Source organism: Boleophthalmus pectinirostris, unplaced genomic scaffold (genome assembly GCF_026225935.1).
Source record: "Boleophthalmus pectinirostris isolate CB_2022bp ecotype Guang Dong unplaced genomic scaffold, ASM2622593v1 HiC_scaffold_3, whole genome shotgun sequence".
In the NCBI taxonomy this organism is placed as follows: domain Eukaryota; kingdom Metazoa; phylum Chordata; class Actinopteri; order Gobiiformes; family Gobiidae; genus Boleophthalmus; species Boleophthalmus pectinirostris.
The window spans coordinates 10,166,609-10,229,816 of NW_026571299.1; the positions used below are offsets into that span (position 1 = coordinate 10,166,609).

The window sequence follows — 63,208 nt, forward strand, 5'->3', positions numbered from 1 at the left end:
AGAGACTTTTAGTATCACAGACATGATATAGCCGTTATTTTTTATTGAACCGTATCGAATCGATTTGAAATATATCGTATCGAATCCAGAGCTCACTGTATCAAGATATGTATAGTATCGTGGCCTATGTATTAAGATATGCCTGTATTTTAGGGATGTAACAATAAACGAAATATTGTGATATCGTATCATCAAAGTTCTCACAATAATATCAAGGACCATCACAATATATCGAATTACAAGTGTCTTTGCTTAAATTAAGAGTTATGGTGCAGCAATAGCAACAAAAAAACAGAGGGAACTACATAGACCATGATCCTTTGCTCCATTTCAGTGCAGACTACAAGAAGAAATAACAGTTCTAAGCCCATTTAAGTCTTAGTTGTTTTTAAAGGTGAATTATATAATATTTTGGGTGGGGGTCCGTCACCTTTTTGTTTCTGTGGATATATAATTGTTCTGCCAGTGTGACATTAAACAGCTCTACGTTACATTTATTCAATTACAGGTGGTTTTATAGCTCAAAAATACCTAGAAAAACAGGAATTCTGACTAAGCGGGGTCGTCTCTCCACAGATCTGACCCGTAACTTGGTCTGTTTTTCGTCTCCAATAACATAGAAAGTTACACAGTGCACCTTTAGGTTAAATAAGTGGTCTGGAAAAAGTATTTGGTGTGATTCATTTGACGTTTGACACAATATTTGCAGGTGTTGCTAAGGATTGAACCGCAGGGCCGTCTTAAAATGCTGCTCGGGGTTGCCAGTTTGTCACCAGATCCTCTTGGTATTCGGACGGATGAAACTCAAGACGTGACACTTGGAGTTTCCACGAAGCCTCTTTGAACTCATAAAGCGATAATACTGAAGGTCAACACTCACGCGGGCTGGAGCCGGGTTCATTTTGATAGTAAATAACAGAGCTTAAAGTGGCGCTACGGGACTTTTCTGGAGCAGTTTGATACATTTGATGCCGCACTGTGGAACATTGGCAAAGCAATAACATCTCTGTGGATATAAAGACGTGCTGTACCCGTCACCGGAAAAGTTACGCAGTGCATTTTTAATTTATAGTTCAGCAGAGGTGGAGACTTGCAATTCGTGACTTGGACTTGAGTCAGACTTGAGATAATATTTTTAGGACTTGAGCCTTGACTTGATAAAATGGACTAAGGCTTGGGACTTGACTTGGACTTGAGGCCTGTGACTCGAGAAAACTTGAGAAGCTCTTTTAAATCTGAATTCGTTCTTTTCCGACTGTAATGACTCACACTAAGATCTTGTCAAGACATTTAAAAAGGAGAAATTTACGTTTCTACTCTTATATACTCTATAAATACTCATAGATAAATATACTATGAATTTTTTAAGTGCAATTTATCTTAAAATTCATACAAATTGCAAAAATCTAAGATATACTTGGTACTTTGGTTTAAAGACTTGAAATGACTTGAAGCTCAAAGCAGACGACTTGGACTTGACTTGGACTTACGGGCCAGTGACTCGAGACTTGACTTGGACTTGCCTGTCTTTGACTTGGGACTTGACTCGGACTTGAGGTAAAAGACTTGTTACTTACTTGAGACTCGCAAAACAACGACTTGGTCCCACCTCTATAGTTCAGTGTAGTAATATGTCAAGTTCTCATTAGGCTATTATGATTACCGTATTTTTCGTACTATAAGTCGCACTTTTTGGGGGAAATTTATTTTATAAAATCAGAGACCAGGAACCAACGTTTGATCTTAAAAGTCAAGTTCTAGTAATAACAATAGAAGAGAGAACAACAGACTGTTAACGTCACATATGAACAGTTCTTCAGATAAACTATAACATAAACAACAGAACAGAACAAGTTTAACAAACTCTACATCTCACTCCAAATCACTAAATCCATTAAATTCTTTATCCTCACTTCTTCTGTGTCACTTCTGAGCAACTCTACGACCTCTGGAGGTAAACAGTAGCTTCCTCTTTTGTGTAGCTGTCGTCAGACTCAGCATCAGTTCCAGTTAGAATTATTCCGGTCTTTCTGAATCCCGACAGGATGGTTTCGGTGTCACTGAAGTCCAGGATTTGTCGATCCATCCAATGATTTCCACGAAAGTTACATGTTGCACCCTTCCGGTTGCCATGAAGCTGTGTTCTCCATCCCCGCTTTCCACCAGTCCCTCACAAGTTTCTCGCTCACTCCAAACTTTCTTTCTGCTGCTCAATTACTGTTTTTGGCTAAATATTTCACTACTTGCAGGAGAACAGAGGCTTTTTCTGCAGGAGACATGCGCAGTAGAGCGAAGTGACAGTGGTACAGTAGTAATAGTAACAGCAGAGCTTAGAGCGCCTTTTCGCGGCTGTCAGTGTGAACATTTTAATATATAAGTCGAAGGATAAGTCACAGTACCGCTCAAACCATTAAAAAAAGTGCAGCTTATAGTCCAAAAAATACGGTATTTACGAATGTATGTGCCTTTTGTTTAAAAGAGACGACAATAAATGCACTGACAGTATTTTGAATGTTTAAAAACTATAATCCCAAACCCTAAGGTGAGAGGAAAGGGTTAACATTTCATATTTAGCCCTAAAAGTCTGATCAATTTTTCACATGTAGGTGCTGTAAAGTCATGGAAAATTCACTTTAGGTCATGGAAAAGTTTTGAAACTTTGTCAGTGAAAAAGATTGGGAACCCTGTACATAAGAACTCTGTGAACTGTCTTCTATAAAAGGTGAAGGGGGCGCCACCGTAAAACTCAGTGGAACACATGTAAATAAATACACTCTGAAGGGAGCAGGCCTGGACTTCAGGGGGGAGGGGTTAGGGGGAGAAACCAATACCACAACAAGGAACTCACTCCAAACTTATTTAAAAACTTCTATGATTTTTTACTAACAATTTGAGACATCTTTGCTTAGATAGTTTATCATTTATGCATCGTTATATCTTTTTCCATGACTTTTTTGTGACCTAAAGTGAATTTTCCATGACTTTATGGCACCTTTTAGGGCTAAATATGAAATGTTAACCTTTTCCACTCACCTTATGGTTTGGGATTATAGTTTTTTAACATTCAAAATACTGTCAGTGCATTTATTGTCATCTTTTTTAAACAAAAAGACGTTCAGAAATAATCATAATAGTCTAATGAGAACTTGACAGAACACTGTAGTTGTGTGAAAGAAGTATAAAAACTTTCATTGAATTTACAGAATTCCATGACATTTCCAGGCCTGCAAAATGGCATTTTCAATTTCCATGATGACTTTTCCAGGATTTCCATGACCGTGGGAACCCTGTATGTAACCGTGAACACACACACATACGCACACAGACACACACACACACACGAGACTATATGACAAATAACAAGGACAGATCTGAACTGTAACTTGGCCTTATGGTGTTATCTTCCATGGAGACAAGCAGGGGGCAGAAAAGTTACACAGTGCACCTTTAATCTGTGTGTCAATACATTAATTATTATTTTTTTCTTCATATTTATACATTTTCTACATTCTATTTACACACTGCAGGTATTTTTTAAAGTTTATTTTAAGTTTTTGTTTACCACATTCCATATGTGTCGTTTGTAGTTTTTACTTTTTAAGCTGCACTATGTAACTTTTTTAGTTCTTGTTTCTATGGATATACCATTTCTCTACCAGGAATGCTCCACAGTATGACATTAAACAGCTCTACCTTACATTTATTCAATTACAGGTGGTTTTATAGCTCAAAAACACCTACAAAAACAAGCATTCTGACTGTGAGCGGGGTCGCCTCTCCACAGATCTGACCCGCAACTTGGCTTGGTTTGGTCTCCATGCATAAAGAAAGCAGAAAACAAAGCAATAACATCTCCATGAAGAAAAGCATTTGACAGACCCTCCACGAGAAAAAAAGTTACACAATGCATCTTCAAATTCTGGAATCTCAAATAGCTCCAAAAAAAAAATGTATTTGTAAGTAAAAAAAATTGAATATTCTTCTTATTTTCCGAGCTGTAGCCTTAAATTAGCACAGCCCGGAGCACTGTAAAAGCCTTCTGTGTGTACTAATGTTTTATGTAAGCTGTAAGCTCCATTGACCTGCTGTCTGCGAGATGGAGTCTGACAGGACGGCGCAGTGAGGAGCAGAGCCTGTTGACATCCGTGTCCTTGTACTCTCACCAGCCTGACATTGACTTCCTGTACTTTAGAGAAGGTTGGTGCATTGTAAAAAGTGCCCAAACTGCAGCGTCAGGCCCGGGAAAGATTAAGCTACTGTAGTTCTCCGCAAAAGGTCAAACACGAGACACAATTACACCGTGTAAAAGATGAATTCTTTTATTTCGGCAAAATTCAGTTTCGAGAGAAGACACCGAGACACAACTTTTATCCTAAGAAAATGGCGAATAGGAGTGTATAAAAATATTTAAATATCGATATATTTGATTGTTTAATGTGATGATACAGTATCAGTATCGTATTTTTTGGTGTATTTTACTAAATTATTTTAGTTTTGTTGCTTGTTTAGAGGAAGAAAACTCATTTATGCAACACATTTTCACAGTTTTGATGAGTAAAATTAGCTTTTTTTCATATGAACTTTGCACAAGAAGTGGTTTAACAAAGACATTTAGTAACACAGCCATGATTTAGCCTCTATTTTTTTATTGAAACGTATCGAATCGTTTGGAAATATATCAAATGGAATCAAAAGTGCACTGTATTGAGATATGTATCGTATCGTGGCCCATGTATCAAGGTATGTACCATCGGCAACTTCTTAATGATACCCAGGCCTAATGGAGAAAAGAGTGGAAATGGCCTGAAGGTACTGGATTTTTGCAGGTAGAATCTATTAAATATGTTCCTATACGAAATTCTTACTGTTTTTTGGATCAGGCGCCCTAAATAAAAGCAGTCGTCTGTATGTTGGAAACAATGGAAGTGAGACAGAGTAAAGGTGCACCACATGTTTTGGTGAAGGGTACATGAACGTTTGCATCCATAGTGAAGTTTTTGGTTTGGTTTCACAGTATGGCATTAAACTTATTTATTTTGCGCTTTTGAATTACAGGTTTTTTATTGCTTAAGAAATTTTGCAATAAATTTAAACTTTTTAAACTGTGATTAGACATGCCTCTCCACAGATCTGACCTGTTACATGGCCTGGCAGTGGTGTCAGTTTCGAGATAGATATGTTTAATACTGTGTGTAAAATCCCCTGGTAGAATCCATGTCAAAGGAGAAAATCAATTCGTCAACTGGACAAAGTTTATTTGGTCGAATACGTTTCACAGTTCATCCAAGCTGCTTCTTCAGTTCTGGTGAGATGCTGGTGGACACTGCCTTATATCTGTCTCCCGGGAGGAGCTAACAACACTGAAACTACTCTGAAACTCACAAGATATAAGGCAGTGTCCACCAGCGTCTGACCAGAACTGAAGAAGTAGCTTGCCGTTTAATACTGTGTTACATTCCAGGCGCAGCAATTAGATCTCCTTTAAGAACTATAGCTTAACACATTGTTTCCCAAAGACCGGGTCGCAACCCTCAGGTGGGTCGAAAAAGATTTTTTTTGGGTTGCCTTGTCACGATCTGCATATAGCTCTGAAATATACAGTTCTGCCTGTACGCCTGATCTGCTGCTGCTGCGCTCTCCTCCTGCACCTCGGACTGGAACATGATACAAAAACACACACAGGTCGACCTATCTCATTAGAAATGTTGAAATGTTAAGACATGTTTTGTATAATTTCTCATCTTTTAGTAATTATGTTATTGACTATTTTGTTACAGTATTGCTGGTTCAATTTAATGTTGAAAAGAAAAAGAAATGGGTGACTTATGGACCCTTTTATTGCTGCTTCAATTACTGTTTTTCATTGTTTAAAACTTGAGTAATGCTAATTGTTCAGAGAGACACGATCACTCAGTCAACAATAAAATATCCTCATTAATGTTCAATAATGATGAAATCCAGCTTTATTTTGTGATTCATGAATAATTTCTATTGACTTGGGTCGTGAAGGTTTGTGACGTTTTAAAATATGGGTCCCCAGAAAAAAAAAAAGTTTGGGAGACACTGGTTTAACAAAAGTTTTTCCCACTGAAATTATCAAAAGTGGTCAAGTTAAAGATGTATTGTGTAACTTTTCTGGTATTGGTTTGTCTGGAATGTTTCACAGTATGGCTTCAAACCTTTCTATCTTCATGGAGACCAAACCGGACCAAGTTACAGGTCAGATCTGTGGAGAGTCAACCCCGCTCACAGTCAAATTCTCAGTTTTTCTAGGTATTTTTGAACTTTAAAACCACCTGTAATTGAATAAATATAAGGTAGAGCTGTTTATTGTCAAACTGTGGAACATTCGAGACAGACCAATGACATATCCACAGAAACAAGAAGGTGACGGACCCACTATTGAAAAGTTACACAGTGCGTCTTTAAGGTTCAACTTCAAACATACATAAAAAACCCTAACAAGCTGCAATTTGTCGCATGATAACTTTGAAATATATTTCGTTGAGCCAGAAATTTTATGTGAAAATTAAACAAAACACAAATCACACGGGGATGAGGATAAAACCATTAAAATAAAAGTTAGTTTAGAATAAAAAAGCACAAATATAAAACAACGTGCACCAGTAAATTACCTTGGGCCTGGCTGGTTTCTTCACGCTCTCTTCATTTTCAGCTTTGGTCTCGTTCTCCTCCTCTCCCAGCCCGCTGTCCTCCGTATCCACGCTACTGCTCCTCGATGACTTCCTGTCCGCCAGCTTCAGCTTCCTGTCCTGGACCACTCCCCCGCCGCCCTGCATCGCCCTCATGTGGCGTCTCCTGGTCGGCGACTCGTTCCCGAGAAATGGTTTGGTTTCTTCAACGCCGGACTCCATTTTGCCTTTGATAGCGTTCACCACGTCGCTGCTGCTGCACTCGCTACGTTTCGGCTGCACGGTTTTCGTAACGGTACATGTCCGTATTGTGCTTCCTCCGCGTTCACTGGCGTCGGCGTTGATCACGCGCGGAGTCACGCTCAATTTCACCACGTGTTTTTTGGCTTTTTCGCAATCCTCCTCGACGGAAGACGGCATCCAACCGCTCGGTATCGCGTCTTGTTTGTCCGAGTGATCGTTGGCCCAGCCCTGCCAACTTTTAGCGAGGTTTGCCACCATTGCGGCGCATTTTATTTTCTTAACTGCGCGTTTGAAAGCTTGGGGCTCCTGCTGGGAAACCGTGGTCCCACCGGTGCTCATTTTGAAAACGTAAATAAAAACGTTCTGCCAAAAAAATACGTGTGTGTGACTTTTATTCACTTGAATTTCTTGATCCCAAAAATGTTTCTTCTAACAGTGACGTATTCTGAAGCAAATGTTTCAAATGTTATATAATGAAAATGTAGTTTGATGAGCTCAACTTCAATTTGTAGCACTGTTCCCAAACTTAAAAGCCTTAAAAAACGCAGCTAATATCAAAATTCAGTGTATGAAAACGTCTTGTAGCTTACTCAAAAGTTAACGTACCTGGATATTTTCTTTTGAATTTAAGGTAAAGTAAAGTAGTAGCACCGTTGTCTTAGTTGGTTTCAGTTGTTTTGTTGTCCCAAAGTATCAAAAAATACGTCAAATCTTCAGTGTGTCTCTTCTTCTTTCAGTGTTAAAGTCCTTCATGAATGTCCACCGCTTCTTCTGATTCTTCTGACTCGGTTCCTTTATGTCTCTTTCTAGAAACCTCCTGTCCGTTTGGTTTTCCTGTTTTGGTTTGGCTGTGCGTGCTCGTCTTTGGTCTGTCTATAGGCAATAATCCCGAGTGGCTGCTCCTGATCCCTTAAATAGTGTGGCGCTGATCGTAAAGGAAGCGATGATGTTTCGAAAATCCCGTGTCAACATTCCTACGTCGTGGCTAAGTTCAGGTCAGTGATTAGAAGTGTTAGAGGGTATGGGACAGGGAAGGGGGGGGTAGGGGGCATTGGGGTGGAATTTCTCCCATTGGGATCAGGCGACAGGTGCGGCGGGTGTTTTTAGCTCCTGTCCTGACACACACCAAACACCGGCAATAAAGTTACTAATTATACTGGAAGTGCTGGGGAAATAAATGGTGTTATGGAAAAATGAGTGGACGTGAAGGTAACCATCGGAGTTATGAGCTTAAAGTTCATACGGCAGGTTTGGATGTTTTCTTTTTTTTAATTTCGTTTGGTGAGGGAGTAAATATTTATCATATCATCATATCAATTACTGTATTTTCCGCACTATTAGGCGCTCTGGATTATAAGGTGCATTGTCATTAAATGATCTATTTTCTAACTTATTTCACAAATAAACCGCACTGGACTTTAAATGAAACACAACAGTTGGATGGGTCAGTGGGACTTTTGTTTGTTCGTTCACGGTGACTCTGGGCTTTGTTCAGTTGTGGCGTGTAGGGAGGGTGCTGTCTGGGATCGCTGGATTGTCGGCGTGTTCGCAGTGACTCAGTTGTTCAGTTGTGTTTAGAAGCGGCACATCGCACTCGCTTTTTCGGTTCGTTCCTCCGTTCCGTTCCTCTTCGGCGTGGAGTGATGAGTGTGGCTGCGGGTGTTTTTCGCCGCGCGGTCGCTGTCTGCTCCGTGCGTGTTTGTAGTTTACTGAAGTCGTGCTGTGACACCCGAGTGGATTCGTGTATTGGGCGCTCTGGATTGCCCATTGTGCAGAAAATACGGTAAGTGACAGTTTGTGTAGGGTGATTTACAAAATCAAAAACTGGGACACACCCGGGTTGGGATGTTTAGTATAAATACAATTGTGAAAAGAGCGTGTAACATTGTGTATTCTGAAGTCTGAGGGATTTCTGTCACTAGGGGTGTGCAAACATATTGAAATAAGGCAGATTATAAGACGTAATATCAAAAAACGGGTCTATTTGATGTTTTTTTTTTTAAGGCGCGCCGGGTTATAAGGTGCATTAAGCGAAACAAAGCAAACTTTAAATCATCCACAGTAATTCTCAATATTCAACAGTTAACACTTAAAAAAAAAAAAAACACTCACTTTTTCAGTTCATTCCTCTTCCACAAGTTCAACAAATTCATCGTCAGTGTCTGAGTTTTGGGCGATTACGGCATCAAGCCCAGATCCCTCTCATCATTATCCGAGTCAGTCTTGTCGCTGTTACTTAGCTGTTCAGTGATGATTCCGGCCTTCGTGAAAGCTCGGACGACGCTCGAGACTTATACCTTAGCCCAGGCATCCACGATCCATTGGCAGATAGTGGCGTACCTCTCATGGTTTTGCCTCCCTGTCTTTGAACGACCTGTTGACACTGGTACCTAGTGGTTCGAGTTCTTTGGTTAATCCACCTGGAATGATGGCAAGCTCTGAATTAGTTTGCTTCACTTGGGTTTTGACAGTATCTGTGAGATCGGCGCGCATGGAGTCGCAGATCAATAGGGACGGACATTTGTGGAAAAATCCATGTGGTGTACATATTACTCCGCAATGCTCCTGAATACTAGCCTCATTCATCAGCCGGTTTCACTCTGTGGAAACCGTCTGACCTAGCAGCATTAGGATTCGTTCACTGTTCGACTGTAGGTGGGTACTTTTTTATTTAACCAATCGCTGCTATTTGGTCATGACATATGCAATGCACTGCTTAAGCTTTTCAAAAGAAACAGAAAACACACACCAAAATTCTTGTAGAGGTGTAAAGGCAAGGAGCAGCAAGACAAAAGTGAAAAAATGCATAGCACACTCAGATGGCCGATGTTTTTTAAATAACGTTTCGGCAAAAAAAGCCTTCATCAGATATTTTTCATGCTTTGGACTACAGCATACGCACACAAATATTAAGCTTTTTCCAAATCCCATAGGAAGAATGGCAAAAACGTCTTTCCCCTTGATAAAATTCACCAAACATTCTCTTTGTTCCAGCTTTAAATCCTCGATCTCTGAAATCGTTGCCGACACAGAATGTATGGCTCTTCTCTGATTGGCTGGTGCCCGGACTCGCTCTTCCGTTCTTCTCGCTCTTGTAAACCGTCTCGTGTATTCCGATTCCTGACCTAGTCGCTGGACTATGCTCCGACAATCCATCAAGCGGTGCGGCTTCGTAGCTTACAAAAGTCGTACTAAAACGTTTTGACTGATTATTGAGTGCCATGTACCACAGAAAATCAGTTTTGAGGTCAGTAAGCACAACCAGGATAAATACATAAAGTGCATTGTTGGTTTTTGAAAAAATTAACGGATTTTAAATGCGTTATAGTCCAGAAAATATGGTAGTTTAAAGTAGATTACAAATAATAGGCCTAGTATTAACCTAATCATTTTTTTAAATATGACATCCCACAAATGGGTGATTCACAGCCCTTACCATAATACACAATGCAAGATAAAAAATAAATAAATAAAAAGAATACAAGAATACTCAAACATGCCTGTATCAAAATACTACCTTGAGTAATCACGAGAAAATTTCATTATAACAAGATTAAAAGTTAATTTAAGTGGATTTTGCATGACTAAGATTACTATATCGATTTATCGTTCTGTATATGAAAGCTGGAACAACATTTTTGGGGTTGGTATTCATTTTATGTACATTTTCTTTGCACAACTGGGATTATTTTTTGACTATATGATAAAATTTAAGCTGTAAAAGCCTGAATTAAAAACTTCTATGTCTCATTACAGGTACAAACTAAGTACTTAAGTGTGTCGTTCTGCTGTTTCTTTATTGCAGTGAGCGTGTTTTAACCCTATTTTACATTTAGAATAGTTTTTGGAAGTTAATTCTAGTACTTTAGGGTCATTATGTCAAAGGTGTATATGCGTTTTTAGAGTATAATATTTGTCATCTGTACTATATTCTCCAGTACTATATCACTCTTTAAATTTGTTGTAGTGACAGACCGATGCGTAACATATTTTTTTATTTACCTCACATTTTATTTGTGACCATTTCGTGAGTGGGAAACCATGTCAAGCGTCTGTATGAGTGTGGACCAGATCTATTTTAACCCAAGTGTTTACATGCGACGGAGAGGGGGAGGTCAGGGGTGCGGGAGGAGTGCTTTATGAAGGGTGCTCGAAAGCTGTAGATAAACGTTGACTGTTGTTGTGTCCACAGGCAAGACTCTTCATGCGCTCAGCCAAACACATTTCCGTCACTGTGTATTTGAGGGTGCGGGTTTGTTTGTGTAAGTGGGATTAAAAAAAAGCATTGAGGACCTTCCTGTGATGTCACTGGGACAAAAAAACAAAACAAAACAAGAAAGAAAAAAAAAAAGTTTTAGTAAGACTTTTTTGTTTAAGCCAAACAGAGTCTGTATATTGAAGTGTATTGTATTTTTTGGACTATAAGTCACACTTTTTTTTCACGGTTTTGGTGGTCCTGCTCTGGTGTGACTTATGTATTAAAATTTTCACACTGACAACCTCAAGAGGGCGCTCTTGTATGTCAGTATCTACTGCTCCTGTTCCTCCTGTACCACTGTCACTTCGCTCTACTGCACATGTCTCCTGCAGAAAGAGCCTCTGTCCTGTTACTCTGGGGTATAAGTCGCACCAGCCAAAAAATGCGTAATGAAGAAGAAAAAAAAAAAAAAAATTGTGGGAAATTTATTTTATAAAATAAGAGACCAGGAACCGACATTTCATCTTGAAAGTCAAGTTCTAGTAACAACAATAGAACAGAGAACAACAGACTGTTAACGTCACATATGAACAGTTCTTCAGATAAACTATAACATAAACAACAAACAGAACAAGTTTACCAAACTCTCCATCTCACTCCAAATCACTAAATCCATTTAGTTCTTCATCCTCGGTGTCACTTCTGAGCAACTCTGCGACCCCCGGAGGTAAACAGAGTGCCTCTTCCTCTTCTGTGTAGCTGTCATTATCAGGATGGTTTCAGGTGTCACTGAAGTCCAGACTTTGTTGATCCATCCAGTGACTTCCAGGAAAGTTTCATGGTGCATCCTCCCGGTGTCACAAGTTTCTCGCTCACTCCAAACTTTCTTTTTGCTGCTTGATTTCCGTTTTCAGCTGAATATTTCACGACTTGCAGCTTGTAATCTGTAAAATATGATTTTCTTTTTGGGGGCATTTGTGTTCAGTCTTCTCAGTCGTCTTTATAAGTTTGTTTAAAACTTGTAATTTTCAGTGGTACAGAAGTAATGTTGCGATCGACTGACATGATACAGACAGGACAGAGGCTCTTTCTGCAGGAGACATGCGCAGTAGAGCCAAGTGACAGTGGTACAGGAGGAACAGGAACAGCAGAAACTGACACACAAGACTAGAGCCTAGAAACATACCTGAGTATAAGTCGCAGAACCACCCAAACCACGATAAAAACACACTTATTATCCTAAAAATGTGGTATTATTAATTCCGAATATTTGTTTTGGGTAATTTAGTATAACTATGCTCGAATTTAAATTGTTATTCGTCCCTAAATATACCACCACACCCCCATCCAGACACAAACATGCAAAAAACAAAGCAGCAAAAAGCCAGAATATTGAATACACAAAGTTGTAGGGGGCGCTCTATGTCAAACTGTTATGTTATGTACAAGTTAAATGCATCATCCTCTACGGTACTGTCTTAAAATAGAACCTACGTTGTTAACACACAGCCATGTTCTCATTCTTATATCATCTCCTCAACTCCCATCTAAATATATTCTGCGGACTTCTCTCTCAGACTGTGATTTCAATAACACTCACAGAGTTCCTTCGCACACTTGAACTTGTTTTGGTTGCGTTTTATCCCCCCGAGTTTTTCATCTTTGTCCAATTTCTATTAGAATATGGAAATAGGTCAGATCGACTCTCTTCAGAACGGCTTTATTTGAACCTCATTAGAATAAACAGTGAATAAAATGCATTACATTAGCGGCGAGGCGGCGTGACAGACAGCTGATGTGAGCGCGGTGATGCTGCATGTTTATATTGTTATTAAAGCGGGATTAAAGAGTTAACAGCAGCAGTCTAACACCAGGCTACGGCAGTGTGGAGAATAAACAGAGCATGTTGTGGTTCACACAGACTCAGAGTGAAGATTAGGTGAGATTAGATTAAAGATATTAACACTGTTGGGCAAGTGACTTCAAAACTGTAATGTGTTATTTTTTATGACTCGTTACAGTCATTTCAAAGTAATACGTTACATTACAATATTAATGTGTTTAAAAAGTAAAATATTACACGACTGTTGCAGCATTTTTAAGTTACTCTCACCAAAATAACTGCGAAGATGCTGAAATTTTGCACCGTATATGGACTGAACCAGGACTAAGGCAGGACTGAACCAAGGACTAAACCAGGTCTAACCCAGGACTTAACCAGGACTGAACCAAGGACTAAACCAGGTCTAACCCAGGACTGAACCAGGTATAAACTAGACTGAACCAGGTATAAACCAGGACTGAACCAGGTATAAACCAGGACTGAACCAGGACTAAAGCAGGACTGAACCAGGACTGAACCAGGTCTAACCCAGGACTGAACCAGGACTAAACCAGGTATAAACTAGGACTGAACTAGCTCTAAATCAAGTCTAAATCAGGACTAAACTATGACTAAACTAGGTCTAAACCAGGGCTGAACCAGGACTAAACCAGGACTGAACCAGAACTGAACCGAGGACTAAACCATGACTAAACCAGAACTAAACCAGAATTGAACCAGGACTAAACCAGAACTGAACCAGGACTAAACCAGAACTAAACCAGAACTGAACCAGGACTAAACCAGAACTAAACCAGAACTGACCCAGGTCGAAAGAAGGACTAAACCCGGACTAAATCAGGTCTAAACCAGGACTAAAACAGGACTAAACCAGGACTAAAACAGGACTAAACCAGGACTAAACCAGAACTGAACCAGGACTAAACCAAGTGTATTTAAGTGTATTTTAAATGTGTTTAAACATGTACAATACAGAGTAGATCATCATATGTGTTATTTCTGTGTCCACAGGCAGAGACCAGACCAGGGGTGTCAAACTCATTTTGGTCCGGGGACCGTATCCAACCTACTTTGATCCCAAAAGAGGCCGGATTGTCTCTGCAATAAGCAATAAGTTCAAATATTTGAACTTATTGCTTTTTGCAGAGAAACGCAAATCTATTACAGAAATCTTTTTTTAATTGATGAACTCTTTCTTTTACAAAATATTATAATATTATGAACAACCTGAAACTTTAAGAAAAATGTAATTTCAACACAATGTTTTAACAATACATTAACTTGTATGCATTTCATAGACTTTAGTCATGCTTTCTTTTTGCTCCTGAAATTTGGCATCTTTCAGCCTGCACAAGTGCATCAATATCAGGCACCATGTCCTGAGTAGCTGCGATCTTCAGAACGTCATTCAAGTGTTTGTGTGTTGTGTGTAATTTTGAGCTTTGCTTTGTTTTATTAATGTTCATTACTGAGAAAACCTGCTCACAAATGAAGGTAGTAACTGTAAATCTGTTGTTTCTAGTTGCATATCTGCAGCACATCAGAGGTTTTGACTTGTGAATGGTGTGCGAAAAATTGTAAATTCTGTCTTCAGGTTTTAAAATATAATTAAAATATTTTAGTAGAAAATCAGCCGAGGGCCAGATTAAAGGTCTTGAAAGGCCGGATCTGGCACCCGAGCCGTATGTTTGATACCCCTGGACCAGAGCGTCTTCACTGGAATAAATCGTCACACTGTCCAGCTCCACACTGTGTGTCTCTGTACCTGTGCTCTGTGTGTCTGACTCTGTTTAAGACAATACAGAACTGTGGAAAACTAAAGACTGTCTTTGTATTCTTGTATTCCTTAAAACCCTTTAAGGACATTTAATAATGCATGTGTAAAACTTATGTGGAGAGAATTAAATTATACATAAAAAATACAACCATAAAAAAGGCAAATTTTCTTGATAATTTAACATAAGTAAATATGTGTATTCAGGGTGACTTGATAAAATTTCATCAACCTGAAAAAGTGACGTTCATGACATCACAAGGTGGGACAGAGCGTTTTGATCTTTGCAGATGCAGACAGATGAATAATTCAGGATTACCCAGACATGCGAGTGAAACAAAACACAACTGCAGGTATGTTTTTGATGCGTTAACAACATTCTGACACGTCTTAAATCTCACATGAGTCGCTTTTGCGTAATTCAGGACCTTTAATCATCCTGAACACGCACTCAGGCAAAGGCTAAACCAACTTCTCAGATCTACACGTCCAAAGTATCTCAATCAGGCCACAGCGCCGGCGTCTCCCGTTTCTGTGCGTGCGCTCGGGTTCACGTGCACAGCAGCTGCTCACGTGCACGCTCCCACCTGCTGTGCATGATGGGAGCCTGCACCAAAATAGAGCCGGGCCAGCGGAGGAAAGACGCGAGCAGGAAGTAATGGCACTGTGATTACGTCCTTGGCCTGATCGGGGCCCGTGCGTAAGCCTGGTACGATTAGCATGGTTAGATCATTGTGGAGGTAGTTAGCGTGGCGGTCATTAGCGTCGCGGTAATGGCTAAGTTTGGGCGAGCAGACAGAAGCAGTGGCGCGTGCTTGGAGTTACTGTGGGTATGAGTAGTGTACCAAAAATATTTGCTATTTGCAGTGATGGAAAGAATACTTTGAACGTGTATTTAGTTACAGAATACTGAATACTTGCGTTCCGATGTATTTTCCAGAGTACTGCATTCTGAATACTTAAAGTACTTTGACACTGAGTTGTATTTAAATGATTTAGTGTTATTGTGGTTTTGAACCAGGAGTGAACCGGGACTAAACCAAGACTGAATCAGGACTAAACCAGGACTAAACTAGGACTAAACCAGGACTGAATCAGGACTAAAAGAATCGAGAAGAAAAAAGGACTACACCAGGACTAAACCAGGTTTAAACCAGATCTAAACCAGGCCTAAACCAGTACTACCCCAGGATTGACCCAGGACTAAACCAGGAGTGAACCAGGACTAAACCAGGACTAAACCAAGACTGAGTCAGGACTAAATCAGGACTAAACCAGGACTAAACAAGGACTAAACAAGGACTGAACCAGGACTAAACCAGGGCTAAACCAAGACTGGATCAGGACTAAACCAGGTCTAAACCAGGACTAAACCAGGTCTAAACCAGAAGTGAACCAGGACTAAACCAGGTTTAAACCAGGACTAAACCAGGACTGAAACAGGACTGAATCAGGACTAAAACAGGACTAAAACAGGACTTAAACCAGGTCTAAACCAGGACTACACCAGAACTGAACCCAGGACGAAACCGTGTTTAAACCAGGACTGAATGAGGATTAAAACAGGACTAAAACAGGTCTAAACCAGAACTGAACCAGGACTAAACCAGGCCTAATCCAGAACTACCCCAGGATTGACCCAGGACTAAACCGAGACTAAACCAGGGCTAATCTTGACTTGAGAGCGAGAGGGAGAACCCCGAGTCCGAGGCGCGTGATCGGACAAACACGATCGAATTTAAAAAGTCGCGTGTGCATTATACATTAAAAAAAAGTCCATAAAAATAAAATAAATGTTGTTAGAGGGTCATGATAGGTGTATGTAACTTATTTACTGTCGGGATCTGACGCCCTGTGTTAAATAATCACAGAACCGGAAAAGTGTCAAAGCTGAAAGACGCTGCACCGTGAATCACACCGGAAATGTTATAACACGAAATGTCAACGCAAAACAGCTCAACAAACTCCTGAATAAAACATAGTGACCTTTTAATTGATGTCATTGTTAAAGCACGTTATATGTCTGACATATTTCTCAGCTAACCTCTGTGTGTGTGTTTGTGCGTCCATTTGTGTGTGTGAGGGTGTGTGTGTGTGAGGGTGAGTAGAGCAGTCTGTTTTTGTGGCTGCTGACGCTTTGGCGCACAATCGCAGCCAGGATTCACATGGACATCTGAGCCTGGGCCCAAACTGTGGCACGTATACACACACACACACACACACACACACACACACACACACACACACACGCGCGTCATCACATTACAGTCTCATGCTAATTTAATGGGCTGTGTTCTCACTCTATGATTTAAGTATGTCAACATGTCTGATGAACAGGGCGAGTGAACGGGGCTGTACGTCAGGCCTGACTCAACACGCCGTATCTTAGTAATTAGTCAGTATTCAAACACTCACACGTTCTTAGGGCAGAAAGAGGGCATCTGGTGTCATCCGGAAAAGTCTGGGGACATTCATCGTAAGTCTTGTTTCCAGTTGTTTTCTATGGAGTTGGTGTTTTCACTGTTTTGAGTAAAATGTGGAGCTGACATGCCCAAAACTAAGTGCGCTCATTAAACATATTTCAGTGAACTGTTGAGATCGGCCTTATGATTAGAAAGCCCTGGGTATGATTTAGGTTTTATTTAATAAGAAATATTTTATTACACAGAGCAGGAAAAAAATGAGGCACTCAAAAAGTACAAAAGAGTTCAAAGCCTAAAATCCGTTCAGCCTACATGTCCCATCTCGAGTTTGCCCTGATTAAGCCGAAGGGCCGAAATGCGTTGGTGTGGTTTTAACTTCTGCCATCTGCCATGTGGTATTAAAGGCTTTTAATTATTTTGCACTTTTTGAATGCCTCAGTTTTTTCCTACTTTGTATTTGAGACTGGTCCCTACACTGAAGAGCACCACAAGGACAATTCTGCACAATTTTTGTATATCCAAGCAGTGCTCCTGCCCCCAAAGGTTTGCAAAATATTTGATTATATGATGCTCATGTAGCAAACTCCTGCCCCTGGACCCAGAGCCGGAGCATGGAGACAGAACAGGACTGAAGAGCTCCACAAGAACCGGTCTGGGCCCCAGAGCCAAAATCAGAACATCTCCATACAGACACATTGGTTGTTCTGTACTTCCAGCCCATCAGAGCTGTGTTTACTGCCCCCTGCAGGCGTGTCTGACACACTGCGTTCACCACGCTCCAGGAACACAAGGACCCCGTGACTCACTGAGATCTCTGTGACCGACGATCAGCAGCTGTGTGCATCAGAATCTGGATTCCTTGCACCCTCTGCAGGACACACGAGGCCTTGCCATTAACTTTTAATTTTAATTTAAAATGACTGTTTTTATTTTAAATTAAAATTACTGTCTTCTTCACTTTCACCTCCTTTCTATCAGATCATGTGATAAACACCTGAACATCTTGTGCTGCACGTCTCAGTCTCCGACAGAGTGAACAGATTGAGACACTTCCTGCCCCTCGTCATGGCGACGTGACGTCCCTCCCCTCATCCCGTTGTCATGGAGACGCACAGTTTGCTCTGAAACCAGGAAGAGAAGAGCAGCTGTCACATGGGCCCAGAACAGCACAGCCCCGCACAGGTCAGTCTGGTGTGTTGTAGAGAGGCACAGATTTCCACAACAAACCTTTAGACACACGGAGCATCAGCTGTTTAGTTCTCTCACTTTTCTTGATGGAATTTGATGTACTGTTCTTAGCAACAAAATATTATGACGGAGTATTATGACTTTAAAAATAATTGTAAAGTAAAGAAAAAGTGCAAAACCATCCACAAAATCACAAAAGTCTTGATGTAACATTGGATTTATGATTTGAAGTTTAATGTAAAAAGTAGGACAAATACAAAATCAGATATTTTCAAAAGACACACACAAACATGAGACAAACTAAATCATATCTGAAGGAGCGGTGTGAGAAAAACAAATGTTCAAATTATTTCATATTGTGGACATAAAGCTTTTGTCACTTGTAGACTTGCTCACAGTGGGAAAAGAAATCAAACTTTTACAGAATAATGCAGTTGATCCTTAGTATAAATGTGCACTCAAGTAAAAGTACTGTTACACTGTTAAATATACTAAGTGAATAAAGCACTCTTAAGTACAACGGTAAAGGACTACAATGGTATTTAAAAGTTACTACAGTAAATGTACTTGAAAGTGAAATGCTTCCAGAACAAGAGGTGGACATTAACTTGTATCCACAGGACGTTAAAGGTGCACCACACAACTTTCCCGGTGGAGGGGACCTGACCTCGCAGCGTTAGAATTTGTTTGCTTGACGGTAGGGGGGTACTTTTTTTTAATTTAACCAATCGCTGCTATTTGGTCGTGACATATGGAATGCGCCGCTAACGGGTTATTAATTTGCCTGGAAAATCACAGGATATCACTTTGCATTTCCATCTAGCATTTATTCATCACGGATGTTTCTATTGCTCAAAAATGTAATAGTTCCTTCTGTGAATGGGGCGACTCTCCACAGATCTGACTTGTAATGTAGCATAGTGCTGTAACCTGCTTGTCTCCCTCGTTGTAAAATAGTTTAATCTATACTGTGGAACATTGTAGGCAAAGCAATAACATTTCCATGGTGACAGAACATTCACTAGAAATGTTACACAATGCACCTTTAAGTCTACATTTTGCAATTTCCCTCTAATGCATTTACAACATATCGGCGCTTTGTTTAATAATTGCCTTAAAACTATTCCAGCTCATTTGGTAATTGATAGTATCAATATATGAACAGAATCATATTTATTAAATGAGGTATTATACAATTATACAATAAATTCATTTTTGCCCTGAACCAATTTCCTGTCTCCAGTACTTTTCATAATCCGGCTCCTTTTAATGAGAAAGATATGACATGTTCTTATTCTTTTCATACAATTTAATAAAGTGATATTATAAGTCACAGTTTTATTTCTTTGTTCTTATGTTACCTTATTACTTTCAATTTGATCCGTGGATAAGAAAGCACGGAAATATATGACCCAGTTTTAGCTTCGCACAGTGTAAGTGCCCATGTTACTGCCACTGTTTCACTGAATCAAAGCGGGACTGGACCTGAGTGATGTTTATTTGTTAGATTTCCCAGTGTTTTTGTTTATTTGCATTTAATAACATTTGAAGAAATATTTGAATAATGTTTGAAATAAAACTAACCTTGCGTCGTATGAATCGTCGCATGTTGAGGGACTATTTTCTCAGTAGCAGCGGTATTTTACTTTGCCAGTAAGGCCACGTCCACACTAGTACGTGTTTGAGTCGTTTTCGTTGTGGATGCAGTGTTCATCCAAACTAATCTGACTGAAAACGGCTCCAGAGATGAAATGATCTGGTGCCGCCAGCTCCCACGAATTCATTTGAGTACAGATCTGATCCGGTACCGTGTGGACACCTGAAAATGATGATACTCTGATGTAGGTCTATGCGCCAAAACGCTAAGAGGCTAGAATATATGTCCATTCATATATATGGTCTGCGTGTCCGACCTGCAGACCTATAATCTCTGAAAAGTTTAACATGAACCATCTCCAACGTTATAGAAGCACAGAACAGACTCACCATCAGCAGAACACCCTCTTGTCACAGAAAGAACACTAGCATATTCCACTGAGTCGTGTCCTTTAGTCCGACAGAAGCTGAACTGCATCATTAGCACAATTTCGAGCTGTTTTTTGGGCACTTAGTTGATGCAAATGAGCGATGCAATTTTAAGTTTAGTTTCTGTAAAACGTAAATAAACATGCTCAAAGCTGTGTGGATAGGGAAGGATTGTGGACACAGAAACGATGTGTCTGGACGCAGATCGTTTCTGATACGGTGATACGCGGATTCGTTTCAGTGTAAACGTAATCTAAGATAGGTGCTAGGTGCTATCAGTCCGCCGCTGCCGAGCTTTCTATCAGGACGTACAACTCGCTGCTGCTGCTCAGACGTAAATCCTTCAAATGCAAGGTTGGTTTTACTTTTAAAATTATTCTGTCAACACAGACATTCACATCAACAGTCTGGTGTAATAATAGATTCACTTCGGGTGTTTTGTGGAGTGAGTAAGACTGTTTTTAGTGGCAGGAGAACTATGGCCAAAGCACCAGCGATCTCTGCAAATACAAGGACTGGCTGGAATATTTTAAAAAGTGTCTCCACACGTCTCCAACACTCTGGCTCACAAGGAAATGAGGTCCTGTGTCCAAAATTCCAGACTGTCCCTGGGTTAGTCCAGATGAAATTAGCCGCCCTCCCCTATGAGCCATCTCAGATTTGGCTGAAAAACATTCAAAAAAATTCTAAAATTACCAAATGAAAGACTCTCAAATTTTAGCTCAACCCTTTGAGTCGTTCCTGAGTTATGGCCTGTTGAAATTTCGGGGCCATGCTCACTTTTTCGAAAGCCTTAATTTACAAGCATGTTTGAGAGACCATAACTTCATAAAAAATTTTATTATTGTAGATTCTTGGTCATAGATTCTGAATCTGTTCCCTTATAACAAGCAAATAGTGTTTAAGACTATTAAAGGTAACTGAACCTTTCTAGCAGGTGAAAAAGTACCTAAGCTCCACCAAAAATGACCAGTGAGAGCTCATTTTCAAAAATTCAGTTTGAAATGAAGGAAGTTAATAGTAGATGTTTTTATTACTTTAAACTAATCAGAATATGACAAAGTTTCTCTGGTAAAATTTGATCAACATCTAACTGTGTCCACATGGGGAACCGAGGGTCCAAAGAAGAGGCCAAAAATGTCACATTTGGTCTGTGACCATATTTGGGACTCTACACCGTCCACATAAAAGTTCAGAAAAGTGTGAACATTGTTGTCAGAAATGGTCATTCTCTCAAATATTCAGGTTCAACAGTTAGTTTGTAAATATCTGCTTGGAGTAAATACATATTGGACCTCAAAATCTGAAAAAAAAAAAAAAAATAAAATTTGTGGAAACCAAATGTGAGATTTTGGGGGCCCACAGCGCCCCCCTTAATAAAGATACTCAATATTTGATAACAGATTCAGAATTTGTGACCAAAAATATATATTAATACAAATCCTCAGCTTCCTAGATCTATTTTTATGAAGTTACTGTCTCTCAAACATGCTTATAAATTAAGGCTTTCGAAAAAGTGAGCATGGCCCCAAAATTTCAATGGGCCATAACTCAGAAACAACAGAAGGGATTGAACTAAAATTTGAGATTCTTTCATTTGGTGATTTTAGAAATGTTTTGAATTTTTTTCAGCCAAATCTGAGATGCCTCATAGGGGAGATTCTTTGAAAACGGCTGATTTCATACGGACTGAACTCCCCCTTTAATTGTCATCATCAACATTAGATTTGAAACTTGGCTTGTTCTCATTTCTTGCTTGTCTCCAGGGAGTTCAGTGCTACAACAATAACTAAAAGGTGGCCAACCCTCCCGCCAGAAAAGTTCCAAAGTGCACCTTTAATACTGTTTTACCTCGTTCATTTTGACCCAACCAATCATATTAACAACAAAGAGCACGAGCCAAAGTCAGCTTGTTTCTATGGCAACACTACATGAGCCACGAGTCCCTCTTACACTATTTGTACAGTGCCATACTTTATTGTGCTCGCTCCTCATAAAACAGGTAAGATTTAGCTGCCCCAGAATGCTAAGTCATCGTCTGCTCGCGAAGCTAATTTGAGCTGGGAGCCGGTCACGTGACTCCGCTCCCTCTGGGCTGGAAATATGGCCGCTGTCAGAGGAGGCGTTAACATATTAATCATGCACAATAGCGGAGTCAGAGGAGAGCTACAGTGGATGTAACTAACTGTGCTCTGTGCCAACGGGACAAGACGCTGGGAGCTAGAAAAGTCTGTGTAAGATGTGGAGTTGAGTTTGTGTGCTTTGACAACCTTATACATCACCGGACTGGCTAGCCTGCTTTTAATATTTTAGTGTATGTGCAGTTTTATAGAAATATTTTGAACTACACAATCTAATTTGGGTGTAGTAATGTAAATAAATGTAGTTATTGATACTTTGCAGTGACATCACGCTGGGGGTGTTGTACATGTTCAAGGTTCAAGGTTTAAGGTTCTTTATTTTGTCATTCAAACATGCGATAGAAACACATGACAGAACGAAATGTGCTCCCCGAGGCCCAGTGATCAGTGATGTATCTCTATTGGCGAGATGTGCAGTGTTCAGGGTGAAGTTTAGCTGATTTTATGGGAGAGAGACTTGTGGCTTTGAAGTAAAAATCGTCTATTCACATTGTACGTGTAGTTGTGTTTTATTTCAATAGTTTAGATTGTCACGAGAACCCCGGAATGTGTGAAGAATCCCTCAGTCGTCCAGGTAGAATCCATGGCGAGGAGAAAATTCTGTTTGTCAACTGGACAAAAGTTAGTTTGGTGGAAGATGTTTCGCAGCTCATCCAAGCTGCTTCTTCAGTTCTGAGCTCAGTTCTTCAGTTCAGTTCAGAACTAAAGAAGCAACTTGGATGAGCTGCAAAACGTCTTCAACCTAACTAACGTTTGTCCCGTCGACAAACTGAATTTCCACCTCACCAAGAACCCCGGAAGTGCAAGTCCGGGCACCAGCCAATCAGCAAAGAGCTGTACATTCTGTTTTATTCCTGTTTTAGTCCTTGTTTAGACCTCGTTTAGACCTGGTTTTGTCCTGGTTTAGACCTGGTATAGTCCTGTTTTTGTCCTGGTTTAGACCTGGTTTAGACCTGTTTTAGTCCTGGTTTAGACCTGGTTTAGTCCTGGTTTATGGGTGTCAGAACAGGGGCGTGTCAGTATGGACGGTATGTCGGAATAAGGGTTGTATCCCATGCTGCACATCTTGAAATAAAGGTAAGTTTCTGTTCTGTTCTACCAGTGGAGTTTAAACCCATGAGGACTTCTCTCCTTTGGACCTTAAGTCCAGCGCCTTAACCACTCGGCCCCTGGTACAAAAACACAGCATCTGACCCTTTGTCACTAATGCTTCTCTGTATTCATAGGCCCGAATATGGTAATACTTGGGCCCATTGGGAACTTCAAATGGTCCTTTCAAATGAACCAGTGGAAATGTTGATGAGTATGATTGTAATTGCAGATTCCTGGTCTACTGTCCATTTGATTTTAAGTCCAAAGCCTCTTAAGTCCACAAGGGCACACTTTGCATACATGAATTGACATGATTCTTAGGAGACGTGTAACTAGTAATGTTGTGCAAGGTGCTCATTTTGTAATCAGAATATTAAGTTACTTTCCATCCCATTAAATGAAGTGAAAGATTAAATTCTTCTCCGTGGAACATTCAAAGCAAAGCAAAAGTATTATGTACCGTATTTTTCGAGATATAAGTCGCACTTTTTTCATGGTTTGTTTGTTTCCTGCGACTTATACTCTGGTGTGACTATATATATTAAAATTTTCACACTGACAGCCGTGAGAGGCTCTAGTCTTGTGTGTCAGTATCTGCTGCTCCTATTACTCCTGTACCACTGTCACTTCTACTGCACATGTCTCCTGCAGAAAGAGCCTCTGTCCTGCTGCAAGTAGTGAAATATTCAGCAGAAAACGGTAATGGAGCAGCAGAAAGAAAGTTTGGAGTGAGCGAGAAACTTGTGAGGGACTGGCAAAAAGCGAGGATGGAGAACACAGCTTCACGGGAACAGGGAGTGTGCACCATGAAACTTTCCTGGAAGTCATTGGATGGATCGACAAACCCTGAACTTCAATGACGACAAAAAACGTTTTGTCGGGATTCAGAAAGGAATAAGTCTAACTGGAACTGATGCTGAGTCTGATGACAGCTACGCAGAAGAGGAAGCGGCGCTCTGTTTACCTCCGGAGAAGTTCAGAAGTGACACAGAGGATGAGGAATTGAATGCCTTTAGTGATTTGGAGTGAGATGGAGAGTTTGGTAAACTTGTTCTGTTCTGTTGTTTGTGCTATAATTATCTGAAGAACTGTTCATATGTGACGTTAACAGTCTGTTGTTCTCTGTTCTATTGTTTTTACTAGAACTTGCATTTCAAGATGAAATGTCGGTTCCTGGTCTCTGATTTTATACAATAACTTTCCCCAAAAAGTGCAACTTATGTTTTTTTCTTCATCGTTACACATTTTTTTGGCTGAAAATAGTCCAAAAAAATACTTTAATATAAGAGATAATCAAGTGGCAGAACCAAACCAGAAAAGTTACAAACTGCACCTTTAACACATTGGGCTTTGAGGCGATGACATAGGTTGACTCATCTTGTAACACATTTATAAAGTCAATTAAATTCATAATAAATATGAAATTGTACTTTTTTTTTCATTTTAAATAAAAACAGAACTTTGGCCCAGAACTTGCAGTGTCCTCTGTCCGTTGTCGCCTGCGGTTACATCACAGCAGGTCGTCTCAGTGTCCTCATTCAAAGAGGAGCTCATACATCAGTGTCACATCAGCTGTGGTCTGAAGGAGGCGCTATTCTCGGCCGGGACATGAAGTATAGAGCCCATCACTCTGGCAGCCAATGGTCTTCAGTCTCTGGGAATATCTGGAATTTACCAGAGCTCAGGCCGTTTGCAAACAAAATCCACAATTATGAAACAATATTGTTATTAAATTTGTCAATAGTTGAATGGTCTGCTACTAGGGTTACCCAAAAGTGTTGAAAATCAGATATTAATTCAAGCTAAAACTCAGTGGTGGAGCGTGCATTTCACACCTAGGCCTTCAGTAGTGCTCCATCTGAAACAATCCACTCCTCAATAACTATTTTATGGTTATAAAAGCATCTTATTACACAGAAACACAGTCTAAAGAGCCGTGGAGATTCTGTGCATGGAGAAGTGAGGAGTGCTGGGCTGCTAAACCAGAACTAAACCAGGACTGTTTGTCGGGATGGGCCCGAAAATGTGTCCTCATAGACTGTCAGGTGACCGCAGACGAAGGACCGCGCCACACAGGGCTCTGCTGTGCAGCCATCGCCCGACCGCACTTTGCGGACACCCTACTCCATTGTTTTGGGGGTTCTCTTTCTCGCTCTCTCTCATGTCCAAAATTAGTCCTGATGTAGTCCAGGTTTAGTCCTGGTTTAGTCCTGGTTCCGCTACAGATGCAGTTTGCTGCTTTGGCTGGTTCGCTCTCTGACTGTTCAATCAGCAGGTCTGAATCTGGTGATGTTGCCGTACGCCTGCTAAAGGCCCTGGTGACACCAACTCAAAATCTGATTGGCTGAAGCAACAGTTTCATGAACATTTATTTTGTGTTCGAGGCCTGCAGAACGGATTGTGAAGGCCTCAGGCAGACTTTTTCACTTTGACTCTGCCTAGCAACAAGTGGCGGCTGAAATGTGATTGGTCAAATGCTTTAATATGAAAATACATGTGTGGAAGCAGCACAAGCATCGGAAAAGCTCTGAAAGGAAGTGGACAGAACATATGGAATTATTTAATAATGATATAATTAACATCAGTCTGTGATTCAGATATTTTTTTTAGGCCAGCAGAGAAGGTCTTGCAGGCCCAGGTGGCCCACCACTGATAAACTAATACTGAAACTACTGCTGAACACATAAGGAGAAAATAGGACCTTTACTGAAAAGTTTTTAAATTGTTATAATAGTCTTTACTGAACTAATATAAGACCCCATGGCAATATATATATATATATATATCCCCATGGCATATATATATATATATATATATATATATATATATATATATATTTTGTGTTGAAATAAATAAATTGCGTATCAAAACATGTATATAAACAAATGTATATAAATGCCTATCGAGTCTATTCCCTGGTATCAAAAGCAAGTTAGAAATTTTAGTGTTAAGACATCACGGCCATGTTATCCAGGCTTTCTAATTTGATGGAAGTCTTGCTTACATGCCAAGTGTGAAAGTGAGATTGCAATGCTTTGTAGCTCACATTAAAGCTCACACCAGGAGTGGGGTTCGTACCCATGAGGCCTCCTGTCCGTTAGACTGGCACATCAAGGAACTTGCCTTGTGAGAGATGTTCCCGCCCCTTTCTGGGGGAAAACAAACAACCCCTCTCACTAACTTTTTTGCAAATTAAGATCAATAAACAGTCTGTCTCTGGTGGGGAAAAACTAAGGGCACAAAATCTGGGTGTAGGTTAAACATAACGTTGACTATCTTGGCTACGTCTAGTCATGGTTGTTAAGGGAATAGCTGTGTCAAGAATACATGAAGAGGCCTACTTTAAACAGTCTGTATTGTTTAGGCAATTTTCTTCTGACAGGATTTTTTGTGAACATAGCAGGAGAATGAATTTCAGCAAAGGTTTCTTAGCTTTATTGTTTGTACACCCAACCACATAGCAACTCTTCGGCATGTCTAACGCGAACAACAACGGTCACTAAGACAGAATTTTTTGGCTTGCTCTGAGGGATCGTTTTCCCCGTAAAAGCGGTGCGGCGTAAACAACCGGCTCTGAGTGACGTGGGTCCAGTTGTGCGTATAGGATCTTAAGTCCAGTGTCTTAACCATTCAGCCATCCTGGTCTGAGTGGATGACAGAACTGCTGTTTTACTCATCAGTGTAGATTTATGGTGTGATCTTTGGAACAGGCCAATGTACATCCTCTTGGCAGCAACGAACTTCTGTATTTGTATTTGTCTCATACTTCAGTGCTTCTCAGAGAACAGACTCTTCTCAGGAAATCCCCTTTAAACCAGCCGTGTGCAGGTTTGTTGAAGGGGAAAATCGTAAGGCCACTGTTTTATCTCCAATCTAGAGCCTGGAACGGTTAAACACAATCGAGTTTTGTGAGCCTTCCCAGCCTTTTGGCAGTAAATGTAAAATAAACAGGGCTCTGATGCATACTGACATTGTGTCCTTGGGCAAGACACTTCACCAACCTCCCAGAGTCAATGTAAACTGGTGTTGTAGTATGTATTTGACCATTGTAACAATTCTCTCTACAGTGGTCAAAGTGACAAACAGTGTCATTTGCACAGTCTCAGTAAGTCATACCAGGAGTGGGGTTCGAACCCACGAGGACTGATGTCCATTAGAACTTAAGTCCAACACCTTAAGCATCCTGGTGAACAGCCAGGTTTCAGGCTTACATTTATAGAATGATCAATGTGAGTTTAATGCTACACAAATTACAGACAATATTATTACTGCTACACCACAGACTGTAGCTCCACTCAAATGAAGCTCCTGATGCCAAGGTTAAAGGAGTGAATTTGGAGCCTGGGTCCATATTTGGAAATCCGACTGTGAGTGTCATAGCAACCACAAGAACCAATCATGATTGAGGTCATTAAATGTGCCCGCCATTCTCGCCGGAAAGCGGGAAGAGGGCTTAACTTAGCAATGAAATGCACTAACTGTCAATCAAACCAGTTGCTAACACTTGCGGGACTGACCTCGGGGAATGAAGGCGTCTGATTGGTCCGTTAATTCTGTTCAGATCTTGATTTAAGGATTTTTTTTTTTATTATTTTAGCTGTTGCTGCACCATAACTCTTAATGTGAGCAAAGAGACTTGTAATTCGATATATTGTGATGGTCCACGATATTATTGTGAGAACTTTGCCGATACGATATCACGATATTTCAGTTATTGTTACATCCCTCCCATTCATATATACAGTCTATGTGATAGAAACAATGCTTATTTATTCCATTGTCTTGTACATATCTATAAACAACATTCATGATCATGGTCTATTTATCAGAGTGCAACACACCACCAGGAGTGAGGTTCAAACCCACGACGACTGATATCCATCGGATCTGAAGCCCAACACCTTAACCACTCGGCCATCCTGGTACTGAAGCATCAATATTTGACCCTTGACCTTCAACACCACTGTCTAAAAATGAACTCAGCTCTTCACAGTAGAGCCTGACCAATATATATCGGTTGGCCGATATTATCAACCGATATGGGCACCTGGAAACATATTGGCTATCAGCTGATATGTTTGATGATATGGGCCGATATTTCATGTGGGCATGTTATACCTCCTTATAAAGCTTAGGCTGCGTTCAGACTGCAGCCTGAAGTGACCCAAATCCGATTTTTTGGCCTCTATGTGACCTGTATCCGATCTTTTAATGACAGTCTGAACGGCACAGATCCGAATTTTTCAAATGTGACCCAGGCACACTTGGATATGTGCTCCTGAATCCGATATATATTCGATCTTTTCACATCTTTTTCGCGACTTCAGTCTGAACGGCCAAAGTGCATCCATCTGACCTACACGTCATTAACAAGCGACAAACGTCACTATTCTGCGCTGAAGCAGGCGGAAACCGGAACTGTAAAATCGCCAGGTGCTCAATGCTCGCGACCATATTTGGACAACTTCCGTAAACACAGAGCACGCTCGCTGCGGTTGACGCATGGGGTTGACGTCATCGTGTCTCCAGTGCGCATGCGGGACACTTTCGGGCCATTTACCGTTCACACTGAAGTCACAGACAAGTCGCATTTAATTGGAAATGTGAACGACCTCGCAAAAACATCGGATTTCACAAAAAAATCGGAATTGAGCATTAAGCCCTGCAGTCTGAACGTAGCCTTAGACTCTCTACATTATGTTCATTTAATCTGCATCAGCATAAAATAAATAAACCAGGACTAATCTTAGGCTCGAGAGAGGGACAGAGATAGAGACCGAGTCCCGACACTCAGTCCTGGTTCAGTTCTGGTTTAGTCCTGTTTTACACATGGTTTAGATCTGTTCTAGTCCTGGTTTAGTCCTTTTTCAGTCCTGGTTCAGTTCTGGTTTAGCCCTGTTTTAGTCCTGGTTTAGACCTGGTTTTGTCCTTGTTTTGTCCTGGTTTAGACCCTGGTTTAGTCCTGGTTTAGACCTGGTTTTGTCCTGGTTTAGTCCTGGTTCATTTCTGCTTTAGTCCTGGTTTAGTCCTGTTTGCAACAATACAATCTGAAGAGCCGCTTGGGAGCCAAAAGAGCCGGTTCTCTAAAGAGAACTGGTATACCCATCACTATCTGCTAGAATGTGATGCAAAAATGACATTAGGCTGATCTACTGTCTGTAAATATGACGTAAAGAGGCAGAATAAAAATAAACCCAATTCAAAATCCACTAGAGCCAAACCTAAGTTTTTTAAACAATTCAAGATTTACTGTGAATTTTTACATCACTAAATATGTCGGCGATTATATCGGTTATCGGCAGTTCCAACTCCCACTTTATCGGTATCATATCGTCACAACAAAATCCATATCGGTCGGGCCCTACTTCACAGTATTCGTCTAAACAACTTATCCTACGTGTATCACCGATTAAGAAAATAAAATTGGAGAACGAAGTAAATACAGAGCAATGGGTGCACGCTGGTGGCGGTGAAAGCAGGGATTGATCAGCAAAGTGGCGTCTTGAAAATAAGCGATTAAAGATTGCTCAAACATGCACGAATCACTCCAAATATCACTCCAAACGCTCCAAAATCAATCCAAATACAACAGAAAACGCTGTAACATTTTAAAAACCTCTGAAAAGTCGATTTTGTATAATAGGTCTGCGTTAACAAAGCAATTATGATAAGATGCCAAAAATCTGAAGACACAAATCATAACTTCAATCAAAAAATTTGCAAAAACCCACATAAACATTAATGTGTAAATGCGTTCTATACCAGGCTGGTTGTTTTCATTACGTGTCTTGTTCTTCCTGAGTTATTTTGGTGTGTTGGCAGTGCCCGTCCATGACACTCCTCCACAGACAGTAGAGTAGATGGGTTATTTATGCAGATTTCTGTATATTTCTGTTGTACTGAGGAGAAGCAGCCAAAAACATGCTATGGTCAGACGTTTTCATGCTGTGACGAACACGCCGGGTCCTGAAGAAAATGTCCTGCCAAGCGCACCTGCCATATGTAACATTATGTAAGAGTGTTAGGACGGGTCTGTGGGCACAGTGAGATGGGTTTGAAAAGGAAGTCTGGTAACGGATGGTCAAATATGAGAAATGCATTATGGGTTATTAATATGGTATGACATAATACAGTTCCAGGCTTTTAAAGGTCCTATATGACGCAACGTTGACTCTTTGTGAGCTTTAAGCCATGTTAAAATGTTGTTACCTCATTAAAAACATAGCTGGAGTTGTGTTTTGTTTCATTCACACATGTTTGAGTAACACTTTATTATTAGTCTGTCTACATCTCTAAAGCTCAAAATGCTCTGTTCCACCTTGTGACATCATGAAGCGGGCTGAAATGATCCAAATAATTCTACCTGTTAAACTATTGTCTTAGTTCAAGTTTTTTTTTGGGGTGGGACATTAATGCGTTAATTATGATTAATTAACTACAAAGAAAATAATGCATTAAAAATATGAAGGCATTTTATCACAGTATGCATGCCAAACAACACAGAACGTTTGTCAGTGCACCATGTCATGTACACCATTTCTACTCATGTACACAGTTCTGACTACAACAACAATGGAGCATGAAAGTGCTCTGGGTTTGCTGGACGGTAAATTTCTATTAAAAAAACACAAAAGTGCAGAAAAGAGTTTCCAAAGTATCACAGAAGCACCTCAACTCTAGCCAGGCTGGCGCCACCTAGTGCCTCTGCTGAATTTCATTTCTCTCCAGTGACTAGGTCAGGAATCAGAATACACTAAACAGTTTGCAAGAACAATGGAAGTTATAGACCACAGGTGTCAAACATAAGGCCCGGGGGCCAGATCCGGCCCTCCAAGACCTTTAATCTGGCCCTCGGCTGATTTTCTACTAAAATATTTTAATTCTATTGTTTATTAAAATCTTGTTAATTTTCTGTGGTGTTTATCACAGCAGCGTCTCCAGTGTCTCTGTACGTGGCCCCTCCCACCAGAGCAGCACAAATGAAGACTTGTCTCTTTCCAAACGCTCTTAAAGGACGATCGTTTTGACTGTTGACCGTGACACCCTCATCAACAAAATGTCAAACATGAGAAAAGTGGAGCCAAGTGCAGGATTTTACAACAAAAATTGACTTATTCCTAATATAATGTTAAAACTTTGTGTTGAAATCGAATTTTTCTAAAAGTTTCAGGTTGTTCATAATATTATAATATTTTGTAAAAGAGTTCATCAATTAAAAAAGATTTCTGTCATAGATTTGTGTTTCTCTGCACAAATATTTGAACTTATTGTTATTTTTGGGGTTTATATGACATGAGTTTTCTGATCCGGCCCCTTTGGGATCAAAGTCGGTTGGATACGGCCCCCGGACCAAAATGAGTTTGACACCCCTGTTATAGACTGTGCACCGGCCAATCAGCGAAGAGACGTCAAACGCAAGCGCGTTTTTGGGTCCCTTTTGTGGTACAGCACAACAGTAAACAAAGTGGTCGAGATGGATGTAGATGAAGACAGACATTTTGTGTTGACAACGATTCCCGAAATCGAGGATTTAAAGCTGGAACAATGAGAATGCTTGGTGAATTTTATCAAGACGAAAAATGTTATTGCCCTTCTTCCTATGGGATTTGGGGCATTACATGCATCACGACCAAATAGCAGCGATGGGTTAAATAAAAAAGTACCCACCTACCACTGAATGAACGAATCCTAATGCTGTGAGATCAGACGGTTTCCATGAAGTGAAACTGGCTGATGAATCAGGCTACGTCAACCCTTAAATGCACCATTTAAATGCAAACAGTTGGAACAATTCTGGTTCGAGTAAAAACAAGAGGTGTCAGCTAATGAGTGAATGAGTAGGGCAAATATTGTTATGTGATTAATTGAGATTAATTAATTACAAAGCCTGTAATTAATTTGATTTTTATTTTTTAATCAAGTCCCATCCGTAGTCAGAAAACAGTGCAATATGGGCCCTTTAAATTGAAATGAACAACCCAAGAAACTGTATCTTGTCATATACTGTTCCATAATGGCGATAATGCATTTCCTTTCCAAACCCATCTCACTGTGCCCACAGACCCGTCCTAACACTCTTACATAATGTTACATATGGCAGGTGCGCTTGGCAGAACATTTTCTTCAGGGCCCAGCGTGTCCGTCACAGCATGAAAACGTCTGACCATAGCATGTTTTTGGCTGCTTCTCCTCAGTACAACAGAAATATACAGAAATCTGCATAAATAACCCATCTACTCTACTGTCTGTGGAGGAGTGTGTCATGGACGGGCACTGCCAACACACCAAAATAACTCAGGAAGAACAAGACACATAATGCAAACAACCAGCCTGGTATAGAACGCATTTATACATGAGTTTGGGTTAAAAAAAATCTCTCCGGGTTTGTATGTAAACAGCATGGAACATTTTTAAGCAAATAATCTATCATAGAATTGACATTTTTTACATGATCTTATCTTTGTGTTGTTTGTGTGATTTGGATAACGCACTGTAAATAAATGAACATAGAGCTGTTTTCCACGGTCTAAGGCCCCGTTTACACTTACACAGGTATTTTTAAAAACTGAGACGTTTCCCTTCCCTTGTACCCATTTTTTCTGCACACACGGCAACTCACCTCTGAAAACCAATCTTTCTAAAAACTCCAGCTAGAGTTGTGATTCTGGAAAACTATGGTTTCACCAGTAGGAAAACAGCAGCAAAACCTGTTTAAATCAGTTGACCGGACACGTCACAACAACATCACGTGACTCTGAGGAAGAGCGCAGGGAGCAGTCGAAACTGGTATGAAAACAAACTCTTGGTCTGAAAAAATAACCTAATAACATAAATTATCAGAAGACCGAACCTCATTGGACTAAATGGGTTTTGAGAGCTGAACTTGTCATCATGAGTACCATGGACTTTACATTGAACATCAGTAAAAGGAAACACATAAACACCAGCTTCTCTGCATCTGAACAAAGCAGCTCTACCAGGAGTGGGGTTTGAACCCATGAGGACTACAGTCCACTGGATCTTAAGTCCAACACCTTAACCACTCAGCCATCCTGATGACAATGCAAAGACTTTAAAATATAACATTACCAAATTTTTTTTGACTTGTCTTCATGGTTTGGGTGGCACTGTGACATATATATTACAATTTTCACACTGACAGCCTCAAGAGGCGCTCTAGTCTTGTGTGTCAGTATCTGCTGCTCCTGTTCCTCCTGTACCACTGTCACTTCTACTGCACATGTCTCCTGCAGAAAGAGCCTCTGTCCTGTCTGTATCATGTCAGTCAATCGCACCATTACTTCTGTAACACTGAAAATTTAACATTTAAACAAACTTCCTGTCGGGATTCAGAAAGGCCAGAATAATTCTAACTGGAACTGATGCTGAGTCTAACAACAGCTACACAGAAGAGGAAGCGGCGCTCTGTTTACCTCTGGAGGTCGTGGAGTTGCTCAGAAGTGACACCGAGGATGAAGAATTCAATAGATTTAGTGATTTGGAGTGAGATGGAGAGTTTGGTAAACTTGTTCTGTTCTGTTGTTTATGTTATAGTTTATCTGAAGAACTGTTCATATGTGACATTAACAGCCTGTTGTTCTCTCTTCTATTGTTATTACTAGAACTTGACTTTGAAGATGAAATGTTGGTTCCTAGTCTTTGATTTTATAAAATATATTTCCTCCAAAAAGTGTGACTTATGTTTTTTTTTCTTCTTCATTACACATTTTTTGGCTGGTGCGACTTATACTCCAGAATGACTTATAGTCCGAAAAATACGCTCATATCTCACAGAGAAAATATTTCATTCTCAGTTGTACTTTTCCATGGAGACAACAAGATGACCCATGAGCTCACGATCTGTGGAGAGGTGACACCACCCATAGTAAGAAAGCATGTTTTTCGAGGCATTTTGTAATGAATAAAATACACCTCAATAAGATGATAGATTGACAAGATAGATACGTTTAATGCCATACTGTGGAACATAAGAGACAAATCAATATCCTCTCTGTAGAGACAAGCAGCTGGAAGACTGCCAAAGCCACACAGAAAGGCTCTATTTATTTATTTTTATCAGATATTTTCGCACAAGATGTTAAACCGGTTGATTTCTGGTGGCTTCAAAACCACTGTCTTTGTGTTATTTGGCAAAACACTTGAAAATAATCAAATGGAAGATAAAACTAATGTTGAAAATTAAAAAGAATGTAAGGTTTATTAAGTGGAAAAAAAAATAAAATCAAATTATAGAAGCTTTCATTTTAAAGCGTACCTAAATTTCCCAAAGGTCCATGCACCTAAAAGTGTCAGTGGCTCTTTTGTGCGTCCTTCAAAACTACAGCCCAAATGTGGTCCATCCATCAGTGTCAGGCTGATTTTTATAATGTTCTCATTTGAGAGCGGAGCTGAGAGACCCGGGGCACGTGGGGCTCTGATGACTTTGCACCTTTACAATAGAGTGAAGGATATGAGTTTATAATGGGGTCCCGGACAGTCGGTCTCAAACTGTGGTGCGTGTACTTCTGCTGGTTATGTACACTGCAAAAAGTGATATCTAACTAAGTTCAAATGAGTTAAATTAAGAACATTTCGCTTTATTTGAGTAGATTCAACTTGGCAAGTAAAAAGATCTACCAGTGGAAAAAGTGTGTTTTTGTTAATACAAGCGCCGTAATATTTTGTTTCTTACGTTGCGTGCAGAGTGTTGGGAGTAACGTGTTATAAAAGTAATGAATTACTGTAATGCATCGCTTTTTTTGCTGTAACGCAGTAATGTTTGGCAGTACAGGGAAAAAATTATGATATTTTACTGTGTACAAATGTCAGTAACGCGTGTCACAATGCTTTTTTTAACCTGGATTGAAGTGGTGGGTTTTTTGATTTTCTTTATACAAATTAGCTAAAATCACCACAATATCAGCAGTGGTGAAACACCATTATTATGATTCCAAATGTCGGGACGGGACCGGAGGTGCGCTCGCATAAACCGTCGGGTGACCGCGGGTGAAAGGACCGACACAGAACTCCACGCTCCACGGGGTGAAGCGCAGCTGATGCCCAAATGTGTTTTATGGACACCTGCTCCACGGGCTTGGGGTTCTCTCAGAGGCAGTCCTAGATTCCAAGTCCTAGCCCAGCATTAGTCCTGGTTTAGTCCTTGTTCAGTCCTGGTTTAGTCCCGGTTCAGTTCTGGTTTAGACCTGGTTTAGTTCTGGTTAAGTTCTGATTCAGTCCTGGTTTAATCCTGGTTTTGACCTAGTTTAGTCCTGGTTCAGTCCATATATTACAGTATTAATGCATTTAAAAAGTAAAACATTACATTACATGACTATTGCAGCACTTTAAGTGACTCTCACCAAAATAACTGAGTGAAGATGTCGAACTTTTGCACTGTATACGGACTGAACCAGGACTAAACCAGGACTGAGCCAGAGCTGAACCATGATTGAACCAGGACTAAACCAGGTCCAAACCAGGAATGAACTAGGACTAAACCATGTCCAAACCAGGTCTAACCCAGGACTAAACCAGTACAGTTGACCTCAAGAGGTGCTTATACTATATATCTGTACTGAGGAAAGATAAAAAGTTGTCGACATAAATTGAAAGAAAAAATGTCTAAAGGCTCTTTAAAGTTTTGTTCTTATTTAAATTCATCACGTGATAACAATGAAACTTCATAGGTACTTCACACTGAGGCCTCCTGAATACTGCAGTGAAAATATGACACTGATGTTACTCTACTGCCCCACGGTGGCTCATCAGAAAACTGCATCTATACTCCACATTCTACATTTACATTAAGCTGAACTTGTGGAGACTATATTGAATTATTCTACAGAGTGTAAACCACGTACTATCACAAAACAATATAACTAATGTTTATGTTTGTGGTAAAGAGTTTGCTTTACTGCCAGAGCCGCTTGCTTGATTTGGAATAAAAGATATTTCACCAGATGCCCTCCCTAACCAAAAAAAAAATAAAAAAACTACAACTGTACTAATGAACGTGGGTGAAGTGTCTTGATGTACTGATCCAGGATCTGAACTGGCAACCCTCTGGTTCACAGGAAAACACTTAAACCAGTGCTTCAAATCCACCCCTCCCTAAATAAGAGCCAACAGTACTTTAGTTATTCCACAAAATTGACAAGACAAGAATAAATGTTTTATTTTGAATTAAATAAAAACAGTTATTATAAAGCAAGTCATGTGCTAACCAAATGCACAGCATTTATATGTAGGAATGTCTTAATTCCAAATGACATTTAATATAATTCTCATTTAAAAGATCTACAGTAGATACTTAGCTACAGTAGAAAAAAGTCATTAGAAGTTAGGACAAATTATCCTCACAGTACACAATACAGACACTGTTTAGAAAACCATTTTCAAAGTTTTATGGAAAACACAAAAACTACCAACATGTCAAAAGAATGACTATCCGGACCAAGAACCAAACCTAATCCGTCCCATTTGTTCCATTTGTGCGATTTCTTTACTATAATGAGGTTTTACTTCATTTCTTTTTAGTTCACAGGACGCCAAGCTAAAGCTACAGGCCCTGTCTGTGCCCTGACCGCATCTGTCTGTGGAGAAGAGTCTGTGGAGACGTTTGGAGACGTTTGGAGCGATGATGCAGGCGCTGAGTGGGTCACTTAGATCATTTGATCAGGAGTTATGGATGAGTTCTGTTACAGTTACTCTGACCTCCACTGCTGCATCCTGGCTCCATCTGGTGGTCAGCACGGGGACTGCAAGAGAACAAGTTCAATATTTATATTTTGTATAATTATAACCAGTGGGGAGAAAAATTTAAAAATCAGTGAGCAAAGCACTAAACTCAGTTCATCTGAGTTCCACGTGTGTAACTGAAAAAACAAAGACTGTATAATAAAAATGAAGAGAGATTTCATTCTGGATTTGCCAAATGTGTAATATTTGATGGATATATAAGCACTTTTAGTCAATAAAATATCTACTTTTAGTGGATAAAAAGTACACAATTCAAGTTTTAGTCATTTAAGGTTTAGTCTTTATGATTACTTAGTTTTTATTTAACTGTTTGGTATACTTGGTCAATGTCATATTATTGCTGAACAAAACTTATTTTTTTACTAACTCTTTACATGACATGATTGCACGCTACTACAGGTGTGTAGTACTACTACTGCAGTACTACAGCTGCTGTGAATGAGTAACTCTCCTATCAGTTCAAACAAGGATACGGGGATTCAAATGTGTTATTGTAAATATAAAGTACTGTCCTTCATGTTGTAACGTCTGTGACATTGTCTAAATTCTACATAGAAAAAGTCTCAGAAAGACGTTTGAGGAACTCCGATCCGCCTTTGTCCCTTTAGATTTTTAGTAAAAATTCCATGTAAAGTTTTATAAATGAGACGCCTGGGCTGCAAATTAGCTCTTGGCTACATGTTCAGGCCAGACTGATGTGTGTGTCACTCTGAACTGACTTCTGCACATTTATCAATCTGCAAACGGCTCTCGCTGTAAAAGGTCAGGAAAATGCAGGACATCATGATGAATATTTGAATATAATTTGGTGAAGTATCACAACTGCGACACAAACCAATAACCTCAAACTTTTGTTAGTTAAAACTTTTGTTAAATAAATAATAATGATAATGCGTCCCTTTTCTTGATGTGTCTGTATATTACAGTAGGATGTAAGTATCAGTGCATGTTGTGTAGCAGGAGATTCTTCCCCTCAAAGCCACAGGAGCACAGAGGGGAATGGGTTTGTCCTGCCGTGTTCTTCCTCTGTCTGCTCCACAGTCTGGTACCGATAACCACACTGTACTCACCAGACCAGAGGCACACACAAAGACAATAACACACTAATATACCGTAAAATACCAAATACTGTATTTTTCAGACTACAAGTAGCACTTTTTTTTTATGGTTTTGGTGTTTCCTGTGACTTATACTCAGGTGCGACTTATATATTAAAATGTTCACACTGACAGCCGTGAGAGGCTCTAGGTTTGTGTGTCAGTATCTGCTGCTCCTGTTACTCTGTCCTACTGCAAGTAGTGAATATTCAGCCGAAAACGGTAATCAAGCAGCAGAAAGAAAGTTTGGAGCGAGCGAGAAACTTGTGAGGGACTGGTGAAAAGCAAGGATGGAGAACACAGCTTCACGACAACCGGGAGGATGCACCGTGCAACTTTCCTCAAAGTCAAGTGTTAATACCAGACGCCTACGTATAGTATTAACCTACACCATCTCTGATTTTATAAAATAAATTTCCCCAAAAAAGTGCAACTTAGTCTGGTGCGAGACTTCCTTTTCTGTTTTTTTTTTCTTCTTCATTATGCATTTTTTGGCTGGTGTGACTTATAGTCCGAAAAATACAGTGATCGCCTTGTTTCAATTAACCACTGGGTGCAGGTGTACATTTTGATAAATAACAGAGGTTCCAAATAAACGCCGAGTCTAATGCCTGCAACAACAGATCACAGGACTGATGCTTGTGTCGCCTCTAACGTTCTCACTCTGCTGCATCTGTTATTTATTTTAACGTGCTAAAGAAATTTCTGCATGTTGCGGGAGGGTTTTAATTACTTTCTGTAATTCAGGAGTCATTTTCAAATGTGAGGAAACACGCCGCTCTGTAGATATTTTGTTGTAACATTTCCATTTAACTCGCCTAAGTCTGTATAAAGTAGCATATGCCGACATCCCCAGCAGTCGTTGTGGCTGCTGCCGAGGAGCTGCTCAAACTCCCTTTTTTCATTTTTTGTGCTTTATTTAACCAAGATATCATGATTAGTGCAGCGACACCACAAAGAGCGTGATGTTTACAGTCGACACAGGAGCAGTTTGACTTCAGCTCAGTCCTGCCTTTACCAGACTGGTTGTGTGACTCGGAATGGATAGGCGATATTCTCTGCGTTGCGCCCATCAGCCTCATCACCTTTACTGAAAAAGTGGAGGAACAGATGACGTGGCTGTGAAATCGTTATTTCAAAGTGCTGTAAAAAAAACAAAACAAAGAAACAACGGTGCAACACAGCAGGCAGGAAAATAAGCTGTTTTTTGGAGGGGCGTTTTGGTAATATTACTTCAGTTTGGCAATTCGGAGGAAGCAGCAATGTGATCATAACTGCTGTGGAAAGAGGAAAAGAGGAAAGTTGTGGCAAAGGGGCAAGAAAAGGCAGGGGACGAGGCGGCTGGAATTGTGCCCACAAGGTCGGCAAAGTAGTCGGTACGCCATCTTATAACGGTAAATACTGTAAATTATAGTCATATTGCTTAAAAGACAGGGCTTGACATTAAGCATTTACAAGTACTTGACCGGGCAAGTGGCTATAATTTTTTACTTGTCCGACACCCAGACTTACTTGCCCAGAAAAACAAAATGGTGCTCAGTTAATTATATATTTTTAAATATGTGCACAGGCTAGTGTCGTAGTACTCTAGACCTTTTTTTAGGGCCTGGCTCAGCACAACATGCTCCTGGGGCAGATCTGTGTCGATTGATTGATTGATAGCATTTATATAGCGTCTTTCAAGATACCCAAAGCGCTTTACAGTTCATTATTCATTCACTTCACACTCAGTGGTGGTAAACTACTACTGTAGCCACAGCTGCCCTGGGGCAGACTGACGGAAGCGAGGCTGCCAATCTGAGCCATCAGCCCCTCCGACCACCACCATCACTCACGCTCACACCTCTTTCATACTAGGCAATGCAGGTGAAGTGTCTTGCCTAAGGACACAACGACCCACTGTGGCACCTGGAATTCCTAGTGGTCTCCCATTCAAGTACTACCCAGGCCCAGCCTGCTTAGCTTCTGAGATCTGACGGGATCAGGCTTTTACAAGCCGGTATGGCCACAGTGTCCTGTGAAAGAGCCCATGTCCAGAAATACTGTTAATTAGTGCTTTAAAATTTGCTTTTGAAATCCTCGCGTTTGCCCTGGTCAGCCTGTACAGAAGGTGAATACAAGTCTGTTCAGCTGTTAGGGCCTGGCTTGACTGCACGTACATTTCGCTCTATGCAAGCGTAAAAACTGCAACTTTTTGACGTTTAACTTTTAGAATGCATGGAAAGTGAATGAGGACGGCTTCACTGCAGGTGCTAGACGCACGTATGGAGCAACGTGTCCTGCACGCGTAGATTTCAGAAAATAGGATCCATCCTATTTTTTGACACTCTACACGTATCCCCATCAAAATACACAGAGCATGAATCTTTGGTTGTATTTGTGCCTTTACCGTCAGGACAACGTGCTCCTGGGGCAGATCTGTGTCATGTAAAAGGGCCCAGGTCCAGAAAGACTGTTAATAAGAGCTTTAAAATTTACTTTTTTAAATCGTGGCTTTTGCCGTGGTCAGCCTGTACAGAAGGTAAATACAAGTGTGTTCAGCTGTTAGTTTAACTGTAGACCTGATACAAGCGGCTAAACGCGCCCAGTCAAATTTGATCGTCTTTCTCATTGAGAAACACAGAGTCAGAGCTGCGCGTGTACTTCCTGCTGCAAGCTGCCGGTAGAACCGCCTTTGCGTTGAGGCACGGCTGTGGTTTCGCGAGGTTACACGAGTTATTGGTCTCGTCTCGGACTCGACCACGTTTGGACTCGGTCTTGAAGGCGCTTGGACTCGGTCTTGTCTCGGACTCGAGGTCTGACATTAGACAGGTGCGATCATATTTCATTACGGCCACTGCTCTCAGCAATAAACTTGTACCGGTGTGCGGGGGCGTGCGGGGTGTCTCGCTGCAGCCTGTGCATTTGTGTGGAGCGCCCCCAGCGCCCGTGCCTTGTCCGCAACAGCGTGTACCCTCTCGTACCAGAATGTATCACAGGGCAGGTTAAACTTTTTAAAACATTCTACCTGCCCATCTGCCTCACGTCATCTGCTCCTTCTTTTCGCGCTCTCGCTCCTCCCTGCATATAGCACAAACGGGCTCCCTCTTCAATGCCCACAGATTAGAAAAATAATACTAAAACGAATCCAAATTTATGTTACATTGTTGGCACAAAGCAGCACTACTACTACATGTGGTTGAAGGTTGCCTAATAAAAGTGCTCAAAATGCATCTATGTTTGTCACGACATGCGTTTGGTAAATGTGGTAAATCCCACTGCAAAACCAGCAAGTGAATGTAACTCCAGTTAGAAACTTGACAAAACGGGTTTAAAAATCCTACCCACTGTATTCACTTTGAAGCAGTTTTGTGTAAAATACCAATGGAAGTTTTCTTAAAGAGAGGGTTCTCAAACTGTGGGTGAGAGTCTAAAAAAGGGCAGTGTTCAGTACAGTACAGTTTGCTTGTCTTAATTTAATCTTAAATTAACATTTATCAGATAAAATGGAGATAGATTTCTAAAAACATTGATATATATGTGCCAAAATAACTGTAAAATCCAAATAAATGTCAAAAATGACAAAGATGGTCATGATTTGGTCTCGATGGGCTGTGGTCTTGGTCTCGACCCTCAGAGGTCTTGGTCTTGTCCTGGTCTCAGGACCCTGAGGTCTCGGACAGGTCTTGGCCTCAATTAATGCAGTCTTGACTAGAACTCTAGCACAGGCATATAAAAACTTTTTTTCATATGAATACCAACATAACATGACCACAATGACTAAATGGTTTGAGAGAGAGGGGCAGAATCTCAAATATATAAAACAAGTTTAAATCATTTCATGCTACACTCCACAGTGTAAATATGGAGGGAAAAAAAGAAGCATAAATGAAAAAGTGTGTCCAAATTTGTATGTATATGAGATGAAAATTATTATCATTGGTCTTCTCATTAAATTGTTCTCTCTTGTATCCACTCAGAGATCTAAGAGTGCCTCAACGTGTCTCAGGTTGTCAGACCCATATGGGCAGGTGACAACTAGAACTAATGTGATTATAGATAAATATGACAGAACATCTATAGTCCTGGTTGCTGTCATCTGGGACCAATGCTGGGACCAATGAGCAAGTTAATCTGAAACTGTGATACATATTGCCTTTTGCAGTGTAACATTTTGTAATGCAGTATTGTCCCACATATGTAATGGAGTTACACTACTTTGCATTACATCTGATTTACTTTCTGTATGTTTAAAGTTAATTTTGGCTTCATGAGCTTCACAAATATATAGCCTTATAAGTCCTTCCCGTGGACCCTCGCTCACAGGTTTAAGAAACCGACTTTCACTTGCACATTTCACATTCCAAATATTTTAGTGCCAGTACACCATAGAACTGGACTTGCACGAGCCTATAGTCTGCGCAGATAGTGTTGGGTATCGAAACTCTGTTTCAAGTAGGCATCGACCGAAAAGGCCCGGTAAGTACTAAAAAACTGGTATTAAAAAAAACAAAAGTTCGCTCGGTGCCCACTTTCGGTCCTTTTCATTAAATGCCCGCGTCAATAAGCCAACACACACTTTAATTTCACTTCAATTTATCAGTAGTGCAGGTGTTCACGCGTCAGTACTGCGCGCTCTGCGCAAATGTACTGCACAAACAGCGCTCATGTTTAACATGTTGAGCATGTCCTACATGTGTCCAAACTAAGTGCAGTGTGTCTTTTACCGGTAAAACAGAAGAGCTGAAGAAACAAGGTGCAGCGTGAAACTTGTATCCACCCGAAAACACCCAGTCTCCAGTGCGGGGCGTTTATAGTGTCTCAAAGCCAAAGTGCGTAATAATAAATCCACAGCCTGCAGTGTCCGCGTCAAATTTAAGCCAAACATAATATGAACCAAAACTCCGCAAAAACCCTGCTCCTCATTGGTAAATATATCCAGCGTGGAGCGCGTGTGCGTAAAGATGTATCCAAACGAATCTGCCTAAAGTTCTCCATAATTCTCCTCCGTCCTCCTCCGAGTAGCAAAAGCGTAAAGTTATTAATCAAAGTAAGAGCACATGCTCCATGCGCTGCCTTTTATATAAAGTGCAGAAAACGAGAAACAAAAGCGAAACTTAAGCGCAGGTCAGTCTTCGTGACAATCAGTTGTGCGTTTATTTGCGTGCGCATTTGGAGTTATACCTGAACCGTGTATAGTAGCCTACTCTGTTTTAAAATATGAATTAACATAGATATAAAGTTATTCAATGACTGAAAAGTATTTTCTTAATAATATTGGCCATTAATTTGCATAAAAACATAAATTGTAACTATACCCTTTGCGCACTTATAAAGAAAACAACTACATATCTCGGTCCTCTACTGTGGAGTTAGTTTGGACTGCTTAAATTTAGGTCCTTGTTCGCGCTTCTCGTCGCTGCGTAATAGGTTAAGAAAACACGGGATTTACGCGCGTGGCACTGGAGCGACGCACTGGAGGCGCACAGGTAGGACTGTTCTCTATGAATGGATCTCAGCACGATGTGGGAGTGTGCACGTACAGGGCTCCATGAGGACTGAAGTAGAGAAGCAGGTTTAATGTCACGCGGCGTGGTCCTCCGGTGACACACGCCCCGCTCACAGAGCGCACGTATCGCTTGGAGACGCCCCGGTACCGCCCCAGTGAATGTTATTCCCAAAAGCACGGGCTATAATAATAACCTATGCATTTTAACTAATTACTGAGATTAGTGAGTAGGCTTGATAAATATATGGCAAATTTTTGGAGTTGGGTTTAGCCCTGAGTTCGCTTTTCATTCCGACGCGTCATGAAGTTTCCTAGATATGTGAGATGTGACGGTAGAATGAGAGACAAAACAAAAGGGGTGGAGTGGTACGGTCCGCACTAAGGGACATTTTTGATTGACTGGGCAAAGATTGTGTTGCAGGAGGCAGCGTAATACTATGTCCGTTTTATTTAAGATGCCTACAGTCAGTGGGAAAGACAAAACATTGACTGTGATGCGCACAGCAGCGCGCATGAAGTGAGCACTTGTCACCGCGGCCGTTTTTCGTGGCAGTTCAAAAGGTTGGACTTATCTGTTCCTTTCACGGAAATGAAAAAAATGCGTTATGAACGGACAACCCGTCGCTTTGTTTATCAACCAAATAAATAGTTATTACTGGGGGACTAGATTTGTGTCGCTTTATTTTCACTTGCCCGCTCGGGCAACTAGGCAGAGGAGAGTACTTGCCCGGACAAAAGTTTTAGTTGCCCCGGACCAGCGGACAACCGTTAATGTCGAGCCCAGAAAGAATTTGAGCACAATATTTTACCAATTTTTGCAGAGCAAGATTTTCGTACGGCCAAATTGCCGTCTGGTCTAAAATACCGTATTTTCCGCACTATTAGGCGCTCTGGATTATAAGGCGCACTGTCACTGAATGGTCTATTTTCAAACTTTTTTCACAAATAAACCGCACCAGGACTTTAGATGGGTCAGTGGGACTTTGTTTGTGGCGTTCACGGTGACTCTGGGCTTTGTTCAGTTGTGGCGTGTAGGGAGGGTGCTGTCTGGGACCAACGGATTGTCGGTGTGTTCGCAGTGACTCAGTTGTTCAGTTGTGTCTAGAAGTGGTACATTGTACTCGCTTTTTCGGTTCGTTCCTCCGTTCCTCGTCGGCGTGGAGTGATGAGTGTGTCTGTGGGTGTTTATCGCTGTGCGGTCGCTGTCTGCTCTGTGTGTGTTTGCGTGCACTGCAGCTGGTGCGGCTTTGCAGTTTACTGTAGTCGTGCTGGGACACCCGAGTGGATTCGTGTATAGGAATATCTGGATTGCGGTGCATTTTTTGATGCCCTATGGTGCAGAAAATAGGATAAATGCCTGGTCTGTTGATTGATAGCAAAAAATAAACACCTCGGCTAGTATTTGGTATTTTACGGTAATGAATAACCAGACCAAATAGATAGTTAGTAAATATGCTACTTGATAAGAAATTCCCATCTCACCGTGTGTAGGAGATCTCACTCTCCCAGGCTCGTGTTGGGGGCTGTGTGTAGTCTCTTGGCTGTCCGGGGTCTGGTCTCAGTGGGTCCGCTCTGGTGTAGCGACCCTGCCACTTTCCGTACTCTCCGTCATCCCAGGCTCGTGTTGGGGGCTGTGTGTAGTCTCTTGGGTGTCTGGGGTCTGGTCTCAGTGGGTCCGCTCTGGTGTAGCGACCCTGCCACTTTCCGTACTCTCCATCGTCCCAGGCTCGTGTTGGGGGCTGTGTGTAGTCTCTTGGCTGTCTGGGGTCTGGTCTCAGTGGGTCCGCTCTGGTGTAGCGACCCTGCCACTTTCCGTACTCTCCGTCGTCCCAGGCTCGTGTTGGGGGCTGTGTGTAGTCTCTTGGCTGTTCAGAGTCCAGTCTCAGTGGGTCCGCTTTGGTGTAGTGCCCCTCCCATTGACCGTACCCTTCACCTTCCCGGTCTCGTGTTGGGGTATGTGTGAAGTCTTTTTCCTGTTCAGAGTCCGGTCTCAGTGGGTCCGCTTCGCTGTAGTTACCCTGCCACTTTCCGTACTTTTGACCTTCCCGGTCTCGTGTCGGTGTATGTGAGAAGTCGTTTTTCCGTTCAGAGTCTGGTCTCAGTGGGTCCGCTTTGGTGTAGTGCCCCTTCCATTGGCCGTACTTTTGACCCTCCCAGGCCAGTGTCCAATCAGTGCCCTGAGAGTTTAGGGTCTGAGTGCAGTCTCTTTTCTGTTCAGAGTCCAGCCTCAGTGCGTCCGCTCCGTTGTAGTGCCCCTGCCGTCGCCCGCACACTTCCGCAGGTTGTGCTGAGACCAGGCGGTTTTCTCGTCTGGCTTCGTTCTCTGTGTTGTACCTCTTTAAGCGGCCGGCCAGAGCTTGGAGCCTTTGCTTGGCCGCCTCCAGCGCTTCGGAGACGGGCATATGGATGTATCTCTTGGGCACTTGTTTTTTCATGTTACCTCTGTTGGCCTCTGCCAGCTGGCTCACCTCTCTCCTTGTGGCCTTGATTTGAGCTTCTAACCTTCTCTTCCATGGCGGGGTTGGTCTCTCGTCTCGCCTCTGAACATGCAGATGGTCTTTGCTCATTTTGCTCCAACAGCGATTCAAACCCAGATCCTCCTGTGTGAAAATCAGATGAATAATGTTACAGATAAACCTATCAGGGACTTTAAGAGTGATTTTTTATAAGCCACAATATATTTTTGTATCGTATGATTGTCTGTTTATGCAGTTGGTCTGTCTATTTTATCACAGTCTTATAAATAAACATACATTTTACTTTATAATAGGCTACTGCTTTTCTTTAAATTGATTGTGTAAGTACTAGGTATACACTGATCTAATTATGGTACTACAGCTTCAATGCTGAAAAATTTGCAGTTTTTTCATGCCAGTGTGTCACAATCAATTTGTCTTTTTTTTCAATTCGTGGAGAGGATTTGTGCTTAAGAATAGGACTGGGTATCATTAAGAAGTTGCCGATATATGTTTTTCGATACAGTGCACTTTAGATTCAGTATGGTTCATTGGAAAAAACAAAGCTAAATCATGGCTGTGATACTCAAAATCAAAGTCAAAAGTCCATTAAGTTTGTGCAAAGTTAATACGAAAAACACCAATTTTACTAATCAAAACAGTGAAAATGTCATCACAACTGTAGTTCTTACACAAAAATATTTAGTAAAATATACCAAAAATTGCTCTTTGTGATATACCTATAAAATAGCCTGATTCATCAGACCTCGAAGCATTAGGATTTGTTCGCTCGACAGCAGGCGGTACTTTTTTATATAACCAATCGCTGCTATTTGGTTGTGATGTATGTAATGCGTCAAATCTCGTAGGAAGAAGGGCAATAACGTCTTTCATCACTTTGGCCAACTGTAAAGTTTTTTGTTTTTTTTAATGCTTTATAAACAAAGTTGGTATGGCATGGTCTTTCCCCTTGATAAAATTCACCAAACATTCTCTTTATTCCGGCTTTAAATCCTCAATCTCGGGAACTGTTGCCAACACAACGATATATGGCTCTTCGCTGATTGACTGTTGCCCGAACTTGCACTTCCGGGGTTCTTGCAAATCGTCTAGTGCATTCCGATTCCTGATGTAGTCGATGGAGAGAAATGAAATTCAACGGAGGGACTAAGTGGAGCAAGCCGGGCTACCGATACAGCAGCCCACAATATCGATACTGTATCATCAAACTAAACAATACGATCGATCGATATTTCAATTTTATTTCACGCCCCTACTTGAGAATTATTTTTTATGTATTTATTTCCATGAATGGTTTTATAATTGTAAACACAAATGCATAAACCCCTGTAAGGTTATATTGTTGTCTTCCTCATCATGTCAGGATTTTTGTTCCAAATATCATGACAATGTGACACTTGATGTGACTGTAGCAGCACTTTTAACAGACTCAAATCATTTCACACAATGTGGGTCTCTCAAAAGTGGTTTTGAGACCGAACAGGGCCGAGTGTGCAAAAATATCAAAATATTGATGTATCGTATCGTTTAATGTGATGATACAGTATTGATATCTCACCAAGAGTATTTTTTGGTATATTTTACTAATTTATTTTGTTACAGCGCTACAGTTGCTTGAACTCGTTTATGCGACACATTTGACATTTTCATCGTTTTGATGATTAAAATGTTTGTGTTTCATATGAACTTTGAACAAGAAGTGGTTTAACAAAGACTTTTAGTGTCACAGCCACAATTTAACCTTTATTTTTTATTGAACCGCATCGAATCGATTTTAAATATATCACATCGAACCGAAAGTGCACCGTATCGAGATATGTATCATATCGGCAACTTCTTAATGATACCCAGTCCTAGTTAAAACAAAAGAACTTGTAAGATCCTGAGGTTTCAGTAATATCTGTTCTGCCAATATTCTATTTTGATTAAAAAAATATATAAAAAAATGTGTTTGTCAGACCAGAAAATATTAGAATATATGTTTTCCTGTAGTTTCTTGAAAGATAAATAACAGCTACACACATTTGGATCAGTTTAGTCTTAGTATTAAGTTTTGACATAAAAAAAAAAAAAAGTTCTTCTGTAGTTACTTAAAAGATAAATAACAGCGACTTAAGATAATAATAATTTGGATCAGTTTAGTCTTATGTTCATTTTTTTTTAAAAGAAATAAATGTTTTCTGTCTCTGCGCTGGTATCGGTTGATATCGACTTGAGTTATTGGCAGATAACTAAAGCTGCTACAGTATCGAAATCATTATCGGAAGTGAAAAGGCTGGATCCGTGCATAGGGTGACCAGATTTTCAAAATAAAAAAACTGGGACATCGCTGGTTTGGTTTGGTTCGGTTAATAATAATAAAATTGTGAAATGAGTACGTAATTAAGGAAAATTATTATACACTCGGCACAAACGCGAGTCAGTATAGTTTTCAAGCAGCTTTTCTGTATTTTATCTAAACAAATGACTATGTATGTTTGTCTTTGCTGTTGGCAGGAATCAGATTGGTCAAAAATAGAGACACCTGGGGCATTTCTTGCATAAAACTGGGACAAATCACTGGTTTTGGATAAATATGCTGGGACACAAGGCTCAAAACTGGAACTACCTGGTGTAAATATGTACATCTGGTCACACTATCGGTGCATCAAGTTTAAGATTTTAAGTTTAAACACTATTCCTCAGCTAAAGTGATGGAAAACAGATATTAAAACCTGAAAATACAGTCTACAGTACATGTGTAACCTGAATTATGAAGTCATAGTTTATTTATTCACGCCAAAAACTACGCGATAATTTAGCCGCGTGCGAGTCTGCAGGAAACAAGCAACTACGCGGCTTTATATCGTCAAAAACGTCAAAAAAAAAAAAAAGCGTGATTTTATGAAGATGATGCACAAACAAATCAGTGATATTACCCTTTGTTGCAGCAGCTGGAGCCGAAGCAAACTGCGACCATGGAGAGATCGAAAACTCTGGAAAAGAGGAGAGATGGGTTGCCAGGCAGGTTCGACGCTTTTCTCTACTTATGTGTGTTGTTGTTGTTGTTTTTTTAATTGCAGATTTTCAGATACAAATAAAAATGGCACCTTACAGTACAGTACAGTTCACATGAAAATAAAATAAACGCATAAAAAACACCATAATGAAAAAAAAAAAAAAAAAAACAAAAAAAAAACATATTCACTTATAAAGGGGGGCGATTTCAAAGCTCTAATTTAAAGGAATAATTCCCAGTCTCATTCCCGGTCTCAATCCTGGTCCTGGTCCTGATCCTGGTCTGGTCCCGGACTCAGCCCTGGTCTAGTTCCGGTCTGGTCCCGGACCTGTTTTAGTCCTGGTTCAATCCCGACTCAGTCCAGCATCTCAATTTAAGTCACGGAAACGAGAAACGGTCATTATCTTTTATTATTTTTTTTTTCCATTATTGATTATTGGATTATTATTATATTATTAATTATTTTTTTTTTTTTTTTCATTTTCTTATTTTTAGTTTTATATTGAAAAACGAATGATACACGGATTTCCCGGGTAAGTAGGGACGTCTGGTCGCCCTAGTCATGCCTAAAGTAAATTTCTCTATGCAAAGTGATTCAAAACTTTAAGTCAATATAAGCAAAGATATACGCTTGTAGTTTAATATTACGAGACCAAATCATCATATTACCAAATTATCATAGCCTAACCTACATGATAACTGCACAATAAAAATAAGTCTGTCACTATTACTCAAATATAACACAGCAATTAAAAACATCGATAAAAGTCAACATGGAATAGTGACGCGTGTTATCTGCTGATCTGGCAACCCACGCACGTACGTCCTCCGGATCTGGCTAGTGGTACGTCGACGGCACGCACGACGCACGCAGCAGACCGACGCAGACTCAAACAGCATGGCGGACGAAGTGGAGCAGGTTTGTGCAAAAGCGATCACATTTTTCACATTTTTCTTATTTAGATGACTTTAAAAAAAAGCGAGAAAAGATATGGCGGTTGATCGGTGTATACATATTTAGTGCGGTCCCGTATATTTGTTAGATTTGCTAGAAACGTGCACAAAAAGCTATAGCCGGCAAACTTAAATTTGCGTTCCATTTTAGCCTCATGTAGCTGCACTTGGATTTTTTGTAAACAATTTAAAATATAGATAAATTGTTTAAAGAATAAAGAATAATGCCTGAGATTCAACGATTTTAATAAATTTTTGCGCGGCTTTTTTTTTTTTTTTTTTTTTGGTACCGTGACAACCTAGGGGATGAAAATAGCCTACTTTGTTATGTACAATTTTGAAGGGGCATTGGGAATAAATAATATTTAATAGATTTTACTGTTTAAAGGTGCACTGTGTAACTTTTGTCTCCATGGGGATGTTATTGTTTTGCCTCGAAATACCCACAGCTTTGCATTTGTTCAGTTGCAGGTGGTTTATTGCTTTTTTTGTTTTTTGTTTTTGTTTATTGCTCAACATAAACATTGCATTCGTATTAGGGCTAAGAAGCTGACGATACGATGCATACCTCAATACACAAGCCGTGATATGATACATATCTCGATACAGTGAGCGTTCATTTCGATACAATATATTTCAAACCGATTCGATACGGTTCTGTATAAAATAAAGGCTAAATCATGACTGTGAAACTAAAAGTCTTTGTTAAACCACTTCTTGTGCAAAGTTCATTTGAAACAGAAACATTTTAATCCTCTAAACAATGAAAATGTCAAATGTAAACGAGTTTTCTTCCACTAAACAAGCAACAAAACTAGCTCTGTAACAAAATAATTTAGTAAAATACACCAAAAAATACTCCTGGCAATATATCGATACAGCCAGCCCAAGGTAACAATACTATATCACCACATTAAACGATATGATATTTCGATATTTTTGCACACACCTAATTCTTTTTGGGTCAGTCCGTATGAAATAAGCCATTTTTTAAGGAATCTCCCCTATGAACAATCTCAGATTTGTCTGAAAATTTTTCTAGAAGTTTCTAAAATCACCAAATGAAAGAATCTAAAATTTTAGCTCAATCCCTTGAGTTATTCTTGAGTTATGGCCCGTTGAAATTTTGGGGCCATGCTCACTTTTTCTGAAGCCTTAATTTATAAGCATGTTTGAGAGACAATAACTTCATAAAAAATAGAGTTAGGAAGCTGAGGATTTGGATTATTATAGATAGATTGGTCATAGATTCTGAATCTGTTGTCAAATATTAAGTATCTTTATTAGTGCTGTGGGCCCCGAAAATGTCAAAATTGGTTGCCGCTCAATTTTTTTTTTTTTTTTTTTATTTTGAGGTCCAAGATCTATTTACTCCAAGCAGATATTTACAAACTAACTGCTGAACCTGAATATTTGAGAGAATGACCATTTCTGACACAAATTTCACACTTTTCTGAGCTTTCATGTGGACAGTGTAGAGCCTGAAATATAATCACAGACCAAATGTGATCGTTTTGGCCCCTTCTTTGGACCCTCGGTCACAGTTAGATGTTGATAAAAAAAATTTCCAGAAAAACTTTGGCATATTCTGATTAGTTTAAAGTAATAAACATCTACTATTCCTTCATTTCAAACAGAATTTTTGAAGATGAGGGCGGCTGATTTCATATGGACTGACCCTATTGTGAGCGGGTCGTCTCTCCAAAGATCTGAACTGTAACTTGGCCTGATGGCATCTCCACGAAGATAGATAAGTTTAATGCCATACTGTGGAACACTCAAAGCAAAAGAGAGCATTGGAGACAAGATGGACGCAAACCCTTGAAATGAAAAGTTACTTACTGCGTCGTTTAATTGGACTAAAATTTTGCATATTTGAAATGTTATATATTGATGTACTTGCTTAAAAGAGTGCATCCTACACAGCAGCAAGCAAACATCCTCTTTACGACAAGATAACGTCCTGTTCTAAATGTAGATGTGTCATGAAAACAGTTCAAACTCTATTTCAGTACTAAAGGAAATCCTTGATAGTAGGGATGTAACGATATCCAAATGTCTCGGTACGATATTATCATGATATGCAGCTCATGGTACGATATTTATTGCGATATTTTGGAGAGGCTGATATTAATGTAGATAGGACGCTTTTTTGTTTTTAAAATACCCTAACAAGATTTTGGTGTGAATTATTTCCGTCATAATCCCAAGAATTCAAATAAAAACATATTTCTACATTTTGTCTGCTCTGAAATGAATCATGGGATATGTAGTTCCCAATGTTTATAAGCTGTTGCTACTACAAAACCATGTATTTACGCAAAGAAACTTGTAATTCGATATATTGTGACAGCCCACAATATTGTTATGAGACTTTTGACGGTACGATATCACGATATTTCATTTATTGTTACATCCCAATTGATAGTCAATCAGTTATCATACCATATTAATAACAATTAAAAAAAAAGCATTTGTTATTTACAATATACCATATTTTCCGGGCTATAGGGCACACTCATAAGCCTCCAACCCCATCAAAAAATGACCGCGCGCCCCACAATCCAGAGCGCGCTATACATGAATCCACTCGGGTGTCCCAGCACGACTTTGGCAAACTACAAAGACAGCGACCGCGCAGCGAAAAACACCCGCAGCCACACTCATCACTCCACGCCGACGAGGAACGAACCGAAAAAGTGAGTGCAATGCGCCGTTTCTAGCCACAACTGAACAACTGAGTCACTGCGAACACGCCAACAATCCAGCGGTCCCAGACAGCACCCTCCCTACACGCCACAACTGAACAAAGCCCAGAGTCACCGTGAACGCCACAAACAAAAGTCCCAGTGACCCATCCAACTGTTGTGTTTCATTTAAAGTCCGGTGCGGTTTATTTGTGAAAAAAGTTCGAAAATAGACCATTCAGTGACAGTGCGTCTTATAATCCAGAGCGCCTAATAGTGCGGAAAATACGGTAATGTAATTTTCAACTCAAAATAGTAGTTTATGTGTTGTTATCATGTGGTCATAGTTGTGATATTTTGAGACAGGAAAGTTTTTAGTTTTCGTATCGATGATCAGTCTTGTGCAGCCTTAATAACCCCTCTCCCCCCGGTGCCTGTGTGTCCTTGTCTCACAGCAGCCGACCCCGAACACCGTGGAGGAGCCGTTGGACCTGATCCGACTCAGTTTGGACGAGAGGATCTACGTGAAGATGAGGAACGACCGCGAGCTGCGAGGAAGACTGCACGTACGCGCTGTTTGTGATTGTGGAAAATACTGAGTTTGTATTTAAAATTCAAGGACAGAAAGTGTGAAGAACGGAGGGAGAGGCAGAGAGAGAGTAAGACTAGAGTGTGGATCGGGACGAATTTTTCTGCCCGAGCCTGGCCCTCGTCCGACAGAGCAGTGATCAAATCTGATCCAAGCCCGATAGGCAGTAAGGTATTTGTGTCCGAACCCGATTGAGCCCAACACAATTAAAATCACACTATTTTCATAGGCTGACTAATGACACACGTAGGATATTGTTTGTGTGGCCTCTAACGGACACGGAGACGCAAAATGCAAACTCAGGATATAGTGAAAATAATGAGAAGACTTTAATACTCACTTCTCGTAAAGTGGTAAATTTAAATGCAGCATCTCATCCACAATATCCATAGAAATTGTCCTCTGCAAATAATAACATCCAGTCTACAAAACAGCGCTGTTAATCCAGTTTGAGGCGTTATTTAAAAGGAAAAAGGTGAAAGTAGTTCACGCGTGTCTGTTTACGTCCACACAGCGCACAGATCGAGGTGAAGCTGCAGATTTGCGATAGTAACTCTACTTCCTGTGGACTTCATCGCCAATCATTTATTAGGGTAGTTAAAACTCTTAAAGGCCCATCTCATGCAAAATCAACTTTTCAGAGGTTTCTACCTTCTAAGAGTGATGTGTGGGCCTTGTATATGTCGCCGAAGTGGTTTGTAGATTGATTCGGCGTGTTTTTTTTAACAAATTGCAGTGTATTTCTGTCACCCACCCACTTGACAACAAACTAAAACTGCGACAACGATGACACGGCCAGCTACGTGTCACCTATGACATGTAACAGAGAACGTTTGCACCCGCCCTGCGTCCTCCAGTGTACACGATATAATAAGTTTATCTACTAGTGTTTATTAATACTTTACCAATCAGTAATGTTCAGCTGATGTCGACGTGGTGCTTGCTCTTCGTACACATCAAAGTCCTCGTCCGATTCTGAGTCCAACACATGCGGCTGAACGCGCTGTATCGCCATGATGAATAAAAGTTTATTCCTCCCGCTATCAGGGTGCACGTCTGTCTCCCCCTCCCTCCCTGAGATGGGCGGAGGAAGGGCGGCTCACTCAGAGCCTACGCCACGTTTGGAGGGCGGAGCCTGTGCTTTCTCAGGACGGGCGGGGGGAGGAGCAACAGCCGGCCTTTCATAGTACCTGGTCTGTGACTCTCTCCAAGAAATCAGTAACATTTCATAACTGTTGTGTAATGGATTTTCCAAAACCCAAATTGTGCTTGTTTATGTGCAGAAGATACAATGTGAAAAGAGTTATTTTGCATGAGATGGGCCCTTTAAAAAGGTCTTAAATTTCATGTTACTAAATTAAGGCCTTAAAACGTCTTAAATGATGTTGTCCAAGTCTTATTTTTTTCACAAAGGTCTTAAATTTCATTAGCCTTTTTTTTTTTTGTTAACTCAACCGCGCTGCAGTGTAATATTAAATGCGATGTTAATCTTAATTTTCATTTAAGTGGTCTTAAAAAGGTCAAGCTGAGGTTAAATTTGGGGTAGTCAAACCTGGGATACCCTGTTTATGCTTTACAAGAAGAATTGCACCACATTTCACTAATAATAATGACAACACAGTTTTGACTTGATATTTGAACACTTAAAAGTCTCAGAGCGAGTGGTTTTAGTGTAGACAGGAAAGAGCTGACGTGCTGATGTATCCGAGTTCAGCCCGAGCCTGAACATAAATTCTAAATATTTGTCCAAACCACGCTCTAATCAAGACACGGAGAGAATACAAGCAGATCAAGAGACAGATAGATAGACAGGCAGAGAGAAAGAGAGATGAGGGGATGGACAGATAGAGGGCGATATATTCACTGTCCCTCCTCTGTACCACATTAATTTTCTTTCCTTTACCATGACAGGCGTATGACCAGCATCTGAACATGATCCTGGGCGACGTGGAGGAGACGGTGACCACAGTGGAGATCGACGATGAAACCTATGAAGAACTATACAAGGTCAGTCGAAGTAAAAATAGTTGTAATTTATGTTTCTTCTTTATTTCTATAATCCGTGTATCATTCGTTCATTCGTTTTTCAATAAAAAAACAAAAATAAGAAAACGAAAAAACAACAGTTTTCTTCGTTATTTGTCTCCAAAACCAAAATGAAAAAACGGATAATGATTCGTTTTTTCAGTTTTCGATTTTGTGTTTAAATGAAGAATGGAAAAAAACGATAACGGCCGTTTCCCGTTTATGTGACTTCCGTGACTGCGATGCCAAACTTTGCACCGGGTACAGACTGAACTAGGACTGATCCAGGTCCGGGACCAGAGTGGGACTGAGACCGGGACCACACCGGGATCAGAGCGGAACTGAGTCCGAGACCAGCTGTCCAAGCGGTTCCGTGTCATCGTCTCCGCGCTGGTTCCATGCGGGGAAAGTGAGAATGCGCTGTGGTCTACAGGTGCGGACGGACTGCTCCAGTCCTCCGCGCTCAAGAACCGCAGCTGGTTCCGAGGTGGTGCAAAGCATCCAACTGACGCTTTCACACCAACGAAAACGAACCGAACTAAGAGCTTTTGGTTCAAATGGACCAGGTCCGGGACCAGAGCGCTACTGAGACTGGGACCAGACCGGGACCAGAGCGGGCCTGAGACAGAGACTAGACCGAGACAAGACCGAGACCAGATCGGAGGCTCAGAGCCCACGGCAGGGTCGGAGCTCGAAGCTGAGGCTTGGACCCCGCGGAGGCTCAGAGTCAAAGCTTGGAGTCCGCCCCAGTCCGGCTCTGGTCCTGGTCTGGTCCTGGTCTGGTCCCGCTCTGGTCCCGCTCTGGTCCCGGTCTAGTCCCGGTCTGGTCTCGGACTTGGATCAGTCCTAGTTCAGTCTGTACCCGGTGCAAAAGTTTGGCATCGCAGTCACGGAAGTCACATAAACGGGAAACAGCCGTTATCCGTTTTTTTCCATTCTTCATTTACGGCTCTACACCGTCCACATGAAAGCTCAGAAAAGTGTCAGATTGTTTTCAGAAATGGTCATTCTCTCAAATATTCAGGTTCAGTGGTTAGTTTGTAAATACGTGCTTGGAGTAAATAGATGTTTGACCTCAAAAATAGAAAAAAAGAAAGGGCGGTAACCAAATGTGAAATTTTGGGAGCCCACAGCACCCCCTTTAATAAAGATACTCAATATTTGACAACAAATTCAGAATCTATGACCAAGAATCTACAATAACACAAATTTTCAGCTTCTTAGCTGTATTTTTTTTTTGTGAAGTAATTGTCTCTCAAACATGCTTATAAATTAAGGTGTACGAAAAAGTGAGCGTGACCCCAGAATTTCAACGGGCCATAACTCGGGTACGACTCAAGGGATTGAGCTAAAATTTGAGATTCTTTCATTTGGTCATTTTAGAATTTTTTTGAATTTTTTTCAGCCAAATCTGAGATGACTGATAGGGAAGATTCCTTGAAAATGGCTGATTTCATACAGACTAACCCTATAAAAAAAAAAAATTTGATTGGATATGCGATTTGTCGTTTTAATGTGTGCAAAATTTCTTATTTTTCAGTCGACCAAGAGGAACATCCCTATGCTGTTTGTGAGAGGAGACGGAGTGGTCCTGGTAGCCCCGCCCCTCCGAGTCGGATAGACCAATCAGTCACTCATCGTTCACCTTATAGCCCTGGCCCACAGTAATCAATAAGATGCCTTAGTTGTGTCAAATATTATAGAAAAAAAAAGTTAAGAAGTTTAAATTAGGCCTAACAATTTTTTTTTTTATGCGAACTGTTCATGCAAGTTTGAAAATGTAGACTTTATTTTTCCCATTTAAGTAAACATCAGGGATATGACCATGTTTTTTTTTGTTTTTTTTTTAATGGGTTATGTGTTTGTAAAGTGTGTTGCATTTTGGGGCGTGGGATAAAATCATGCTCGCTGTGAGATTCAAAGTGTTTCTGTTTTGGATTTTGGTAAAGTTGAATAAAAAAAAAGTTTAAGAGCCCGTGTAACGCTATTTTTTGATTTATAGTATGTTGTTTAATCCATGTGTCATTTGTTGATTTGTTTTTCAATATAAAACCAAAAATAAGAAAAGGAAAAAACTACTGTTTTCTTCATTATTCGTCTCCAAAACCATAGTCCGTATGCTGCACAAATTATCCGGGATCGCAGACACAAAAGTCTCGTAAACGGGGTGTCCGTGCCTCGTTTTCTGATTTCAGTGGCCTCCCTGATCCAGCGTTTGAACTTGTTTTCTGATCCAATGACCCAGTACATAAGAAGACGAAATGAACATCTTTGGCCTAAAAAAACTCACACTTTTCCCCAGTTTTTGTAATGTTGCTCCGTTGCTCTGGCTTTTTCAGAGGCACCTTGAGCACACAAAGCACAACTTAAACTTCAGACCTGAATTAGCTTTGGTCAGACTCAGTTTTATTTCTTTCACACTAGGCCCAATTTAATATAAAACACAATTGTATGACATGTATAGTTGGAGGTCCTTGCTCCAGATCTTCTTCAGTTTGGGGGTCCCTGGTCTGTAAAACATTGAATATCCCTGATTTAGAGTCATTTGGAGAATTTCAGCTCTGGAATTACCAATCTCCGGATAAAAAAATAAAAAATATCCATCCATCCATTTTCGTCCGCTTATCCGGGGCCGGGTCGCGGGGGCAGCAGCCTAAGCAGGGACTCCCAGACTTCCTTCACCCCAGACACGTCCTCCAGCTCCTCCGGGGGGACCCCGAGGCGTTCCCAGGCCAGCCGAGAGACATAGTCCCTCCAGTGTGTCCTGGGTCTTCCCCGGGGCCTCCTCCCGGCGGGACATGCCCGGAACACCTCCCGAGGGAGGCGCCCAGGAGGCATCCGGAACAGATGCCCGAGCCACCTCAACTGGCTCCTCTCGACGTGGAGGAGCAGCGGCTCTACTCCGAGCTCCTCCCATGTGACTGAGCTCCTCACCCTATCTCTAAGGGAGCGCCCAGCCACCCTGCGGAGGAAACCCATTTCAAGCGCTTGTCCTTTCGGTCACTACCCAGAGCTCATGACCATAGGTGAGAGTAGGAACGAAGACTGACCGGTAAATTGAGCTTCACCACAACGGTCCGATACAGCGACCGCATCACTGCCGACGCTGCACCGATCCGCCTGTCAATCTCACGTTCCGTCCTTCCCTCACTCGTGAACAAGACCCCGAGATACTTGAACTCCTCCACTTGAGGCAAAGACTCCCCACCCACCCGGAGAGGGCAAGCCACCTTTTTCCAGTCGAGAATCATGGCCTCAGACTTAGAAGAGCTGATCTTCATCCCAGCCGCTTCACACTCGGCTGCAAACCGCCCCAGTGCACATTGCAGGTCCTGGTTCGATGAAGCCAACAGGACAACATCATCCGCAAACAGCAGAGATGAGATCCTGTGGTCCCCAAACCGGACCCCCTCCGGCCCCTGACTGCGCCTAGAAATTCTGTCCATAAATACAATGAACAGAACCGGTGACAAAGGGCAGCCCTGCGGAGTCCAACATGCACCGGGAACAGGTCTGACTTACTGTCCGGGAATGCGAACACAGCTCCTGCTCCGGTCATACAGGGACCAGACAGCCCTTAGCAAAGGGCCCCGGACCCCATACTTCCAGAGCACCCCACAGGACACCACGAGGGACACGGTCGAATGCCTTCTCCAAGTCCACAAAGCACATGTGGACTGGTTGGGCAAACTCCCATGAACCCTCGAGCACCCTATGGAGAGTGTAGAGCTGGTCCAGTGTTCCATGGCCAGGACGAAAACCACACTGCTCTCCTGGATCCGAGGTTCGACTATCGACCGGATTCTCCTCTCCAGTACCCTGGCATAGACCTTAACGGGAAGGCTGAGGAGTGTGATCCCCCTATAGTTGGAACACACCCTCCGGTCCCCCTTCTTATACAGAGGGACCACCACCCCGGTTTGCCAGTCCAGAGATACTGTCCCCGACCGCTACGCGATGTTGAAGAGGCGTGTCAGCCAAGACCCACAACATCCAGAGACTCAAGGTACTCAGGACGGATCTCATCCAACCCCGGAGCCTTGCCACCAAGGAGCTTGCCAACCACCTCAGTGACTTCAGCCAGGGTGATGGATGAGTCCGCCTCCGAGTCCCCAGCCTCGGCTTCCTCCTCGGAAGACGTGACGGTGGGATTGAGGAGATCCTAAAAGTATTCCTTCCACCGCCGGACAACGTCCCAGTTGAGGTCAACAGCTCCCCCCCACTGTAAACAGTGTTGGTGAAAAACTGCTTCCCCTCCTGAGGCGCCGGACGGTTTGCCAGAACCTCTTCGAGGCCGTCCGATAGTCCTTCTCCATGGCCTCCTCGAACTCCTTCCAGCTCCGAGTTTTTGCCTCCGCAACCGCAAGGGCTGCAGCACGCTTGGCCCGCCGGTACCCGTCAACTGCTTTAGGAGTCCCCCGAGCCAGCAAGGCCAGATAGGACTCCTTCTTCAGCTTGACGGCATCCCTTACTTCCGGTGTCCACCACCGGGTTCTGGGATTGCCGCCGTGACAGGCACCACAGACCTTATGCCCACAGCTCCGAGCAGCCGCATTGACAATAGAGGCCGAGAATGAAGCCCACTCGGACTCCATATCTCCAGCCTCCCCCGGAATCGGGAGAAGTCCTCCCGGAGTGCGAGTTGAAAGTCCCTCTGACAGAGGGCTCCGCCAGACGTTCCCAACAGACCCTCACGACACTCTTGGGCCTGCCAGGTCTTTCCGGCTTCCTCCTCCGCCAGCGAACCCAACTCACAACCAGGTGGTGATCAGTTGACAGCTCAGCCCCTCTCTTCACCCGAGTGTCCAAGACACGCGGCCGGAGGTCAGATGACATGACTACAAAGTCGATCATCGACCTCCGGCCTAGGGTGTCCTGGTGCCACGTGCACTTATGGGCACCCTTGGGCTCGAACATGGTGTTCGTTATTGACAAACTGTGACTAGCACAGAAGTCCAATAACAAAACACCGCTTGGGTTCAGATCGGGAGGCCGTTCCTCCCAATCACCCTCTCCAAGTGTCACTGTCGTTGCCCACGTGGGCGTTGAAGTCCCCCAGGAGAACAACGGAGTCCCGGTCCGTGCACTGTCTAGTACCCCTCCCAAGGACTCCAAGAAGCCGGGTACTCTGCACTGCTGTTCGGCCCGTAGGCCGACACCACAGTGAGGACCTGTCCCCGAACCCGAATGCGCAGGGACGCGACCCTCTCGTTCACCGGGGTGAACTCCAACACACAGCGGCTGAGCTGTGGGGCAATGAGCAGGCCCACACCACCGCTCCCCGCGGCCAAACGCAGAAGAAATGGAGAGTCCAGCCCCTCTCAAGGAGTTGGGTTCCAGAGCCCAAACTGTGTGTGGAGGTGAGGCCGACTATATCTAGTCGGTAACGCTCAACCTCCCACACAAGCTCAGGCTCCTTCCCCCTCAGTGAGGTGACATTCCATGTCCCCAGAGCTAGTCTCCATGTCCGGAGATCTGGTCGCCGAGGCCCCTGCCGTCGACTGCCGCCCAGATTTCTCTGCACCGGCCCCATATGGATCCTCCTGCGGGTGGTGGGCCCACGTGAGGACGGCCCCACGTCGCTCCTTCGGGCTAAGCCCGGCCGGGCCCCGTGGGGGGAGGCTCGGCCACCAGGCGCTCGCTGACGAGCACCCACCCCAGGCCTGGCTCTAGGGTGAGGCCCCGGTGACGCCAATCCGGGCGACGTAATTGGCCTCTGTATGTGACTCATCATGTGGGGCTTCTGAACTGTTCTTCGTCTGACCCGTCCCCCAGAACCTGTTTGCCTTGGGTGACCCTACCAGGGGCAGGAAGCCCCCGACAACATAGCTCCCGGGATCATTCAGGCACTCAAACCCCTCCACCACGATAAGGTGACGGTTAGGTAGTCTTTATTTTAATGGCTGTCAAAAAGATAAAAAATCTGATATCAATTGATACTAAAACTAGATACTCATTTGAGCAGGTGCTGACACTAAAAAAGTCACATTCACAGGACAGAAATGAACCTTTCCTGAACAGCTTTAGAATGATCTTGGGCATAAACTCGTCTACATGGTTCAGTTCAGCTCATGGACCACTGTGGAATCAACCCGGCAACTGAGGGATCACACAGATATAAGGCCACGTGGAAATATAAAAGAAAGTACTACGATTTATTGCCAGTTTTTTTTTAATTATCATGTTGCCAAAACCAGTATTGAGTATTGAGTCTATTCCTGTTGAAAACAAGTTTTAAATTATGGTGACAACATTAATTCCAGTGTCTTTTGACCCCTGATGGACCTGCTGGCTGCTCGTGGTTGATTTTATCTGAGAGACAAAAGTATTTTGAGACATCTGTTTAATAAAAAAGTCTATAACATTGATAAAAGTTTAGAATTTCAAAGTTAATCACTGTTTTGTGACGGCTGCACTAGAAGTAAAATAATTGGAAGAGCAGCTTATAATGAAGTACGGGCTGTTGTAAAGGCCATTTTAAGCCATGGTTTTAAGTTATGTTCTTGATTTATTCAAATGTTCTACTTCTTAATTTAACTGGAAGAGAATTATATTTTGGGTGGAGTAAGGCTGGTGGCAGGAGGCAGGAGGCTGCAGTTCCTATAATCAGACAGGTGGGGGAGCTCTAGCTGTGGATGTGGAAGCTCGCCTGGAAACAAGGCCAACAGTTTTTGTGTCTCATTTTGGGCCTGTGGATTAAATATTGTATTTTGTGGACTGCTGCTCTCTGTGGATTGTGTAGAACTTTACTGGACATTATCAAACCTTTATTAAACCAACATTAACTGTTATTGTGAGTCTGGACACTGATTTCATTCTCCACTGCAGATGCTCAAGCTCAGGCCCAGGGAGTTACACGATGCTGAGTGACAAACCAACTTTATTCTGCTTCTGTACACTTTAAAACACTTTTCCAGACATCTTCCCCTGTCCTTAGACCCTCCTTCAGGGTGAGGAAAAACACATGAGAGAAACCTCAGGAGAGCCACAGAAGGAGGGATCACTCCCGGACACACAGACGGCATCTTCCATCTCACAAACATAACACCAGTCAAGAGAAAGACACATCCCCACTGTTCTGGGAACGTCTCCAAACTCTCAACTGTGCTGGTACAGAGTGAGATTTGCTCAGATCAGACTTAACGTCTTCTCAGAACATTTCTTTCAGTCTGCACTCCCTCTGGTGACTTTACACAAAATGACTGTTAGGAAAGGAATTGGAGCCTGTCTAACTTGTACGACAGCAGTAGGAAAAACAGTTTCACTGTGCTTGGTGAATTTGATAACTCTCTTCAAAGTTTCTGTAAGATCGTGCTCTGAGAGAGCAAGAAAAGAATACAGATCACAAACACTTAGAGTTTAAAGATTGCTCCAAAATTACTGCAAGTACAACTTTGAATAAATGAGAAGGAAAACAACTAGAACATGGTTAAAAGATTTGAAAAGGTCTTTTTGCATAATAGGTCTGTCTGCTTTAAAAAAGATAAATAAATAATATAATAATTTTGTGTTATCACAATGATGCCATCCTTTGTTTTTCTATCAAATACCTCAC

The 63,208-nt window shown here is 41.5% G+C and overlaps 3 protein-coding genes, 1 non-coding gene and 1 pseudogene across 4 annotated transcripts in view; 1 reads left to right on the top strand and 4 right to left on the bottom strand.

The window, feature by feature from the left end:
• The window catches only part of abraa (actin binding Rho activating protein a), a 10,624-nt gene extending 3,389 nt beyond the window's left edge, over positions 1-7,235 (bottom strand). The window contains exon 1 of the mRNA XM_020927415.1: positions 6,636-7,235. Coding sequence (XP_020783074.1) covers positions 6,636-7,235 — 600 coding nt within the window. The remainder of the gene's footprint in view (positions 1-6,635) is intronic.
• Positions 7,236-33,554: 26,319 nt separating this feature from the next.
• Positions 33,555-33,637, bottom strand: trnal-uaa (transfer RNA leucine (anticodon UAA)). The gene has a single exon. It is a non-coding gene; the product is annotated as a tRNA-Leu (tRNA).
• Positions 33,638-36,711: 3,074 nt separating this feature from the next.
• LOC110162519 (uncharacterized) lies at positions 36,712-49,396 on the bottom strand. The gene is made up of 3 exons (XM_020927417.2): positions 49,319-49,396; positions 45,406-46,523; positions 36,712-37,337 (listed from the first exon to the last, which is right to left on the bottom strand). Exons 2-3 carry the CDS (start codon positions 46,488-46,490, stop codon positions 37,262-37,264), a joined length of 1,161 nt encoding a protein of 386 aa, XP_020783076.2. The 5' UTR covers positions 46,491-46,523; positions 49,319-49,396; the 3' UTR covers positions 36,712-37,261.
• LOC129411110 (5S ribosomal RNA) lies at positions 40,332-40,448 on the bottom strand (annotated as a pseudogene).
• An 811-nt stretch (positions 49,397-50,207) lies between the features above and the next one.
• On the top strand, positions 50,208-57,625 carry lsm3 (LSM3 homolog, U6 small nuclear RNA and mRNA degradation associated). Its single transcript, XM_020927427.2, has 4 exons — positions 50,208-50,317; positions 53,495-53,605; positions 55,540-55,635; positions 57,194-57,625. The coding sequence occupies exons 1-4, from the start codon at positions 50,297-50,299 to the stop codon at positions 57,272-57,274; spliced, it is 309 nt and encodes a 102-aa protein (XP_020783086.1). The 5' UTR covers positions 50,208-50,296; the 3' UTR covers positions 57,275-57,625.
• The last annotated feature ends 5,583 nt before the right edge of the window (positions 57,626-63,208 follow it).

Excerpts from the sequence above, each read along its gene's own strand:
- LOC110162519 (XM_020927417.2), bottom strand. The coding sequence starts at position 46,490 with ATGAGCAAAGACCATCTGCATGTTCAGAGGCGAGACGAGAGACCAACC. Across the intron at positions 37,338-45,405 it reads AGTGAGATCTCCTACACACG|TCCCCGTGCTGACCACCAGA; the intron begins GTGAGATGGGAA and ends GTTCTCTTGCAG.
- lsm3 (XM_020927427.2), top strand. The coding sequence starts at position 50,297 with ATGGCGGACGAAGTGGAGCAG. Across the intron at positions 50,318-53,494 it reads TGGCGGACGAAGTGGAGCAG|CAGCCGACCCCGAACACCGT; the intron begins GTTTGTGCAAAA and ends CTTGTCTCACAG. Across the intron at positions 53,606-55,539 it reads AGCTGCGAGGAAGACTGCAC|GCGTATGACCAGCATCTGAA; the intron begins GTACGCGCTGTT and ends TTACCATGACAG.